At 44.1% G+C, this 67,987-nt stretch overlaps 2 protein-coding genes across 5 annotated transcripts; one reads left to right on the top strand and one right to left on the bottom strand.

Annotated features, from left to right (window-relative positions):
* The first annotated feature begins 7,283 nt into the window (after positions 1–7,283).
* ZFYVE27 (zinc finger FYVE-type containing 27) lies at positions 7,284–26,341 on the top strand. 4 transcript variants are annotated; one of them, XR_003568938.1, is made up of 13 exons: positions 7,284–7,456; positions 8,101–8,179; positions 8,582–8,779; positions 10,693–10,763; positions 15,668–15,854; positions 16,129–16,224; positions 16,903–17,015; positions 18,349–18,485; positions 18,801–18,872; positions 19,628–19,772; positions 23,134–23,180; positions 24,179–24,255; positions 24,700–24,717. XR_003568938.1 is itself a non-coding variant. In XM_027860279.1 (13 exons), the coding sequence occupies exons 3-13, from the start codon at positions 8,583–8,585 to the stop codon at positions 24,762–24,764; spliced, it is 1,212 nt and encodes a 403-aa protein (XP_027716080.1). In that variant the 5' UTR covers positions 7,284–7,451; positions 8,101–8,179; position 8,582; the 3' UTR covers positions 24,765–26,341. The 4 variants fall into 4 exon arrangements, 3 of the variants coding, with proteins under 3 accessions (XP_027716080.1, XP_027716088.1, XP_027716070.1); XM_027860279.1 differs by having other exon boundaries at positions 7,284–7,451; positions 24,174–24,255; positions 24,700–26,341; XM_027860287.1 differs by having other exon boundaries at positions 18,352–18,485; positions 24,174–24,255; positions 24,700–26,341.
* An 11,686-nt stretch (positions 26,342–38,027) lies between these two features.
* On the bottom strand, positions 38,028–44,517 carry SFRP5 (secreted frizzled related protein 5). Its single transcript, XM_027858079.1, has 3 exons — positions 43,692–44,517; positions 41,381–41,458; positions 38,028–39,294 (listed from the first exon to the last, which is right to left on the bottom strand). Exons 1-3 carry the CDS (start codon positions 44,515–44,517, stop codon positions 38,948–38,950), a joined length of 1,251 nt encoding a protein of 416 aa, XP_027713880.1. The 3' UTR covers positions 38,028–38,947.
* Positions 44,518–67,987: the final 23,470 nt, after the last annotated feature.

Below are 67,987 nucleotides of genomic sequence, written 5' to 3'. Positions count from 1 at the left end.
GTGGCAACAATAAAGCCTCATGTTTTTGGACTTAATGGTTTATAAAGCTCTTTTCTTTTTGTGAGGCAATTGGGGTTAAGTGACTTGCCCAGAGTTACAAGCTAGCGAGTGTCATGTGTCTGAGGTCACATTTGAGCTCAGGTCTTCCTGACTCCAGGGCCGGTGGTCTATCCACTGCGCCACCTAGCTGTCCCCAAAGCTCTTTTCTTTCAGCAACCCTGTAAGGTAGGGAATGTAAGTATTATGACCTCCATTTTACAGAAGAGGAAATTGAGGCTTTGAGAAATGAAGTGACTTCCCCATGATTATACGCTTAGGTCATCTGATTCAAAGTGGAGCACAATATTATATCCACTACACTGACTTGCTTCTTATTGGGCGCCAAATGATGTGTTCATTGCCCAGAAGATCTGTAGTTCCATCTACATATCCACAGACAGCTAGGTGGTACAGTGGATAGTCAGGAAGAACTGAGTCCAAATCCAGCCTCAGTTGTGTGACCCTGGGCAAGTCACTTAACCCTGTTTACCCTGGTTTCCTAATCTGTAAAATGAGCTGGAGAAGGAAATGGCAAAACCACTCCAGTATCTCTGCCAAGAAAACCCCAAATCTGGTCACAAAGCGTTGGACATGACTGAACAACAACAACAATATATCACACTTAAAAAAACACACACACACACACAAAAACCTACCTTATGTCTTAGTTCTCTGAAAGGCTTGACATTTCAGAGCGAGTATAAGAGAGCTAGATGAGGTTGCCATCTGCTGGAGAGATGAAATTCAGCAAATGTTCAATATGACAGGTATTTATGAGACATTTATGTTTGAGGCACTCGCTGGGCTGCTGCTCACATTGGGAGCAAAACAAAGATAGATAGGACAGTCTGCACAGAGCTCACAGCCCCGCAGGGGAGCTGACACCCAGGAACATACCATAAAACAAAATAGATGATGATAAGTGTAACAAGAGAGCACAAAACAAAGACAGTGAGTGGGCTGGCATTGAGTTGGCTTAAGAGAGCGGGTACTGGACTAGGAATCAGGAAGGCCTGGATTCAACTCATCCTCAGACACTTTTTATTTTTTTTAGGCAATTGGGGTTAAGTGACTTGCCCAGGGTCACACAGCTAGTAAGTGTCAAGTGTTTGGTCTGAGGCTGGATTTGAACTCAGGCCCTCCTGACTTCAGGCCCGGCGCTCTATCCCCCCCCCCCCCCCCCCCCCACCTGCCCTGTCCTTAGACACTTTTAAGCTGGGCAAGTCATTTAACATCTCTCAGCCTCAGTTTCTTCACCTGTAAAAAATAGGGATAATAATAGAATCTACTTTTAAGGGGATGTTGAGAGGATCAAATGAGATAATATATGTAAAGTGTTTTGCAAACATTTAAATTCTATATTAGGCTAGCTATAATTATCTTAAGAAGAAAGAACACTTCCATCTGGGAGGAGGGAGGAATCAGAGAAAGCTGCACAGATAAAGTAACCATAGATTGGACCTTGAAGGAGGAATAGGAGATGAAGGCATCCTTAAAGTATTTCCTGCTCTCTTTCCCTGGGTTTTCCAATAGAATTTTCCTGAGGGTCACACTCAGGTCCATGTAATACTTAGTACAACCACAAATGTGTTTACCTAGTGATATCTACATAAAATATAATATTCTCTGATGATTTTCCAGTTAAATACATACTTGGTTTTAAATTTTGTTTCTCCTCTGTTCTATCTCATTCACTCACTTACCATCTTGGAAACAGTCTTGGTACCAATAATAGTGTATGATGTAGAGCAAAGACACCAAATACAAAGGAAATATGAGATGGGGTAAGAAGAGTCTTTTTCTTAAGAAACATGTGTTCCAAGTCATAGAGACCGAATGAGACACTGTGAGAGCTGGGTTGGACCTTAGGGGTCACTCAGTCCAGCCTTCTCATTCTATAGCTGTGGAAGCCCATTGGATTGTAAATGTTAAGATAGGGCATATAGAAGGTCTATCTTTGTATCCATACCACTTAGCATTGTGGGTGTACATGGTAGCTATTTAACCCATATCTATTGAACTGACTCGAAACTGATGCTGATGAAGCCAAGTAACTTATTAAAAATCACCCAGAGACAGACCTGGGCTTTCTGACTCATGGTCCACTGCTCTTTCCATAGTATTGAAGATAAGCTGACCTATTCATAATGACTGGTGTGGAGTCCTTTTCTCTTTTCTTTCTTTCTTTTTTTTTTGCTTAGGCGATTGGGGTTAAGTGACTCTCCCAAGGTCACACAGCTAGTTAGTATCAAGTGTCTGAGGTCACATTTGAATTCAGGTCCTCCTGACTCCAAGGCCAGAGTTTGATCCATTGCGCCACCTAGCTGCCCCTGCTTTTTTTCTTTCAAAAAAGGAAAAGGAGGAGCAGTTGGGTGGTAGGGTAGATAGAGTGGTCCTGGAGTCAGAAGGGCCTGCATTCAAATCTGATCTCAGACACTTAACACTTACTAGCTGTGTGAACCCCTAGACAAGTCACTTAACCCCAATTGTTTCACTAAAAAGGAAAAGGAGGATACTACCTTTACCCTCCTTTTTAATCTTGAGGAACTTCAGGTCTTAAAGAGTTCAATCAGTCAACAAGTGTTTATTAAAATGCTGTGTTCAGTCCTGGGGGAGCCCCATCTCTAAAGAGAGGGATCAGATAATCAGTCAACAAGCATTTATTAAGCACTTACTATGTACCAGGCACCGTCCTAGATACCAAGGATCCAAAGAAAAGCCAAAACAGACCCTGTTCTCAAGCAATGATAACTTAGAGATAATCTCAGAAGAAAGGCACTAGCTCTGGAAAGGTAGGAAGGCTGTAAAGAGCTTTAAAAGCTAAACAGAAGTAGGGAGCCACTGGACTTTATTGAGGAGGGGAGGGACTTAGCTAGACCTGCGCTTTAGAAAAATCACTGATTACTGAGTGAAGGAGGGACTGGAGTGGGGAAAAACTTCAGAGAGAACAACTAGAAAGCTATTCCACCCCAGCTGTCAGCTGATGAGGGCTGGCACCAGAGCGGATGTTGGGGTCTGAGAAGAGAAGGGAACATATTTGAGGGTTGTTTTGCTCAAACTTCTTTTTATATTCTCTGGCTCGTTATACCCCCAACTTGGAGTCCTGGGGAAAATCTCTTAAAACAGAATTTAGATATGTTTAATAGGAATGTATATGTACAGCCTATATCAGATTGTGCGCCGTCTTGGGGAAGGTGGTGGGGAGGGATGAGGAGAAAAATTTTAAACTCAAAAGCATATGGAAGTGATTGTTGATAAATCAAAATAAATTAATTAAAAAAAAGAAAAAGAAAAAAATAAAGTTCACATCCGATTCCCTGCAAAACAAAACAAACAAACAAAAAAACAGAATTTAGTTCATATTTAGGATCTTCTCCCCAAAGGCATTCATAAGTGAATGTCAAACACAGCATCTGGTATTTGATTCCGGAAGCAATAGGGAGTCACTGGAGTTTATTGAGTAGGGGGTGACATGATCAGACCTGAGCTTCCGGAAAATCACTTTAGTGGCCGAATGGAGGATGGATTGTAGTGGGGAGAGACTTGAGGCAGGTGGACCCTCAGCAGCCTATTACAGTATAGTCCAGATGTGAGGTAATGAGGGCCTGCACTAGAGTGGTGGCAAAGTCAGAGGAGAGAAGGGGGCATATTCAAGAGATGTTGCAAAGGTGAAACTGAGAGGCCTTGGGAACAGCTGGGATATGTGGAGATGAGAGACAGTGAGGAATCCAGGATGACTCCTGTGTTGTGAGCCCGAGGGAAGATGGCGTTGCCCTGTGCAGCAATAAGGAAGGGGGTGGGAGGGTTATCTTCAAAGTTACTAATGATCGTTAATAATGATAATGAATTAAGTTAATAATGAATCACTAAATGCAATGGCTTTTTCTCATTCTTTTTGACATCTCTGTAGCCTTTGACATTGTTGATCACCCTCTTTTCCTTGATACTCTCTTGGTTTTCTTTCTTTTTTTTAGGCAATCGAATTTAAGTGACTTGCCCAGGGTCACACAGCTAGTAAGTGTCTAAGGTGATTTGAACTCAAGTCTTCCTGCCTTCAGGGCCTGTGCTCCACCCATTCGGCCACCTAGCTGCCCACTTTCTCCTGCTTTTCTTCCTATCGATCTGACCACTCCTTCTGGATCTTCTTCCAGATCATGCCATATGTGTCCTGGGGTTCTGGCCTGGAGTCTCTTCTCTTCTCCTCTTTACTTTTTCACTTGGTGACCTCATCAGCTCCCTGGGATTTAATGACCATCTCTAGGCTGATGTTTCTCAAATCTACCCATTCTGCCCTAACCTCTCTGCTAACCTCCAGTTGCTGATCTCCAACTGCCTTTCAGACGTCTTGAACTAGATGTGCAGTAGACATACTAAATTCAACATGTCCAGAACAGAACAGGTGATTTCTAAAGTCCTTGCCAGCCTTGACAATCTGTGCATTTTCGATTACCCTTTCCAGAGTCATTTGCATTTGCAATTTATCTTGAAGATAAATATTCCTAAAGATTAAAAAACATGCCTAGGATCAACTACCCAGCGAAAATGAGCATGATCTTTCAGGGGAGGAGATGGATATTCAAGGAAAATGGGGACTTCCATACCTTCCTGATAAAAAGACGAGAGCTCAACAGAAAATTTGATCTTCAAATACAAGACTCAAGAGAGACATGAAAAGGTAAACGGGACAGAGAGAAACAACATGTTATTAATAAGGGCAAACTGTTTACATCCCTATAAGGGAAGATGATACTTGTAACTCTTGAGAACTGTATTGTTAGTACACCATGTTAAAGGGTTATACATAAAGGGGGTGGGTATAAATTGACTTTGATGTAATGATGAAAAAAGTCTAATCAAGTGGGTTAAATGGATCCAAGTCAGTGGATTAATCTGATCTAACTAAGAAAATGTACCAAGAGAAAAGGAAAGGAGGAGGCAGACAAGGGTAGATTACATTATAGGAAAAGACACAAAAACCTATTACAGCAGAGGGAAAGAAGGGAGGGAGATTAGCATTGTTTGAACCTTACTCTCATCAGATTTGGCTCAAGAAGGGAATAACATAACCAGTTAGGTATAGAAATGCCCTATAGGCAGTAGGAGGGAAAAGGGGAAAGAAAAGGGAAGGGGGGATAGTAGGGAGGGAAGGAGTAGTAAAGGTAAAGGGGAAGAAAAGGGAGGGGGTTAATAAAAAGGAGGTGAGACTGAGGGAGGCAGCGGTCAAAAGCAAAACATTAGGGAGGAGGGAAAAGGAGAAAGGAGAAAGAAAAGCATAAACGGAGGGTGGGGGGAAGGATGGAGAAAAAGACACAGATAGTAATCATAGCTGTGAATGCAATATATGAATATGATGGAATACTATTGTGCTATAAGAAATGATGAACAGGCAGACTTCAGAAAAACCTGGAAAGACTTATATGATCTGATGCTGAGTGAAGCGAGCAGAACCGGGAGAATGTTGTACACAGTAACAGCCACGTTGTTCGATGACTAATATTGATAGACTTAACCCTTCTCCTCAATACAAGGATCTAAGACATCTCCAAAAGCCTCGTGATGGAAAATGCTATCCACATCCAAAGAACTATGGAGTTTGAATACAGATCAAAGCATACTATTTGCTATTTTTTCTCTTTTGTTGTGCTTTGTTTCCTCTTTCTGGTGGTTCATCCTACTGGTTCTAATTCTTACTTACAACATCACTAATGTGAAAATATGTTTAGTAGGAATGTATATGTATAGCATATATCAGATTGCACACCTGGAGGAAAGGGGAGAAAAATGTAAACTCAAAAGCTTAAAAATAAATAAATACTGAAAAAAAATTAAAAAATATGGAAAATGGTGGAATTTCAAGTGTGTTGCCTGGTTAGTAGGCAACAATTTTTTGGGGCCCTAGATAGGAAAGAATCCTTTAAAATCCACCAAGTAGCTGTGTGGTAATAGAAAAAACACTGGCTCAGGGAGTCAGGAGACTAGATAAGCTCAGCTACTAAACTCTGGATCTAAAAAAAAAAAAAAAAAAAGTGGGCTTTGCCCTGAGTTAGTCAGACGTGAGTATGAATCCTGCTTTAGACACGGTTTTTTTTTAGCTGCATGACCCTAGGCTAGTCACTTAACCTCTGTCTTCTTCAGTTTGCTTCTCTGTAAAACGGGGATAATAATAGCACTTCCTTCCCAGAGTTGGCATACGGATCAAATGAGATAATACTTGTAAAACATTTAGCCCAGTGCCTAGTACATAGTAAGTGCTACATAAATGTTAGTTATTTGTGTTTATTATTATTATAAGGCACCTGCCTTACAAGGTTGTAGTGAGGATCAATTGGGATAACACATGAAAATCTCTTTGCAACTCTTAAAGGCTATAAATCGCAAAAAGAAGGCGTGACCAGAATCGTTTTAGGGAGTTTCCTCTTCCTGGTAATCTCTATGTCAGAAAAGTCGGTTCTAGCCCTTTTCCCTCCATTGCAGAGGTGAAGATTATTGTAGATGTTCCGGGCTGGTTAGAGAAACCGCTCCTCCCTCTCCGCCCCCGCCCCTTCCGAAACCCTATCCTCAAACTTTTAATCTTTGCTACGGGAAGGGGGAGGTGTGAAGCGATCCATTTTAAAGTGAATGTGATGTTGGGGGTAGCTAAGTGTGGAAGTGGATAGAGCACCCGCCCTGGATTCAGGAGGACCTGAGTTCAAATCTGGCCTTAGACACATAACACTTACTAGCTGTGTGACCCTGGGCAAGTCACTTAACCCCATTGCCTAGCCAAAAAAAAAAAAAAGTGAATGTAGTGTGAAAAGACTTCAGTAAACAAGTAAAAAGCAATGATCTTGGACTAGATGATCTCTGATACGCCTTTCAGTACTGACTTTGCCCCTCCGTCATTGTTTCTCCAGGAGAGTTAATTTGATGGGAGCTGGAGGGCAAAGGTCCATCCAATCTCAAGGAGCCCAGAAAGAAGGAGGCAGGTCGATTTCCTGGTGACGTCACTCTAAACCAGAGGAAAGTTGCTTAGAAACACAGGGGCTCCAAGAAGGACATGCGCAGGCGCATTGCTACCGCAGGCGACCCTATGAAGGGAGTATGCAAAGAAGTCTTGGGCGGAGGCGGGGGTGGAGCGGGTTCCTCTGTGGACACGCCTCCTCCCTGTCCTGGGGGAGTCCGGACTACGATTGGGAGACTGGGAGGAGGCGGAGCCAACGCGTTGACGTCACGGGACACGCTGCGTAAAACGTCAATGTCGGCGAGGTTTCCGGAAGCTGTGACAGGAGCTGCTCTGGAGGGGAAGATACTGAGTCCCGGGGGCGGGGGGCTGCGCACCTGACCGGGCCTCCCCCACCGGACCCGGGTGTAGTCCGGGTCCCGGTTCCGATCCCGAGAGGCGCAGACAGGCCGTCCTGGCCGGCCGCCCGCAGGTCGAGTACGTGGGGCTCCTGCGGCGGGCCCTGACTCTGTGCTTGCCCTCCTGGGGACCCCTCCCTCCCCCCCCATCCCCGCTTGTCTCCCTGTGCTTGGCTCGGCGGGGGGGCTGCACGGGGCCAGTGGGGGAGGGCCCCCGCCGTCGTTAGGGCTCAGGGCTGGAGTGACCTTAGCAGTGCTCTGGTCTGTCTGCCTTTCAGTAAAAACGGATGGAGATCCTGAAGCCCAGAGGGCAGAAGGGATTTCTCCCCAAATGATGTTTTGGAAAGACTCTAAATTGGGCGTCACAGGACCTGGGGGTTTGAATGCTGGCCCTCAGATTTGTTGGGAAAGTAGCTTAACCTCCATGTTAGTTTCTTTATCTCTAAAATGAGGGGGTTGGACCAGATCAGTTCTTAATCTTTTTAGGTGTCATGGACCCCTCTGGAAATCTGGTGAAGCCTCGGAAGAATGTTTTTAAATGCATGAAATAAAATACATAATATTACAAAAGAAGCCAATTCTATTGAAATAGTTATCAAAATATTAAACAAGTTCAAGGACCCCTGAACTAGGTGATTTCTGAGCTGACACCTTCCAGCTCTTACTCTTAAGATTGTCTGGACCAAGGGTTCATAAGCTTCTTGTCCAATTCTTTTTCCACAGTGATCTGCTGGAGGAAGAGGGAGCTGCTCTATGTTTTTCCCCTGCCCAGAACTGGTAGTGACTGGTGGGAGTTTTAAAGTTAAGTGTTTTTTTTTAATTCTATTTTTAAACCTTTTCCATTTTAGCTCTTAGATATTCAAGGAAGATGTGTGTGGATCGTGGGAGGTATTCAGGATTTTGGAGTTGGGAACAAAAGCTGTACTAGATGGGTTACTGTCCTTTCTAGAGAAAGGATTTGAGGGAGTTGGTAAAGTCGATTTGAACCTTATAAAAGAATATTGTTTGAAGTAATGATAGAGAGGTTCCACGAAGTTATCAGGTTATCCTTTTGGGGAGTAGGAATGTAAGAATATCAGTATCTGTAGGTAAATAATAGAATATCTAGAGGAACCAGGAGATTTTTTTCCCTATCTTTTCCCCTTACCTACTCCTTTCCTCATTAATGTGTTATGTTTAATATTTCCTCTTTAACTTAATGTAGGATGCAGTCACTAGAACAGGAGGGGTGTGGGCCAGAGGGGACACCCAGTGCTATGTCTGAGGCCCAACCTGATCCTCCACCTGCCCCACCTAAGCCTCCAGTGCTTGACCTCTTCAACTTGGTCCTGTTTTACAAGAGGCTCGTTCTCTACTTGGAGCCCCTCAAGGATGCAGGCGATGGGATCCTTTATTTGCTCAGGTATGGTCTTCATGGAGTAGGGATATCTGGTATCCTGGACATTCGGCTTTCCCACTTTGCTGTAATAGCTGTTCAGAAACCTGGGCTGAATGTCACAGCAGCTTAGATTTGACTCCTTGTTCTGGGCAGCCAAGCCAGGGAGGCTGTTTTAGTCTGAGGCACTCAGGCAACAAGCATTTATTTAGCACTTACACTATGTGCCAGGCACAGTGCTTAGCACTGAGGATTCAAAGAGATGTAGAAGACAGTCCCTGATCTCAAGGAGATCACAGTCTAGCAGGGGAGACAATATGCAGTATAGCACATTGATGTGTTTTAGTGTATTCTTTTTTTTTTCCTCCTAGAGAAATAAAACTGAGGATGTGGAGAGATTGTTTAAAGGAGGATCTTGGGTTAAAACCCCTCCATCCAAATCTTTGGAGTCTGTTATTTCTATACCTTTAGGAGCCTGAGGGTATGAGATAAACCTGTTCTTTGGCTATCTCTTCCTTTCCTAGTAAAGAGCAGTTGGTGTTGAAAGGGTTTTAATCTTGGTCTGTAGTGATGACATCAGATCTGTGTAATCAGCCATGGTTTCCTAAAAGGTACCTCTTCTGTGAGCAGCCCTTCCTGTGGGTAGTAGCCCTGAAGCCACAAAAGTCATCTTGAAGGGGGAAGTTAGCATGGAAGAAGCTTTAATGATAGAGCAACTTCAGTGGGGATGTGGTGTTTTTCACACGGTGAAGAGGTTGGGGTTTCAGGGTTAGTTCTAAAGAGCTTTCTTGTGTCCTACCTACTATACCCTCATTAATTGCTACCACATAATGAGTGGGTCTTGATTAAGATAACATAAGCTGTAGTTGGACGCTAGATAAGCTTTCAGAGAAATACTATTTCAGAGAGTCTCAAGTGTTTTTTTTTTTCCCCAAAGAAAAGTATATTTACATTAAAGCAGAGAAATTAACTTTATTTGGAAAATTAGATCCAATTAGATAGAATAAATAGTACACATTGTAAGACTAATCAATCTTGAATGTCTTTTTTTATTTATATTGCTTTTGGCTTCCATCTCTTTGCTTCTATCTACTTTTTTTTTTTTTTGGGTAGGCAATGGGGATAAATGATTTTCATCCACTTTTAATCTCTGCTGGGCACTGAGTACCCTATGCTCACAATCAAGAGATCACATGACAGATATCCTACTCTTCTGAGACTTTCTTTACAGGAACTGAACTTCCTTTTAAAGGGAATGCATGTAACTGCGCTGTCTTCCCCAGGTACTCCTGATGTACTCACTCAGGGTCCCTTACTTCAGGAAAATGATAAAACCTGCCTTTATAGAATCATCAAACTCTGAATTACAACGAACCTCAGAGGTCATCCGGTCCAGTCCACTCTTGAATAGAACATACCCTTATCCGCTGATTTAGTTTAGGGGGTCCTAACCCTTTTTTGTGTCATAGACCCCTTTGGCAGGCTAGAGAGCCTGTGGACCCCTTTCTTAGAAGAATGCTTTTAAATAGTGAAAGAGATGTCAAATTTCAGATGGAGGTTACTGAAAAGAAAGGTGTAATTTTTTTTCCATCCAAGTTCATGGACCCTCTGAAATCTACCCACAGATCCCCAGTTGAAGCACCCCTGCTCCGGTCCTCTGAGATGGTTGTTCTTCTCATCACAAGGATTAGATGTGACTTGTTCCCCACAGGTCTCCCCTCCTACCCCTGACATACTTACTAGGCCTCCCTCCTGTCCTTGCCCGTCACTTGACTCAAGGAAAAGTCTGTTCATTATTTGCCATTTCTCTTCAGTCTCATGTGTCCTGTCTTTGCTGCTTGCTGGCTCTGTGGTACCATGCAGGGTTTGCCTCCCTTTCTGATATTCTGTAGGAGGGAATGGAACACCATCTTTACTGATCGAGGTTTTCTGTGTTCTAGGTGGCAGACACCAGTGTGTTCCTTGCTGACCTGCCTGGGCCTCAATTTCCTCTTCCTCACTCTGAACGAGGGTAAGTACTGGTTTGAGGGCTGAGGTAGGGCCCACGTATTAATGAGAGGTAGAAAACCTGCACGTTGGGGGTGAATAAGAGGTAACTTCTCCTTTCACTTTGATAACATTGCCACATGGAAGTATTTAACGTGCTTAGAGTATGCCGAGGAACAAGGACAGCCAGCCCCTGGTGCCATGCCAGTTATAGTGTCCTGTCCTTGCTCTCTTTTACACCAAACAGCTCTTCTGGATGGACCCAGGGCCTTCTTCCATCTTCGCTTCCAAAAAGCTGATTCATTGAGGCTGATAGCATTCAGAATAGCAGATAAAGGATTTTTGCTTTGTAGAGACAGAGTAGGATCTGGAGACAGGAAGACCTGAGTTCAAATTCTGCTTCAGACACATGCTAGCTGTGTGACTCTGGGCAAGTCACTTAACCTCTATTTACTTCTGTTTCCTCATCTGTAAAATGGGTGTAATAATAGCACTCACTTCCCTAGGGTTGCTGTGAGGCTCAAATGAGATCATGTTTGTAAGTACTTCGCAGACCTTAAAGCGCTCTCTAAATGCTGACTGTTCGCTATTGTCAAAGTGCCATTGATCTGTGCATTAGCAAGAACATGAACAAGGTCAGGGAATGATCGTTGGTGAATGGAGAATTGATCAGCCTATCAGTTGTGGAAGCTTGAATTAGGCAAGATGCTGATCACATGTACTCAGAGGAAGTTGAGGCTTGAAGTTTTTGGAGCAAATAGATGATCAGATGAACAAGTGTACATCAGAAAAGGATAGTGGAAGCTAGGTTGTAGCTGTGTTCTGGATGGCGGCCTTATGAGAGAGTTTTCTGGCTGGTATTATTATATGTGAACCTTTTTACACATGCTGGCAGTGCTTCTGGCTTCATCCAGGTAACTGCGGAAAAGGGAGGACCAAGCCACAGATTGGTCTGAGTCAAAAGGGACATACAGGAATTCAGATAAAATGTACCGAAAAGAATAAATTTAGAACTTGGGAAATCTCTCTTCCTTTGTACCGATCCTTGTTGAGAGATCTGCTTGGCTGATTAGAACTTGTCTGTTGATGAGTTCAACAAATACCAAACACCCACCCCTATGTTAGTGTAAATGATGTACTGAGTATACAAAAGTGACAAGTGACATGGTCATATGATCACATGTTCTCAGGGTGGTAAGGGACCCCAACATCACCGAGTTCAACCCATACTTGAACAAGAATCCTCTCTCTAACATCATCAACAAATGGTCATCCATCCTTGACTTGAAGACTTCTGTTGAGTTCTTCAGTCCACTATCTCCTGATGCTCTGATTGTTAGGAAGGTTTTTTTTGAGGTCTAGTCAAAATTTGCCTCTTTGAAACTTCCATTTGGTGCTGTGCCAAGCAGCCAATATCTGCCTGATCCCTTTTCTCTGTGCCAATTCAAGGACTCGAAGACAGCTACGTTTCGCTGTCCCTTCTCAAAGCTAAACATTCCCAGTTTTTTCAAATGATTCTCATATTCTCTTCATCATTATAAGTCACCCTCCTTCAACTGTTTGCCACCTTCTTGTTGTCCTTCCTTAAATAGGTTAATCAGAATTGAGCAGAATACCCCAAATGTTGTCTGAGTGGGGCAGAGTGTGGTAGGACTATCACCCACCTAGTCTGGGACACTGTGCCCTCCTAATGCACTCTGGTATTACATTAGCATTTTTTTAATCTGTTAGGTGTCTCTGTTGACTCATATTGATTTTGCAGTCCACTAAAACTGCCAGATATTTTCAGATGAACTGTTATCCAGCCATGTCACTTTACTTCCCCCAAGTCTTTGTGGAGTTGAAATTTTGAACCCATATGTAAGAATTTACATTTATACCTGTTACATTTCTTTTTATTTAATTTAGTCCACTGTTCTATTTGAGATCCTGACTCTGTCCTCTATTGTGTTAGCTATTCCTCCTAGCTTTGCAGAGTTGGTAGTCATACCATGCTTGTGATTTTATACAGATTGTTACTAGCCATGACACAAGGGCCAAGCACAGACTCCTGAGGTGCTCTACTAGAGACCGTCCAAAGTGACGTCTTTGAATCTAGTCCTGCATCATTTTCTGACCCACTTTACTGTCATCTCTCCATCTTGTCCACAAAAATAGCATGAGCAACCTTGTCCAATGCTTTGCTATAATCCAGGTAAACTATCACTGTAGCAGTTCCCTCACTTTCTTGTCTAGTAACTGTCAGTAAAGAAAACAAGATTAATTTGTTATGATTTTGTCATTAAAATTTTTTTATTATTAACTTGATCAACAAATATAAGACATTTCAGCGTACAAAGAATAACAAAGACTTTATATGAAACTGAACTTAAAGTGTATGTTGAATTTCACAGAAGCGACAAAATTGCCCTCTGTGTCCCCTTTAGAGTTTATTAAAAAAAAATGTTTTATTGACATTAGCTAGCACTTAATGGAGTAATTTAAGGTTTACAAAGTGCTTTCCAAATATTATCTCATTTGATCTTTACAACAACCCTGGGAGGTAAGTGCTATCTTCATTTTAGAGATGAGGAAACTGAGGCAGAGGGAGGTTAAGTGACTTACGCCAGGGTCATACAGCTAGCAACTTTCTGAGATTAGATTTGAACCCAGGTCTTCCTGACCCCAGTATCAATGTTTTTATCCACTTTGCCCCTAACTGGTGTTCTTTTCTTTTTATCTTTCTTTCTTTCTTTTTCTTTCTCTCTCCTTTTTTTTTCCTCTTTCTTTTGCATCTTTATCACTATACACTCACTCTCATATAAAAGCCCTTTCTTGTAATTCATAAATATGATCATTCAGAACAAAAGTCAATATATTGACCATGTCAGAAAATGTCTCCTTCTGTACCCTAATCCATCAGCTGTCCAACAAGATGTGTACGGCTTGCTTCCTCATCAGTCTGTTGAATTTGTGATTTGTAACTGTTGACTCGAGTTCTGTCTTTCAAAGTTGTTTTCTGTTGATTATTTTCACCATCATTTGAGTTGTTTTTCTGGTTCTGTTCAAGATACTCCGTATCAGTTTATGCAGGTCTTCCCAGATCCTTCTGGATTGGTCACATTTGCCATTTCTTGGAGTGCAGTAGTAATAATTCATTTCATTCATAAACCACAGTTTGTCCAGCTGTTCCCTGATTGGTGGACGCCTACTTTGTTTCCAGTTCTTGGCCACAACCAAAAGTGCTGCTATAAATATTGTTGGCTGTAATGTGTCCTTTCCCTTTGTCTTTGATCTCTTTGGGGCATACCTTTGGTAACCATATCACTGGATCAGAGAGTGTGCACAGGTTAGCGATTTCTTGGCATGGTTCCAAATGGCTTTCTAGAATGGTTGGACCACCTATTAGTGCATTAGTGCCTGTCCTCCCACATCTCTTCCCAGCACTTGCCATTTTTGTCTTTTGTTATTGTCAGTCTGATGGGTATGAAGTGGAACTGCAGTTGTTGGAGCATTTTTTCCCTTGTGGTTTTTGGTAGCTTCAGTTTCTTCATTTGAAAACTGCCTGTTTGTATTCTTTGATCATCTCTGTCTTTTTTTTTTTTAATTTAGTATTTTATTTTTCCCTACTTACATGTAAAAACAATCACCTCTGTCTTGATGCTGGCTTTTTGTTATGACTGCTTCCTTTGCTATATGCTCCATAACCATACCTTAAATAATAGATTAAGGAATGTTAACAGGTTTACCAGCCTTTAGTTTGGAGGCTCCATTTGTTTCCTTCCCTGTTTTTGGATATCAGGACAACTATTTTTTCCTTTTCTAGTCCTGCAGCCATTCTCTTATTCTTCATGTTTTAAAGATCATTGACAGTGACTCAGTTAACACATCCGCTGTCTTTTCAGCTCGCCAGGATATTGTTCAGTTGGGCTTAGTCACTCAGTCTCATCAAGGCCTCTAGGGTTTTGCTTACTATTTTCCTACTTATCTTGGCTGTCACCTCCCTATTAGCCATATTTGTTTTGCCCTTTACAGTCAAAAGAACATTTTTCTTGGCAGAGAAAAAAGAAGCAAAATAGGAATGGAGCAGCTCTTCCTTTTGTCCATTGTTGTTATCTTTGCTGCACATGCCCTGGATGGTGGGCTTGTCCTGTCTTGGGCTTACTTTGCTTTCCTTTTTTTTTGGTTGTCTTTGGCTTTCCTTGCCAGCCTCAGCTTGTTCTGAGCTTTAGCGCTCCTGACGCTGCTCCTACAAAGCTCTGCCATGCTTTTGCATTTAACCTTCCTTGCTTTCATCTTTTATATATGTTTTTAAAAAAAATCTAATTTAATGAGTTCCATATGCATCCACATCCGTTCCCATAACTCTCCTTGTTTCTCCTTATCAGAATTTATTTCCCCTCCCTCAAGGAGCTAACAATTTAGCCAGATGAGGAGACGTATTCACATAAATAATCATATTTTGACTTGTAATGTAATTAAGTGCAGAGGAGAAGTGTTGTTGTTGTTGTTGTTTTTTTTTTTTTGGGTGAGGCAGTCGGGGTTAAGTGACTTGCCCAGGGTCACACAGCTAGTGAGTGTTATGTGTCTGAGTCACATTTGAACTCAGGTCCTGTTGACTCCAAGGCCAGAGCTCTATCCACTGCACTACCTAGCTGGCCCTAAGTGTTGGCTTTTTTGAATAATCTAGTTAAGGAAGCTTTGAATTACAAGTCAAGTGGATTATCATAGTTCATAGCTGGCCAATCTTTGTCCCCTTTCATCTGAAGATGAAAATAGTGCCTTGAGAGTTCTGATAGACATTCAGGAGCTTCTCGGAGCCAGGAACTGATGCTGAAACCATAGGGAGAACACCTGACCGTGACTGGTATCCTGGGCAGCTGCCCAGTCCTGGGATGCCCTGTACCCTTGAGAGTTAACTTGTCTGACCTGCTGCTCTCTTGCCTTTAGGTGCCTGGTACTCAGTGGGTGCCCTGCTGATTTCTGTGCCTGCCCTGCTGGGCTACCTGCAGGAGGTGTGCCGGGTCGGCCTCCCTGAGCCTGAGCTGATGCGGAGGAAGTACCACAGCGTGAGGCAGGATGATCTGCGGAAGGTCCGGCTGTCACGGCCTGAGGCTGTGGCAGAGGTGAAGAGCTTGTGAGTGTGAAACGTGAGATGGGAGATGACTGACAGGGTGGTTGGGACGAGTAATATCTAGCCAGAGTGTGGTTGGACCGGCTCTTGGGTTTCAGAGTGGGAGTCCAAGAGCTTGTCACGGCCCTCCTTTTCCATTGTTCCTGGTTTCCTCATTCTTCAGCTGTGTTTGAAGAAGGCCATTGACCTCTACTATTGGGCTTACTAATGAAATGGAGACGCAGGTTCCCTGGCACCCTTGGGTGCTCTTCATGGCTGCTTCTGTGTGTCTTTACAGCTTGATCCAGTTGGAGAGCTTCTTGAATCAATTGTGCTGTAGGTGTGAATCGGTCTATCGAGTGCTGTACTGGGAGAACCCAGCAGTGTCCTCGCAGTGAGTCCCGTCTTTCTTTCCCTCCCTGCAGACGTCTCTAGTTCTTCCAACCCCATCGGTGCTCCGAAACTGGGCTTCTACTTCTGGCTGTGGCCACAACTTTTGTGCAACCTTACGGGCATTATTTCTTCTCACTCAGTTTTTTCACCTAAAAAATGAGATGTTTGGGCTAGGTGATCTAAGGTCCCTTTCAATTCTTTTGTTCTGTGACTAATAGAATCAGCATCAATGAGTTTCCAGCTTCATCCCCGGGAAAAGGTGGTTGGTTACCTCATGGGGAAGGGCAAATTAATTTCTTCAATAAGGGGAGAAGGGGAGCTCTCATATCTGCACACACTGTGTGTATAGCCATACGATGTATCCTTGGGCAGAGGTGCTGAGAGCTGAGCTTCTGGCTTTGACCTCCTGGCTGGGGTGAACTTAGAACTGGGGGCCAGTGGATACAGTGGAGAGCTTGCTGGCCTTGCAGTCAGAAGCCTTGCCTTTGGTTGCTCACTCTGATACTGTCTGTGTGACCCTGGGCAGATCACTGAGCTTCTCAACCCCTGCTTCCTCCTTTATCAGATGGGGCTGAAGTGGCCCCTGTCCGGCCTTGCTCACAGCATGATTGTGATGTAGGCGCTCTGCAGGTGGTCAGGTGCTGTTACCTGACCTTGCTCTTTGACTTCCTTTCTGCAGATTCTATGGGGCTCTGTTGGGCTCTGTCTTCGTGCTGTATGTGTTACCCCTGTGCTGGGTCCTTGCCCTTCTCAACAGCACTCTCTTTCTGGGAAATGTGGAGTTCTACCGAGGTGAGCGCTTCAGGGGGCTACGTACTGCAGTGGCAGGGGGGTGCCTCTTGGATGCTACAGAAAGCAGCAACTCTTGGAAGTTGTGCCTCTGTCCTGTGACTGGCTAGTTTGGTCTCAAGGCCTGTCTGCTCCACCAGGGGGCAGCACCCTATTGAAGAAGTCCCTCCACTCATAGCTCCAGGATGGATGCTGCATCTCCGGGATACGGCCTGTGCCTGTTGGGGTTCTTTCCCCGTGGCACATGGCTCATCGTCTCTGTGCTGAGGTTGACAATAATAGAATGATTTACTTCTTGTAACAGTCACTCCACCTAGATTAGAAAACCTTTTGATGTAGCTATCCCCCTAGTTTGTCCGCTGCCTTGTGCCCTAAAGAGACATCTGGAGACCTCTGAGTCATGGTATGCTGGTGCAAAGATGTATGTGGGTTTTGTATTTTTGTGTTTCATGAGGTGTTTGAGCCAAAAAATATCATCACGTGGTGGCAAAAATGTGCTGGACAACTCTGTACTTATCTAGACTGGTTCTTTTAAAAAAAAAATTACGATACATTTTATTTTGACAAGGCATTTCATCAGCAAACATTCAGAGAAAACCACTTTCGAAGTACTGAAGTAACTGAAAACAGTTATGCAAAGCCATCCAAGAGAATGTTACTAATAGCACATAATGTTTTCTCCTCTCAGAGTTTCCTGATTGTTTTAAAAAAAATTTATTGATCTCTTTTGCTTTTATATCACCTGCATGTAGCCTGATGGTATATGCAATGGACCCATAGTCCCCCTCCTCTACAAAGAAGAGAGAGAAATTAGACTAGTTCTTGAACCATACTTGAAACCTTTCAGTTTTGTAGTACTTGCCAGAGTTTGAGTTCAGTTGGCATAACTTCCAAGGACCCGGGATCACTTCCATCATCTACATGAGGCCTGAGAGTAGGAATTTTGTGGATGGGAGAGGATTGTGATTTCCTATGGAGGAGCAGCCTTGCTGATGAGAGATCATAAAATCTAAATGTATATTGATGCCTCTGGATTTATCTTTCTCCATCGGGTATTCTTCCCCAGACATTTTGAGGTGAGAGGAGAAGGGTGAGAACATTTTTTGTAAATAGGGGGTGGTTTGCTGAATTAAGAGTCATGTAGGCTGCTGATCAATCAGGAAGCATTAATTGAGTGCTCACTGTGTGCAATTCACTGTGCTAAGTCCTGGGGACACAAAGAAAGGCAAAAATAGGCCATGCCTTCAAGGCACTAACATTCTAGTCCCGATGGAGAAATCTCTAAAGAGACTTTTTATTCTGTTTCTGTACCTTTGCCTCGCTTGCCCCTGGATAGTAGTGGCAGAATACCGGGCTACCCTGCAGCAGAGGATGAACCCTAAGCTTCCAGTGAGCACTGAGGAATGCCTGGAATCAGACGGTGGGGGAAGAGGAGCATTGCTGGACTGCAGTTCAACCCCTACTCCCACCGAGGTGAGTATGTGGCACTGAGATCCTTGGAACCTGCCCCCTAGTGAACTTCCCTTAGTGATATGCCAACTGCTCTGTGTGGCTTCTTCTTTTGGAATTCTTCATCTCACTTGGCTCCATCCTCTGTGAATTTCTTCAGGCTGAATTGTGGTTTGGTTCCTATTTCTCCCATGAAGGTGCCTTTCTCAGTCTTCTATCTCAAAACTTGCTTCCTTAGCGTATCTCCCCTGGCAGGAGCAGGCGTCCTTGGCCATGCTGATCTGGCCAGGGGAAGGCTTCTCTGCCTTCATAGATGATGTCCTAGGCCTTTCTTCACAGGACCTCACACCAGGCAGTGTGGAGGAGGCAGAGGAGGCTGAGCCAGATGAAGAATTTAAAGATGCTATTGAGGTGGGTATCCTTTTGATAGAGCCCTGTATCCAAGAGTCCCTAAGGGGTTAATAGCCCGGGCGCTTCTGGTGTCTAGTTTCTTTTTATTTTCCCAAAATGAGGGGCTCAAATCCAGGGTTGTTCCTTCTATAAATTTTCTTGGCTCTGGGGTTCTTGGTTCTTGGCTTCTGTGAGGTCTTGCATGTAGTCTTCTTGTCCAGTTTTATATCACTGGGCAGCCTTCACGGATAGCTTGCCAGATCTTTGGGCAAATACATTTCTTGTCAGTAGCTTGGTGGTTATTTTGTGAGAGTTGGATGGCTTAATGTCTTCATTTTTTTCGTTTTCAAAAATAGACCAACCCATTGGGAATTCTCTTGAAGAGGATGGGGAGGGTCTTAGGGCTTCTGATGGTAAGGAAAGTAAAGTAAGGACTTCCCAGAGACTGAAAGTAGGTTTTAGACAGTGGAGAAGTGTGGGATAACCTGAAGCTCTAGAGCTTCAGGATCGTTGCCTTGTAGCAGTCTCTCCTCTTCCCTTGCTATCTGTCTCCTCTTCTTTTCTCTCCTTCTTCCCCCTGCACCCTGGGAGGCAGGAGACCCACCTGGTGGTGCTGGTGAGTATGACTGTGTTGATGGGGAAGGGACAGGGTGGATGGTTGGGCTAGGTGAACCTATTTCCTGGCTTTGTGCAGTGTGCTCCATCTTTGGATTTTAGCCACATGTCTCAGGGCCCAGTCAGCTGCTGGATAGAGCTGAAAGGTACTGTTCCCACAGGAGGATGATGAGGGATCTCCCTGCAATGTGGAATATGATCTGGCCCTACACGACAATGGTTTTATGAGCAAGAATGAAGTAATTCGAAGCAAGGTGTCTCGACTCACTGAGAAGCTCCGAAAACGTTATCCCACCAACAATTTCGGTATTTGATTGGAAGAGAGGAAGGGAAAGTTTGGGGCAGAGGAGGGAAGTCGGGGCTGAGAAGGTGGGTGGTGTTTAGCTCCAGATATTAGGATTTGAATATTAGGTCTGGGACCCTAGAATTGGGACAGAGGCAAATCTAGTTTGGGGTGGGGACGCTGAACTTGAGCGTCTCCGTACTTGTCTTTAGAGACTGAACATGAGTTTTCAGGGAGGTAAGGAAATTAATACCAGACCAGGCAGTCCCAGGAATTGTAGAATAGTTTGACTCTGAGGTGAACTGTATTTTAGGAAGGCCTGAATTCTTCTAGAAATACCTAGGACCCTAATTCACCTGTTCAGTCCTAAACGGAAACAAGGTGAAGCACGTAGCTTTTTCCTCCTAGGACTTAGTTCATTGTGTGCTTGTGGAATGTCTGTCAACTTCAGATTCATGTATTTTGGTCAGCCCTTCATCTGTTGGGGAAGGGGTATGTATGGAGTCGCAGGGTGCGCCTGGCTGTGCTGCTTAGATCCTGGCTTAGGACGCTGATGCTTGACGGCTAGAGCGGCTCGGTTTCTGGGCACGTGAAGGATCTTCACACCTTGGTTCCTCCCTGTTGATAAGCCTTGGCTGAGAGGTCAGAAAGGCAGCCTTATTTCTCCAGTCCCCACAGCAGCCATGGCACCCAGGACGGGGCAGATTTGGAGGAACTTGATTGAGGAGGTGTGGCACCCGTAGCCTACACAAGCTATACGAGCTGGTGGTCGGCTGACTTAGGAGATGAGTTAGTGACTAGAAGAGTCCAATTTCCTTTCCTTTCAGTAGCTTGATGCATAAGGACCTCTTTCCCAGATGCCTTGTGTCACACTTCCCTGTTAGTGTGTGTGACCTTGAGTTTAGACATTTCTTCCCTGGGAGAGGAGAGGCCTTTCTGGGGCCCCTTTCTGGCTTACAAGGGGAGCCAGAGCCTCTCTGAGGCCATCCTATTCTATAGGCCTTTTTGTGTCATCTCCACACCACACCCCTCTCTCACCACCCCAGTCCTACCCCAGCTTTTGAGCTGCATGGGCACTTGAGCAGTAGCCCTGGGCCTGCTTGGTTTATTTTGGTTCTGAGCCAAGGAGCTCCTTCTCTCTGATCTTATCGGCTTCTGGGTCGGCCATCCACTGGAGGGTGCTAGAGCTGTTTGGGAAGAATGAGCAGGAGCTAACCTTGTTCTCTAGCCTGGATTTAGGGTGAGAGAGGGGAAGTCCTAATTGGGTGAATTCCTAATCTCTCTGACTTCATATTTACCTTAAAAAAAAATCAGTCATTGTTTTAGTGCCAGGAGGTCTTGCTTGGGCCCTCATATTTTTCCCTATTCCTGGTGCCTGCTGCTGTGTATCATCACACTGATTAATAGAGATAGGAAATATTTATTTGGTTGGAGTCAGGGTCTTTTCCAAATAGGGGCAAAACCTCTTTTTAGGCTTTGGAAGGAAGCCAAGGACCTTTTATTCCTCTCTGATCCCTCCTGTGCTACTGCCAGAACTTCTTGTCCTTGTGAATATGTAGTGGTTTCACCAACTTCTCTGACTCTACATTAAACTGCTTGTCCTTGAGGCCTTGGTAAGCCAGAGAACAGACCCCCGTGGGGAGAATATTCCTAGAAAAATATGCCAGAGCTCTGAATCTGACGGGCTGTTCTTAGGGCAGTTCCCTCATCTCTCCTTTCATCAGTGATGGCGGAGAGGGACTGTCTTTGCTAAGTGGCTGGTGGTAGTGTCATGGCCTAGACTAGAAGCTTGGGTGGTTTCCTAATTTGGCATCACATGTTAGCATCAGTCTCCTCCCTGGTTTGCTACTGGAGCTAACTGTTTACTGACGGTAGTGAGCCAGCCAATCAACAAGCATTTATTATTATTATTATTATTATTATTATTGTTCTTACTGTCTGCCTTGCACTGTGCTGAGCACTAGTAGTGCAGACACAAGTGGAAAGGAAGATAGTCCCTGCCCTCAAAGAGCTTACATTCTAATGGGGAATTTAACCGATAAAAGGGAGCTGAAAAGCAGGGGGAGACAGGACCTTGTAGAAGGGGCCTGGTGGGATGGGTTAGTGTTGTGGAGAGTCCAGTGGAGTTGAGTCATTGGGGCAGCCTGGGAAGGAATGAGGACCTGATTGGCCCAGGACTCCTTAAATTGGCAGTTCTGGGAGGAAGCAGCCCATCAGAAGTGGAGGTCTGTGGGGCAGATGGTATTTCCAAGTGTAGAGCGAGCTTGTCCTTCTACCTGGGTCTTCCTTGAGTGCTGATTGGCACCCTTTTACAGGCTTTGCTTCCAGCTCTAGTCTGCTTCTGCCGTCATTCATAGGCCTTGCCAAGGGACAAGGGGCAGATGGGCACTGAGGATGCTTGTGTCAGGTCTGCCCTTCTTAGTCCACAGTTGTAGCCTGGGCGGAAGGGTTCTTCTTGATTCTGCACAGAATGGCCAGCCTTCCTTCCCCTCCGCTGGCCACTGTGATTTCTTACTCCCAGTCTTAACTTCTCTTCTTTATCACTGATAGACTTATCTATTGTACCTTGGAGCCTTGTGCTCTTGTCTTGATTCTGACGTCTTAGAGTAGCTCTCTCACCTCTGGCTTTCCTTCTTCCCTCACCCTCATTGCTTCCAGTGTATGAATATCTTTCCCTACAGTGCATACCACAAAGAATTTGAATTATTTCTGGGAATTTTCAGGGTGAGAGGGAGAAATGGGACCTTCAGATTGGGAGGGAGGATTGTCACCTTAAATATAAATATAGCAGTCTGCAAGGAGCGGCCCTGGGAAGTGGTCAGGTTTGGCAGACAAGGTTGCTGATACTTTTCCTTCAGTGTGAGAAGCCTACACATTCTCTTCACTTTGTACGTCTGAAATGCCTCCTGCTCCCAAACAGAAACACCATTTTGTCAGGGCCTCTTTTTTGCTCACCACTTTCCAAGGGTAGATACCTTAAGTCAGGAACCTGGTGGGCAGGAGACTTCTTGAGGCTATGATGACAAAGAGGCTTTCGTGGCAGGCGGGAGGGTTCACTGGATGAGCAAGGCCTAGGGCAGGTGCTTTGGTGGCAGTGACAGGGGCAGGGGAAATGGCTTGGGTGGCATACGGTATCTTCAAGTCCCACTCATTCCTTCTCAGCCTAAACTGCTCCTTTGGCCCTTTGGGGCTTTCAGGAGGATATGCTCAGCTGTGGAGCTAAAAGTGCGTCTTTTAGCCAGCTCTTGCCAGCCAATATGACTAGCTTGAGAAATTGTTCTGAAGGTCACCCTTTCAGGGAAAATAGGGGATACAGAGGAGCAAGTTGAGAGTCAAGAGGACTGGGTCAGGCAAGAGGATGACCTTCTGCCTCTTGTTTCTTAGGAAATTGTACGAGCTGTTCTGCTACCTTCTCAGTGCTGAAGAAGAGGGTGAGTCTTCCTTTCCCGTAGTGTTGTGGGCCACAGGAGGGGGCGGCCTCTTCTCAGGCCATCCCAGGCTTGGTTCCTCAGTTGGTCCAGGCTTCTGTATGGAGTGGGTTACTTTCCTGACATAGCTTCACATTTCTGTAGCATTTGTCTCTGCCATATCTACCTTAGGATTGCAGATATAGTCTAGTGCTCAGATGCTTGGGTACCCTCACAAAGCATCATAGTACTCCACTCCTGGGCAGTTGAAGTCTCCCCCTTTGCCATTGGAAAGATACTTAAACGTAGGAGCAAGGGAAACAGAGCGCTCACAGGGCGATTGCTAGCCTCACCTGGGTAAAGACCTAATGTGTTTCCCTTGAATTTTGAAAACAGTCAACTAGAATTTATTAAGCACCTACTGTGTGCCAAGTACTGTACTAATTAAGCACTGATGTTTAGCTTAATTAGAAATTGAGTTGGGTTGGAGATGATGAGAAAATTTTATAGTTTCCTTAACCCTGGATACCCTTGTCCTTCCTATCTCCTTCCTGCCACCTCCTTGGTCTTTTTGTAAGACCTAATGTCAAGATATCCGTCAGTCAGGTAAGGGAAGCAGAGGTCACTTTTGGGTCCTGTTACTGTCGTTCTTATGTGTAAGCATATTTCCAAAGACTAAGAGGACACTCAAATTGGCCAGCATCAGAGGGTTAGGAGGTCACCTGAGAGCCACTGAGATCTCTGGACACTGAGCTCCCCGGTCTGTTTCGTTTGGGACTTGAAGTCCCTAATGGTTTCCTTCCTTCCTTATTGTGTTGTGAGACTGAAAATCCTTAGTTCCTTCAGTGAGCTCTCTGTTGGGGAGAACCTGAAACATGGGGACCAGAAGGCAGACTTGGAGAAGATCCAGCTATTGGGAGCTTGCAGGGGAAATTTAATGGCAGAGGAGCTAGGGAGCAGGGCCCTGACCGTGAGGAGAGACTCATCTCGTGATTGACTTAGCTCGTCTCTTCACAGCGCAGCTGTAGTAACTGTGGAAACAGCTTTTGCTCCCGGTGCTGCTCTTTCAAGGTCCTCAAGTCCTCCATGGGAGCCACAGGTGAGTGAGTGTCCGGAGGTGAGGTAATGGAAAGGGTCAGGGTGAAGATGAAGACAGTGGAAGGCACACGCTGAGAGAGATTTGGATCCCAATTACAGGGCCCTTGTTTACATTGTGGTTTTTTTTTTTAAATTCTAACAGTGGATAGGGTGAGTGCTTAAAGTTGCCTCTGGTTCCTTGGGAGAGAGCGTTGTTGTCACGGTGGCCATGAAATCCCCAGGATTTCTCAAGAACTGCCATTTTCATGGAAAAGAAATTCTAAAGGTCAAGTTAGTAAGGGAAGTGAGGAGCAGTGGGGCAGCCTGTAGTTAGTGAGAGGGAGGGGCTGATCCTCCTAGCCATCTGCAGGAGCAAGTAAGAGATGAGTGTGTCTCCTTTTTCTGTGGTCAAGGGACTAAGATGGGAGTGTGGGATGCCTCTCACTGAATTCTTTCTTCTTTTCAGCCCCTGAAGCACAGAGAGAGACTGTATTTGTGTGTGGCTCATGTAACCAGACCCTGAGCAAGTGAGAAGAGAGTCCTGTGGGGGGGGCATTTGTGAGCCCACCCTGCCCACCCTCCTCTCCTGAGCCTGCTCCAGAGGCTAGCAGTTAGAGTCTCCCCAGATCCCTCATTCCAGGTGTCTGGAGATAGCTGGGCAGAGCTGGGTGTGAACTTTGGAGAGGTGCCTCCCCTTCCTTTCTCCACCTTTGACATACCTGCCCTGGGGTCACTGATGACAGTTCCAGCTTCTCTTTGTATTCCTCTGGATGACTGGAATGGTAACTCCCCTCAAATTCTGTGCAGGGTAACCCCTGGATTGCTAAAAATGTCCTCTGGGACAGCGGATTATAGGGGAAGCAAGATTGAATGGGGAATTAGAGTGAAGCCAAATCTTGGCCTGATTACTTGTAAGTAGGGCTTGACCTTTACCCTGTGGCCTTCATGATACTGGTAGTTGTGGAAGGAACTGGAACCCTAAAGCTAGAAAGGAACCTTCATTGCACATTAGCAGGGACAGAAACACCTGAGTACTTGATCCCAGGTGGCCTTCCAGGAGAACTTGGCTAGAGATGGTTGGGTGGTAAGCCCTAGCTCTCTGTCCATGGCGTTTCAATGCCCCTACAAGGGCTGCAGTTGTAGGCTATCACCATGTGACCTCTGGGGCTGTAATTGTCAAGGGCGCAGAATGATGACTGTGAAAGACCAGTTAGAAGTCAGTCAGCTGGACATAAAGGCACTGATGAAGCCTTTATCACTGCAGTCCCCACCCCATCCCACCCCACCCCACCCCATGCTCACAGTCGCTCCCTTGGAAAATAAGATGGTGAAGGGAACTTCTGAATTCCATTTTGTCATTGATCCTCAGCTGTGGAGGGGCAGCTTGGGAAGCTGGCTAGCTTCTTACCATTTGGTTTTATGCCTCAGTAGACTTCCCTTTTACGCAGTCCCATAGTTGTTCCCTTTCCCTTTAAGTGGACTGTGGATCCCTTCTCCAAGTTGCCAAGGCTCCTCTGCTGTATTATAGATGGGCTCAGAGATGTAGTGGTGAAGCTAGGATATTCCTTTGACCCTCTGTGGCCTGCTCATTAAGGGATTGTTTGATGCTGACCACACCTTTTTATTAGTTTGAGGCAGTTGTCTGGTTTCTTGAGGACCAAACGGGCACTTCCCAGGCTGTGAGCCTGGTCAGGTTTTCTTTCTACACTGGCACTTGCTTTCCTATCTTGGAAATATTTATTTATTTATTATATGGTTCTTGGGAACAGGGGGTGTTGGGAGTAGATTAGAGAGGAGCCTGGGGCTGCCCTTACCCTGAGACTATTCCTGGAACGGTGAGGTTCCTTCAGACATAGGACCTGGGAGGATAAGGTATTTCAGGACTTTGCACTTTCCCCACCCCATTTCCCTGCCCCTTACCCCTTCAGTTGGAGGCTCCCCTAGGATACCTAGGGGTCAACCAGATCTTTGTGCCTCCCTTTCTACCACCTCTTCCATTCTTTCCCCTTAGAAGTGAGAGCTTTACACTGGAGGTGTGCTAAAGAAATCTCTGTGTACACGGAGACTACAATAAAACTACGCCAAGCCGTTTGTGTTACTCCTCTCAATTCTTGCGAAACCTTTACTCCTGAGGCTGGGTAACTCTAACCCGAAATGCTTCCAAATCCGATTCTTCTGATCCTGTCCTCTTTTCTGTGCTGGGACCATCTTGGACAACAGGGGCATTTTGTCTTTTGCTTAAGCTGAGACTTTCGCTGACTTGTTACTCTTGCCATCTCCTTGTTTAAAGAGCTGCTGCCACCATGATGTGACTGTAGGCAGAGTTGCCATCTGGAACTTGGGCTGGAGCCTAGGGAAGGTAATGTCTAATGCTGCAGGGGAGGAAGTTTGAAGTTGTCTCTCTGAGTAACTGGAAGAAGCAGGCCTAGACACTCAGTCTTGGGCCAGGCTTGTGGCCTTCTAAGAGTAAGAGGTGGGGCTGGGGTCAGAACAGGAGAGCTAAGTAATGCAGGCTTTGAAGTGGTGAAAACAAGAGCTAATCCTTGTCAAGACAGGCCAAGCAGAATTGACTGGGGGCTGAGGGGACACTGGTCAGCAGCAGATGCTGGAAAGCAGGGTTGGGTGTCAGGTTGGGTTTGTGGGCAGTTACGGGTAAAGATCAGGGAGAGGTGGCCTTTTGTATGTCTTAACACTGAATTCTAGTTGGGTTTTTTTTTTTTTGGCTAGGCAATGGGATTAAGTGACTTGGTAGGGTCACACAGCTAGTAAGTATTATGCATCTGAGTCTGGATTTGAACTCAGGTCCTCCTGAATCCAGGGCTGGTGCTCTATCCACTGTGCTGCTTAGCTGCCCCTGAATTCTAGTTCTTGTAGCATGGAAAGGAAGACAAGAATAATGGGAAAGTGTGACCTCCTTGGTAGCTTCCTGAAACTCTCCTGACCTGTCTCTGTATCACAAGAGCTTGGGCCAAAGGGGAAGGTGTGGTGAGAGTAGATTGAGTAAGGGGGTATCTTAGCTGATTATGGAGGTCTCTGGCTGGATGGTTTCTGGATTGGGATGAGGAAACCTGGAGCATGTGAAATTTCAGACTGGATGATACCGAGCCCCGAAGTCTGTCCTGCAAATGTTATCTGCCCTGTTTCTCCTAGCAAGGCTCAAAAGTTGATTCCCACCTCTTTGGAAAGTCCTCCATTGACCTCCTTATTCAAGAAGCTTTGGCCTTGAGGCTGGGCATAATTATAAAGGAGCAACTAGAGTGATTTGCTCATAATCATTGCAAGTGACCTTTAACAAGACCAGGAGTAGAAGCTACCTCTGGAACATTGTGGACAATGCCAAATGAGTAAATGCTCAATTCCTTTCCTATTATGATGGTGGACTGTGGAGGAAATTGGATTGAGTGGGGAATTCAAGTGGGCAGCAGTAAAGAAGGCCTCTTCTTGGTTTAATCTTACACTTGGGACTTTTCTAACACTGGGAGAGCAAAAGGCAGTGGATGTCAGAAGAGAAGACGGGGCATCATTGGTGGGTGGTGGAGGTAGTGATGCAGAAAGAAGAGGCTGTAGACCCTAAGGACAAACCTGAAATTTTGTCTAAAACTGGCCCTGTTTATCTTCAAGCTTTTTGGAGGTGCAGAAACTGGGAATGGAGAATTTTTTTTCATCACACATACTGAGCTTATCAGGAATGTCATTGAGCCTTATGACAAAAGCCAGTTCTGCTATTTTTTTTTTTTTTTTGAGATAAAGGTCATTCATTAATTGAGGCCTACATGCCTAGGGTAGCTAATTTGGAACAGGCCCCTGCTGTTACAGTTTGTGAATCTTATGGGCTACCTGCTTACTATGATTTGAAGTGATTTTTCTTTTTAGTTCAGTTTTATTTTCAGTTTCAAATTGTCTCCCTTGCCCCTCTCCTACCCATTGAGAAGACAAGAAAAACAAAGCCCATTACAAATATGTATAGTTGTGTGAAAAAAAAAAAGGAAAAGAAAAAATGCTTTAATCTTCTCTTTGAGTTCATCCGTTCTCAATCTGGAGGTAGAAAGCATATTTCATCATGAGTCCTTTGGAACTGTGGTTGGTCATTGGGTTGATCAGAGTTCTTGAGTTTTTCAAAATTGATTGTCCTTATGATATTGTTCATGTATAAATTATTTTTCTGATTCTGCTCACTTCACTTTGCATTGGTTCATACAAGTTTTCCCAGGTGTTTCTGAAACCATGCTATTCATCATTTCTTACAGCATAATAGTATTTCATCATATTGGAATTCCATAACTTGTCCAGCCATTCCCCAGTTGGTGAGCATCTTCTGTTTCCAATTCTTTGCTACACAAAAAGAGCTGTTATAAATATTTTTGTATATATGGGTCTTTTTCCTCTTTCTTTGATCTCTTTGGAGTAAAGACCAAATGATATCACTAAATCAAAGGATACACAGTTTAATAGCTTTATGGGCGTATTTCCATATTGTTTTCCAGAATGGTTGGACCAGTTCACGGCTCCACCAACGGTGCATTAGTGTATTTGTTTTCCCACAGCCCCTCCAGCATTTGTCATTTTCCCCTTTTGTCATCTTAGCCAATCTGATGGATATGAGTTGGTATCTCAGAGTTGTTTTAATCTGCATTTCTCTAATGAGTGATTCAGAGAATTTTTATAGGCTATTGCTAGCTTAGATTTCTTCCTCTGAAAACTGCCTGTTCATATCCTTTGACCATTTATCATTTGGGGAATGGCTCTTATTATAAATTTGACTCAGTTCCTTATATATCTTAGAAATGAGACCTTTGTCAGAGAAACTTGATGCAAAGATTTTTTCCCCCTAATTTCCTAAAAAATTATTTTCAAGGGGACCACGCTTTTTAGCTGCCCCACACACTTTTCCTACAGCAGGCACAAATGTTGAATTGAATTGGACTTTGGGTCACCCTATGGCCTAGTGCTTGTTTGTCTGGTGTCACTGTGGGTCATTCAATGGAAAGACCACTGGATTGGAACCAGAAGGTCTAGCTCCAAGTGCTCCCCCTAAAACTTTGTGTCTGGGTGATTATGGACAAACAAGTCACTTAACCTCTCTGTACAATGTGATTTTTTTTTAACCCTCCCTGCCTCACAGAGTTGTGAGCATGCTGTCTATGTGACCTCTGAGCACTTAGGTTGGTATTCACTCCCTTACTGGTGAATTCAGTCCCTGTGATGAGTATGTAAAAGGGTGGGGGAGTTGGTTTTCTTGCCTGACGGAATTTACTACTTTTAGCCACATGCCCAAGTTATACTGCCAAGGACTAGGACCCTTAGTTTTTGCTTTTTGTTTTTTTTGGTGAGGCAATTGGGGTTAAGTGACTTGCTTAGGGTCACACAGCTAGTAAGTTAAGTACCTGAGGTCAAATTTGAACTCAGGTCTTCCTGACTCCATGGCCGGTGCTCTATCCACTGCACCACCTAGCTGCCCCAGGACCCTAAGTTTGGAGAAAGTGACATCAGCGGCCCTGACTAGAGGGAGTGGTATGAAGAGAACACTGGACTTGGATTGGAAGCCGCAACCCAGGCATGAATGGTGTTGACAAGTCACTTAACCGCTTAGAGCCTGTAAAATGAATATGAAAGGTTTGTGTTCCATCCTTCATAGGGTTGTTGTAAAGCAAGTACTTTACAAACCCTCAAGCATTTCCATGTGAGTTATTTGTATTAACAGTAGCTAGCATTTGTAGAGTGCTTTCAGGTTTGTAGAGAACTTTATATACATTGTCTCATTTGATCCTCACAATAACCCCTGAGATAGGTGCTATAACTATCTTCATTTTACAGATGAGGGAGCAGGTCACATTTCTAATCAGTGTCAGACAGGATTTGAACTCGGGTCTTCCTGACTCCAAGTTCAGGACACAATCTCCTGTGTCACCTGGCTGCCTCTGATGATGAGAAGGATCCTGTCTTCTGCCTCAAAACTAAGTGCTCTTATAGCAAGAGATTTCCTTATGCTAGAGAAGGGTTCTGATCAGCTGCTAAGGTCATTCTTTTGCTCACGTCACCAGAAGCATCTCCTCTGTTCCTATGTTCCCAAGGTGCTATCCAGGGCTTTGTTAGTTGGACCTTGATATGAGAGGATTGTGACCACTTTTGGTCGTCACCATCAAGTGGATATGGAGAAGTCCAACTGCCCAGAACAGTCCTATGGACATTGTATTTGAATTGAAACTGGAGAAGTTTCTGAGAAGAGCAGCAAAGATAGCAAAGAACATATGTACCATAGGAGAAGGAATTTGTTTTGCTAGGAGAAGGGAGAGGTGAAGGGTTTACTTGATTACTGTCTAGGTATGTGATGATTTTTGTGAAGGTCATAGAGGACAGATCTTTTTTATGTTTGGAAGAATGAACAGAAGGAATTGAGTGTAATTAATAATAAAAACTAAGTAATAGCTCACATTTACACAGGGTATTAAGGCTGCAGAATTCTTTTCTCAATAACTCTGGGGTAGGTAGTATGAATATTAGTGTGTCTATTTTAAAAATGAGGAAACAAGAGAGGAAGTGATGCCCAGGACTGTATAGTTAATAAGCGTTTGAACTAGTATGCATACTAACCTAGGTGTCCTGACCCCAAGTCCCAATTCTGATCCGCTGGCTGTGTGACCCTATGCGTGTCACTTAACCTCCCTGTACTTCAGTTTGTAAGATGGGACTAATAATTTAATTACTTTCCTCAGGGTGTTTGTGAAGAAAGTGCTTTATAAACACTGTGGGGCTATATAGGTTATTTTTATAACTTGTCAGGACATTGGCTAAAAGGAGCTGATGCCCATGACTCTGCCTGGCACTCCACTGAAATCTCACCCCCATTCTCCTATTCTGGAGCCTTCATTTTGTCTCCGGTGAAGCCTCCCTGACTCACCAGACAGGTTCTTCATAGTGAGGTAGGTATAAAGTAACACTGATGACAACCCACACTTAGGGGGCCTCCACGGTTTACAAGGCACCTTCTTCACTTTGGTCCTGTGAGCCAGGAAGTGCAAGGGTAACAGATGAGGACACTGAGGCTCAGAGGCATTAAGAGACTTACCTACCACTCGTACCAAGCTTCCATCTTATGGCTGATGGAAATCAGATAAGGCATGTCTCAGAGGTGGTCTCAGAGGTGTTGAACAGTAATCCTAACTTCTTCCCCCAAACTTCACAAATGCTGAACAAGATAGAAGTGGGCTTAGATCCCCTCTGACTGGACTTAGCTTCTTGGGGATCAGTGCCAGTCTTCTGGGATGAATCTACTTTAAGTTCCTGGTGGCCCCTGGTAACCTCCCCTCTGTTTGCCCCTTCCAGTCTTATTCCCTCAGCTAAGGGATTGTGATGGGTTAGATAGCTGGGCCTCAAGCCCAGCACTGAGCACAGCACATTCCATTCACGCCCAGCCTGTCTGGGGGCTGTGGGATTCCAGACTCCTTCAGGCCCCTTCCCCCACTTTTCAAGCCTCAGCTTTTCCCTCCATCCAACTGTATTCTGCTGCCCTGACTGGGGAGCTAGAACCCAGCCACACATTCCAGCCACAACAGCTCCCATGTGGATTTTCCCAAGGAATGAACTTTCATCAGGATTACAGTCGGCAAAGTGGTTCAGGAATGCGACCCCCTTTGCTGGGAACAGAGGCAGGATACAGACAGGGTCAGGGATGAAGGAGGGTTCAGGCCCCTACATCTCCAGCCCAGAGAACCCCAGCAGGGAGGTTTGTGTTGGCCTGAGCCATAGGGTCTGCACAAATATGGGATGCTCTCCCATCCAAGTGTTTTGGGTGTGGTGGAAAGAGTGTTGTGCTGGCAGGCAGGAGACCTGGTTCTAGTCCTGAGTTTGCCAAGACTTGCAGTATGAGTTTGGGCAAATAACTTCCTCACTGTACCTCAGTTTCCCCTTCTGTAAAAGGAGCGAGTTGGACGACATCATCTTTGAGTTCCCTTCTGGTGTTAGCATTTGATGCCTCTTGATTTCTGAATGTTGTGGGAGAACTAGGTCCAACCAGGCCCGTTATCAGAGAGCTCAAGAACATTGTTGCATTGACCACTTAAACACTCCGTAGCTCAGTCCTAGGAACTGATCACAGATGCTGAAAGGAGCCAAGCAAGGAGTCCCACCTTGACAGATGTGAGGGTGGTAATAATAAAAACTGACCTTTATATAGTGCTTTGAGGTTTGCAAAAACACTTTACATATATTATGCTATGTAATTCTCAATACTCTGGGGCAAGCATCCAGTTTTGAAGATCAGGAAACAGATTCAGAGAAGATAGTGACTTGTCCAGTGGCCTAACACTGTTAGTAAATGACAGAGGTATATGTGAAGCTGAGGTCCCTGCTGACTCTAAATCCAGCTCTTTCCATTCTCCCATGCTGCTTCTGAAGGTAGCATGAGGATTAAAAAAGAGGTAGGGCACTGGGGAAGGGAAGAGTAAGACACAATGCTCGAAGAAACTCCCTAGCCTATGGGCTGAATTTATTGTCCCAGAAAATGGTGGTAAGCCTAGCGTAGTGCAAGGAGCATTGGACTTGGAGTTAGAAGATCTGACGTTGAGCCCCAGCTCGGATGTGACCTTGGACAAACCATTTAAACTTTGTACGTGCCTCAATTTCCCCAACTGTACTTGTCCTATAGCAGAGGCAGTGTGTCATAGTGGAAGGAGCACTAGATCTTAGACTAGAAGATTTGGGTCTTGGTTGCACTGTGGTAGGGTGAATAGAGTGTACCTTTGGAGTCAGGAAAACCTGGATTCAGATTTCATCTCTGATATGTGACTGAGGGCAAGTCATTTGGCCTTACTGAGCCTCAATAAAAAGATACTACCCGTAGTTCCTACCTCTCATGACTGTTTGAAGTTCTGAGATTATGTAGGTAAAGTGCTTTGTAGATTTTAAAATGTCAGTTATTACCATGTGCCTGAGGATGAGTCACCCAACTTCTGAGCTTCAGTTTCATCACCTGCTTTTAGAACTTGTAGAATCTACTTCACAAGCTTATTTTGAGGGCAATGCCTTGTAATAATAATAACTGCTAACAGCCAGCATTTGTATAACACTTTAAGATTTGCAAAGCAGTTTGCATATGTTATTTGGTCCTCACAACAACCTTGCAAAGTAGGTGCTATTATTATCCCTGTTTTATAGATGATGAAACTGAGGCTGAGAAAGGTTTAGAGATTTGGCCAAGTTCATAATACATAAGTGGCTTAGGCAGAATTTGAATTCAGATCTTCACCTCTGTCTAGTGCTCTATCCACCAGTCATCTAGCTGCCTGTAAAGTGCTAAATAAATATGAGCTGCTGTCATTAACCACCTCCCAGGCTAGTTGTAAGGACCACGTGGGAGAGAAGATGTGAAGCCCTTTGTAGACTGAAGTGTTACACGCAAATAAGGAGCTGGTGATGTTGACCACAAGGCTTAGTTAGGGCTCCTTGAGAAGCAAGTGTCAGATGGGGTGAGGGAGCAAGCTGGGTGGGCCCTTCTTTGAGCCGCCAGCGCCTAACAGAGGTAGGTACTATGCCGGGACCAAGAGGAGAGGTAGGCTGATTTGTCTGGTCAGTGGAAAAATATCTCTGGCCCCAACTTGCCAGAAAGCATCCACAAATATTTGACCAGAGTAAGAGCAAGAGACAAGGAGCAGATTCACATCAGATGGGCCGTGAGCAGCGCTTCAGGGAGGGCGGCAGTGTCTTCTCCTTCCATGGTAGAAACAAAGGGGAAGCTGTCCCTGCCTAGTGTTTACTTTGTGGCTGGCCTACCTGCTTGCTTGAGAAGGGTGATTTATACCCTAATGCTGCCAACCCGAAAGCATTTTATGTCCCACCTGTTGGTGTGGACTCAGAGAACTCTGTCTTTCCTCAGAGAGAGAATTCCTGGGATTATGCCCTTTTTCCTTCCCCCTCCCTCTTTTAATGTTTTTCCTATAGTAGTTGCTTTTCCCCTTTTTGGGGTGTGTGTGGGATGGAGTAGAAAAGGCTCTTGGACAGAGAGAAAATGGAGGCCGGGCCCTCTTCTTCGGAAGAATGGTCATTGGTGTTTCTCCTTTCTTCCCTCCAGCTGAGACATCTTCATTGCAGTTCCTTGATTAGTGCCCAGGAATAAGAGTTTTTTGTCATAGAACTGTTTGGCTGTTTCACTGTGGTGAAGCCAGCCTATGGGACCCCTCCTCTGAATAATGTTTTTCAATAGTTGAAGGAAATTCTAAATTTATAAGAGGCTAGTATTTTTCACACACAAGTTCATGAACTCCCCAAAATCTGGCCATGCACCCCTTGGTTAAGAACCCTTCTTCTAGAAGGAGCCCCAATCAGACCTATCATCTGTTCCCTGTGCTCATTCCTGGAGGCTGAGAGCTCAAGGAGAGTGGGGCAAATTCAAAGGCATGGGAACATGCTGCAAAGCTTCCTTTAGGGATTGGGAACAGGGAGAGAAGGTGGAAGATGGCTGTAATAGCTCAGATGAATACTAGCTCAAGGTAAGAATGCCCCAGCCAGACTTTCTGCCTTGGACAGCCTTAGAAAGCCCTGCTCTGTTTACTAATCCCAGTGGGAAAGGGTCCACCTTGGAGCACCTGTTCAAAGTTTGTTGAGTCTGTGATCCTCCAGTCCACCTACACTTATATGCAAACTACATAGGGGATAGAGTAACCTGGAGTGAGGAAGACCTGAGTTCAAATTCTGCTTCAGACACTTCCCAGTTGTGTGACCCTGGGCAACTTCCTTCTGCCTCAGTTTCCTCATCTGTATAAAAATGGGGATAATAATTGTAATAGATAATAATAACTTTCCAGGGTTGTTGTAAAGCTCAAATGAGATGATTTATGTAAAGCATTTTGTAAACCACAAAGTGCTGTGTAAATGTTAGCCATTTTAATAATGTATTTCCTCAAGCCAAATCCCCGGAATTCCCAAATGCACACCTTATACCCCTCACAGGAGCAACAGTGCCCGCTTTCAAAGTAAGCTGTCAGGCCTAATCTGTCTCCTAGTAGTCATCAACTTTACCTCCACTGCAAATCTGAGCAGCTTCCCTCTCAGCCGGGGAGTTATCTGCAGGACGGCCCGTCAGGTGGAGAATGATTAATTTAGAGCCTGAAAGTCACCTGGTCCAAGCCCTTCGTTTTACATATGGGGAAACTGAGGCACTGAAAAGTTAAAGTTACTTGCCCGGAGGTCGCGTTCTTGCCTCTCTTTGTCTCCTCAGTGCTTGGCACATAGCAGACAGGTTAGTAAATGCTTCTTGACTTGACTTAGTAGTAAGTGGTGGAGAACCAGGATCCAAACCCCAGGTTCAGCTCTCTAGACCTAGAGGTCTAGTTTTGAGTGATTTCTGCCCTTCCCCAAATCCCCAAACATATCCTGGCCTCTGCATTGTGCTTCTTAAACCATGAATTCCCCATTTGTAGGGATGTCAGGATCTGAAGGTCAAGAATGAGAGGGGCCGTTGTTCAAACCCTCTGGGCAAGTTTGCTTGAGTCCTGGCTTCCCTTGTTCTTCTCTGACAAATAAGCAGAATAAGAATAGCTCGTATTTATTTACCCTGTAGAGGCAGTGTGCCCTAATGGATAGAATGCTAGACTGAGAGTCAGGAAGATCTGGGTTTGGATCTTGCCACTGACTAGCTGTGTGACAGCAGGCACAGACGACTCCCTCGGGCTTGTCTCCAAAATCTTAGAAGGGTCGCCTGAACGGTAATGACTTGCCCAGCGTTGCCACACACGGAGTTCAGCATGAATCCTCCCCATATTGGGGCAAGGTTTGTTGACGCATTCTCCTTTCAGAAAAGCTGTGAGTTAGCTAGCAGACACATTATTACCCCCATTTTATGGAGGAGAACATTGGAGTCCAGAGAAGTAAGTCAATAGTTAGCTCATGAATTCCTCTTCCACTGAAAGGGTTAATTGCAACTCTCACACGGGTTGTTGTGAGGATCAAATGGAATGACAAATGTAAAGCATTTTGAAAACCTTAAAGCATTCTCTAAATGCGCTATTTTTATAGTATAGGATAGCTGAGTGGCGCCATAGTGCATAGAGCGCCGGGCCTGGAGTCAGGAAGACTCATCTCCCTGAGTTCAAATCTGGCCTCAAGACACTTACTCCCCGTGTGACTCTGGGCAAGTCACTTAACCCTGTTTGCCTCAGTTTCCTCATTTGTAAAATGAGCTGGAGAAGGAAGTGGCAAACCGCTCCAGTATCTTTACCAAGAAAACCTCAAATGGGGTCATGAAGAGTTGGACAGTGAATGAAATGACTCAACAACCACAACAACAACAGTTTTTATTATGATCACACGACTAGGAAGTGCCAGAGAGAGATTCCAACCCAGGCCTCTTGACTCCGGGTCCCCACCCTTTCCACTTATACTGCGTCGCCTCTCTGTAAGAGGGATCTTCTGATAGGGAGGATTTGATTACGTGTACCCAGTCACTGGGTAACTGGACCTCCTCATTTACTCCATTCCACGGTCACCTCTGACACCGACTTATCTTCCCAAGGAGCTGTGTGATGAAAGTGGTGACGTTTGCACCGGCCTTTGAGATCTAAGGACTTCACAGGAATACTAGGTGGCTTAAAGAGAAGAGCGCAGAGTCTGGAAATGGAGGACCTGCTTGGGGGCCTGGGGTCTACTACTCAATGAACTGGGTGATCTTGGGCCGAGCATGGTGCAGGTTCCCTCCTCATCGCCTCGATCTCAAAGTTCTCTTCCGCCCCCAATACTTTGTAATTCCCTGTCGTGTAGTTATTGTATTTGGCTGGGTGGCTAGAGCTGGCCTCAGAGCCCAGAAGACCTGACCTGACACACCCATCTTGTCTGTGTGACCCTGGGCAAGACAACTTTTCAATGCTGTAGGTGAGAGTGTTGGACACATGGGCTGCGAGAGGCACACACACCCCTGAGCACTGCCCCAAACAGATTAAAATGTAACTGGGAAAAATGTAACTAAATAAAAATACAGTAAAATGTAGATAACATTTTATTTAAAAACTCGGGCAATCTGCGGCCTGCCGGGATCCTCATGGACTACTTAGCTGCCTCTGATTCTACCCACTGCTCTAGGTACTTTTTTAGGACTATAAATTGCAGCGAAGATGCCAACCAGCCTGATATAATAAGTTGTTCACCAGGAGCTCCTACACATGTAAATGACAGGTCCGGGCCTTTTCCCTAGGTTTTATCAGTCCTTATCTGTGGCTTGGAGGGTAGCAACTGTTTCATTTCTGTCTTTGTATTCCCACTATCTGGCACAGTGGTTGGCACATAATAGATGTTTACTAGTAATAATAATGATGATCGCTAGCATTTATATGGCACTTTAAGATTTGCAAAGCACTTTACACGTATTAATTTATTTTATCCTCATGACAATTGTCAGAGTTAGGTGCTATTATTATTACATTTTACAGATGTGGAAATTGAGGCAGACAGAAAGGTGCCCAGGGTCACACAGCTAGTAAGTGTTTGATGCTGGATTTGAACTCGGATCATCCTGATTCCAGGTCCATCACTCTATCTACTTGACCATCTTGTACCTCTGAGCATCTACAAATTGGAGATCCCATAACTTCCGGTGCCTGCTTCAGAGGGCTTTCATGGGGAAAGTATTTTGCGAACCTTAAAGGCCCATGTAGATGCTAATTAGATTATTGTTCTTAATCTGGTAAGGGTGAAGAATATGTATTTCTGAATTAGTAAACTGAAGTAAGGCTTCTTTCCTTCTAATTGTCCCTCCCACCTCAATCTCTCTGAGAATGTCAGGCAAAGAAGCTATCTGGTCCAGTTGCACTGGTTGGTTTCTTTGGTTTAATTACAAACTTACAAAAAAACAAGACATAAATTCTCCAGCCCCTATGACCTCAGCACCAGCAATAATTTATAGGAAATGTTAAGGATGGCGAATGAACCCCCAAGAGAAATTCTGTAGGAGGCAGTAATTGCATAGAGCTGGGGACTGGTCTTCCATTCTAAGTCACGGCCAATGGTAGGTAGGCATAGGTGGAAGAGTAGGGAAATGTGGGAAAGACTAGGTCAATGGTAAAAGGGGAAGGAGGGGAGGTTGGAGCTTGGATGATAACTCCACAATGCATTTACCTGGTGTTTCTAACTTTTTTTCCTTTCTGGAGAAATTGAGGAGAGGAACAGAGAGAAATGTGATGCTACTCAGGACAGCTTGTCCTTTTTCAAAATGAGACCTCCCAGTCCTGGCTTCCATCATTGAGAGTGAGAGAGGCTACCCCACCCTACCTCCCTCTGGAAATAACTTTTTCAGTTTGCTCACCAACCAGTCCTCTCCTCATTCCCCGACACCACCTGCTTGCTGAGACCCAGAGGTCTCTCAACATGAGAAGACAATATTAGTGGGATAGAAACCAACTCCTTTGGTACCAACCAGGGGCACCAGAGTATATCTTGACCAATGAAGGTGACCCCCTGCCTTCATACCTTCCCCTTAAGGCCAGGATATCACCTATTGGCCCATGGCAATAATATCTTGCCAGATGGGCCTCAATTTGCTTGTCATTTCCTCCCACTTGGAAACTGTTCTCCTTCCCACTGAATTACTCCATCAGGCATAGCAGAGTCAGAGCAGGAGGGAAGGTGGTGGGGGGGGGTGGTGGAAGAGGCAGCTAGTCCACAGGGCTGGGAGAAGAAGGCACCAGCTGAGACTGGGTGGGGCTGGGTGGGGGAGAAGGAACGGTTGCCCTTCAGTGTTGCTCTGCAGCCCCATAGAAGAAGGGATAGTAGAGAGAGCAAGGGTAGGAGAACATGAACTTGACTGCAAACTTCATTTCCTTGTTCTTTTTTTCCCAGCGGTAGACAGCTGTAAGCAGAAGCTGTCCCTCCACCTTTCGCCCCATGATAAGGAAGTTGCCAGTCAGGCTGTCCAGCTGGGGGCAGGGACAACTGGCTCCATTCTTCATATACAGCACCAACTTCTTGGTGTCCTTGCGTTTTAAGGGTCCGGTCTTGAGTAGCTTCTTCTTCTTCTGGGCCCCAATAAGCTTCCGGTCACCATTTTCACTTTTGATTTCTTTGATCCGCATTTTGACCACTATGGGAGGGATGGAAGGGAAGAGGTCAGGAGGACTCATGGGAGGGAGGAAAACTACATCCTGGAAGGGTCTGAAGTCCCTTTCAACTCTGAGATGCTGTTCTGTGCATTATGCATCGGAAAGAGCACTGGACTGATGGTCAGAAGACCTGGGTCCTAGCTTTGTCAGCTATAAGCTGTGTGGCCTTGGACAAATCACCCCATTTCTCTGAACTTGTTTCCCCATCCATAAAATGAGAATATCATATTGGCTTGTCCCTCCCCTCTCTTGCAGGGTACTCATGAGGATCAAATGAGATAACAGATGTGAAAGTGATTGGTAGCTTTGTAAAATACTATACAAGTGTCAGGGGTCATTGTTAAAAAAAGGGGACTTTTGGAAAATCATGGATAGGAAATACACAGGATGAGAGATGTGCATGGGCTGCTATCTGCACTGATGGAGGGAGTAAATTGCATTGATGAAATAATGAATCCGTTCAAGCATTGATAATATATAATAATTTATATAGTATTTTAAAGTTTGCAAAGTGCTTTACAAATATTAACTCATACAACCCTGGGAGGTAGGCATTGTTATTATTGCTATTTTACAGATGAGAAAACTGAGGCAGAGAGAGGGTAAAGCCACTTGCCCAGGTTTACACAAGTAGTAAGAGTCTGAGGGAGAATTTGAACTTGGATCTTCCTTACTCCAAGTCCAATGCTCTGTCCACTGTGCCACCTAGCGGCCATCCTATTGAAGTATGGTATTTATTTTGAAGATGCCCATCACTGCCCTGGCTTTGACTCCCATCCAACTCTGACGGTGACTGCTTCTGGGGAAGGTGTGGTGAGTTATTGGAGGCAAGCCTCTGTAAACTGAGGGTCTCCAGAGGACTTCGTACTGAACAGCCAGAGTCCTGGATGTTTTAGGGGAAGTGTAGATTGCAGAAAAGTCTTGGGCTTTCAGGAAACCTGGTACAAGGAAACTCTAAAGAGACAAAAAGCTGTTGTGGGCAGAGAAGAGGGGTGCATAGGCAGAGAGCACAAAGATGCCAGCAGTTAGACCTGCTGGGTTCAGGTAACTGAATTGTTTTATTGTAGGACCGTAGCCAAGTCACTTTCCTGATCCAAGCCTCAGTTTCCCCATATGAGCCCTTTCATCTGTAGGTAGCTAGTGGGAAGCCTCTGGGTTGGGTCAAGTTATTAGAAGTAGCATGGTATATAGATGGATGCTGGACTTGCAGTCAGGAATACCAAGGTTAAAGGCCTCCCTCAGAAACTAACAGTATCACCTGGATACCTCAGTGGGCAAAGCACAGCTTGGGTACCCCCTCTGACAAGAGGGACTTCCTGATCTCAGTTCTTAACATTCTCTTCTTCTCCCAAAACTTTACTTGTAATTACCCATTATGTATTTTGTGTATACACACACACTTGTGTGTATATATTTATGTATGTGTGTATGTATGTATGTATCTGAGTGGATAGAGAGCAACTCATTGAGTTGGCCAGTGGGCCAGGACCCCAGCTGCTCCCTCAGTCCTCTAACATCTTTGAGCCTCAGTTTCTCTATTTGTAAAATGGGCACAATAATAATACCTAACTCATAGGGTTAATTGTTAATAACAAATGAGACAATGAATGAAAAGCACTTTTCAGACACTAAACTAATATAAATGCCACCAATGATTACTTTTGAGAGGCTAGGTAGTGCCTCTCAGAAAAGTGATGTGAGAAGAGACCTGGATTTGAATCCTGTGTTTCACATTTAGGAGCTATATCAAGTCAACTCTGTAAGTAGCACTCAGCTTCCTCATCTGTAAAATGAAATAGTATGCCCACATTTTCTACTTCCTGGTATTTGTGGGGACCAAATGATATCCTGGGTATACAAAGTACTTTGAAACCTTAAAATGTGAAATAAATGTCAGATCTATTTAAAAGTAGGCTTTATGCCCACTGTTGTATGTAGGTGATACATGTCTCCCAGACAGATGCATATGTGATATCTTCTATATGAATCTCTGATATAGACTTGGAGCTTGCTGGGAGCCAGGTGGGGGCTGAATTTGAAGGGAGGCTCCCAGGCAGCTATACTCACCAAAGTCACTGGAGCACATCTGTTCCATGAGGCCATCTGCACTGTGCTCCATTTCACATTGGGCACAGATCTTGGACACTGCAGAGAGAAGGAAGAATTGATGTTGTGAGACTCTCCCATTCCTTGGCTTTGACCACCCTCACCACCTCCCTTTCTCCTGGCTGTCCACTCTGATCGCTGGACCTATGGGGCACTGACAACTGCATACAGTAGAAGGAGACCCAGTCCCCCTTAATGCTAGTCCCCTTTCCCTGAGCAGATCTCCAATTTATCCTGTCTATGCCTTGTTTGAACATAATCTTCTTGCTTATTGTCTCTCCCCTGGTAGACTGTGAGATCCTTGAGAGCGAGGGCTATTTTTGTCTTTCTTTGTATTCCTTACACTCAGTACAGTGTCTGGCACATAGTAGGCACTTAATAAATGCCTAACTTAATGACTTAACTTGACTTTGGATCCCTTTAGCCAAGGGAGAAAGTGAGGAAGAAACAGTGAGCAAAGGCACTGCCACCTCCACTATCCCCCTGTAGGCTCTAACTGTGGGCACAATCGGGGCCCTTTCTCCCATCTCCCTCCATTTTAGAGTTTTTAGTTATTACTCCTACTGCTTCCCTGCACTGTTATTGACCCTCGCTGGGCTCACCCCATGGGCTGGTCTGTAGGTCATAGAATCATAGATTAAATCTGGAAGGGACTTTACAGGCCATTTCATCCAACCTTCTCATTTTACATTTGAGGGAGTGGAGGCCCAGGGGGAAAGGTTATGTAACTTCCCTAAAGTCACACAGGTAGTAAGCATCGGAGACAGGATTTAAATCCAGCTTCATGGAGTCTGGTTCCAGGTGAGACAGTGCAGAGTCTTGGACTGCCAATGCTAGCTGATCCCACTTCTCCCAGGCTAGAGTTCTCTGGTCTCATAGTTTCTGGATCTGCAACCTGATTCGCCCAACACTGTGGGACAGCAGAAACAGAATTGCCTTGGTCCTTCCTAGCTCTGCTCAGTAAAAATGTTACACTTGGTTAGAAGGAGTTAGGAAGTAGTTAAGGGGACATTGTTGGAAAGCATAAGGTCAGGCATCAGAGTAAGCTTCCAGGGAGGAGGGTTAAGGAAGAGTTGGAAGTCCTTTCAATAGTTTTTCACCCAACCCTTTTGGGAAAATAAAAGTCCAACCAGCAGAATGCCCATTCTAGAGTGTTCCTGCCCATCTTGGAATTGTCTACCTGACTTTGGCTTGGGAGCATACCTAGGGACTCCGTCCAGATTTAGCCAAGAGAGGGGCAAGGATAGGACTTCACTGATAAGTAGAGAAAGGGTAGGGGAGTGAACTTCTCTGGGTCAAAGTTAGATTCCAGCTAGGTTCCCCCTCCCCCCACCCCACAGGGCCAATGAGGGTGAGTGAGGGGGACTCAGAGAAGGGGAGCCTAAGCCCGAGGGACGTGTTTGCACTTTGGGCTCCAAGGAAAGAAGAGGAGGGGAGCTTGGATATTAGGCTGGGAAAATGCCTTACTGATTTTGCTTCTGGCTGCTTCTTCTTGGCTCTTTGTCTCCACTGATCCCAGAGCCCTCTTCCTTCACTCTCTTTGTCTCAACCCAGAGGGCTGCGGCCTCAGGGTAGGTTGAGGCTAGACCTCTAGGCCCTCAGGAGCTCAACCTCAAGGGCTTATTTCTCTCTAGGCTCTTGCGAAGGAATGATGGAGGGGTGGGGGTAGCCCGGGACACGGGTGGATTTTGTGGATTAGCATGCCATCAGGGTCAGTCGTGGATAGGATTTAGAGGCTGCCTGGGGTGGGTGGCAGAGTACTGTACTGCGGCCACTCGGAACCCACTAGTCCCAAGAAAAAGGTTGTGGGGAGGGTTGAGGAGCATTGCCCAGAGTGAGAACTAAGACAGTGGAGTCCCAACCCAAGCCAAGGCACTAGCTCCTTTACTGTCCATGTGGCTTCATTTTTCACTGGCTCAGTTTCCTCCCTGATTTCTGTGCCTCGCTGACGCCGGGCCTGGGCTTGGGGACTGGACTGCGAGATGACAGGGCCAAAAAGCCACGAGTTCAGGCGCATTCTATTGTTACTCCAAAGAACAAGAAGAGAAGGTGGAGAGAAGGTGGAACTTGTGTTGGGAAAAGCTGGCGTGAAAGTGGCTCAGCGCAGGAGAAAAAGAGGCTTTGGGGAGGTCGGAGGCTCCCAACACGGGGAATGGGAACTGAACTGGGGAGGCAAGAGAGGGCACGCATTGAGGAAGCCTCGGCGCCCCTGCGTTCCACCGACAACCCAGTGAGCGGGTGGGGGTGGGGTGCCGCGGGCGGCGCTCGCTACCTGGCGGCGCGGTGGCCTGCACGTGGCCGAACTGCACGGTGATGCACAGGTCGTTGTCCAGAGGAAACTTGTGGCAGTGCAGCATCTCGGGCCAGGGGAAGCCGTAGGAGCCCATGAGCGGGGAGCAGCCGTCGCGCACCGCCTCGCAGAGCGAGCGGCATGGGTAGATGGGCCGGTCCAGGCAGACCGGGGCGAAGAGTGAGCACAAGAAGACCTGCGTGTCCGAGTGGCAGCGCTTGGCCAGCAGCGGCACCCAGCTGCTCGCCTGCTGCTTCACCTCGGCCAGGCTCTCGTGCTCCAGCAGGTTGGGCAGCCGCATGCGCTTGTAGCCCACCGTGTGGCAGAGAGCCAGGTCGGCCGGGATGTCCAGGCACTGCGGGGGCTTGGAGTAGAAGCGCCCACCGCCCCCGCCGGGCAAGGGCTCCGCCTGCCAACCGTAGTAGTCGTACTCCTCGGCTCGGGCGGCAGGAGCGCCCGGCACCACCAGCAGCCCCAGCCCCAGTCCCAGCCCCAGCAGCAGCAGCCGCAGCGTCGCCCGTGCGCCCCGCATCTCTCTCTCTCTCCGAGGCCTCTCGGGCCAGGGCTCGGGCCGCTCCCCCAGCCCCCCGGCGTCCCAGCCGTCGCCCTGGCGGGTCCCGGTCCCCTGGTGGTCCGCGCTGCTTCGGGCGCGGTGACTTCGCGGCGCACGGAGCGCGGCGCAGGAGCGAAGTGTGTGTCTGCTGCAGGTTCGGCTCCCGGGCGGGCCGATTGAGTAACCCTGGCGCCACCCACCACGGAGCGCTGGCTGTACCCGCCGATTAGCCGCAGCCAATCTCCTGCGGCCCATGGCCCCGGGGCAGCAGGGAGGCAGGTCTGACCCCCCTCTCCCACTCCATCCTCCTCACCCCCCTCCCCACCACACACCCGGGCGCGCCCTGTCCCGAGCCCCTACTCTCTCCCTGCTTCCCCCCTTCTGGGCCTCTGGCCCCTCGCCTTTCTGCCTCTTGCTCCTTCTCTTTCTCCTGCCCTCGGTCCAGTGCGTCTCCCTGAGAGCCTTTCCCCCCACCCCAACATCAATTCCTCCTTATCTTGCTCCCCTCCTGTTCCTTCTCTCGGCTCACTTAGCTCTCTTATCTCTATCCCCTCGGGCCCTCTCCTCCCGCTCTGGTTTCTCTTCCCTCACACCTCTGCCCCCCTCCCTTTTCTCCCCATCCTTGCATTGGCTGACTCTGACCCTCCTCGTCCAAGTTAGACTGGTCTTCATTAGGATCCTTGCTTCTGAGTTCTCCTTGCCTTTGTTGGGTCGTGGTAGGCAGCGTTAGAAGATACATTTCCTTGAGTTAGCCTGGGATCCTTATATTAGCCATTCATGGGCCCCTGAAGTGGGGTTGAGTTGGGCCTCGGTCCTGTGGTGGCACAGAAATATTGGGGCTCTCTCTGACAGAGTGTAAGCCAGTCTCTGGATAGATGTCTCAGGGTCCCTTTCTTGACTCATATCCTATGCTTGGGCTTCAGTTTTGGAAATCTCCATTTATATCCCTGATCCTTCAAGTTCTTGTGAGTTGTGAGGTAGAAATTGAAAGTATTATGACCCCCTTAAAGCCATAACCAGCATGGGAAATAAGGACTTTGCCTTCAGATGCCAACATAATAAGTTGAGAGAAATTCCTTCCTGAGGTTGCTGCAGTTTGTCTTGATGGGGTGAGAGTTGTGGGAGGGTGAGTGGCTCCCTTCCCATTATCTCCTTGCCTTCTAGTTGGACTGGCTATCCTCTGTGCCATTCTCCATCCCCATTCTCCATCTTCTTATGACTCACTCCATCTTATATATGAGGAACCTGAATGACTTTTCCAAGTTAACTAGGAAGAGTCTCTGGTCATGGGCCTCCTCTCCTCTGCTGAGATATTGCTTCTTCTGCCTGTAGGAAGGAAGGACAGTACAGAGCTAGTGACTGGTGAGCACACGGTGATGGTAGTATTCCCCAAACCTGACTTGTTACGGTATAATGGGAAGAGAAGTAGACCTGGCAGTCATGGGAGCTGGGGTTGAGTTCCAGCTCTGTCACTGGCTGGTTGTGTAGTCATAGGGAAGTCTCACAACCTCTCTGAATCTCATTTTACTTTTTTGGTAAAATGAAGATAATAATACTTGCACTGAATTACAGGGATGTTTTGAGGAAGGAGCTTTGGGAAACATGAAGTGGTCTAGAAATGACAGTTGTTATTACTAAGTCTGGTCCTGCCAACTTTGATCAGGAATTTTGGCCAAGGTTCTATTGAAGGGCCCCTGAGGTGCCCATGCTTGCCCCCTAGGGCTGGGCACTAGCTGGGGCCTGCACCCTCAAGAGGACTTGGCCTTGGACAGCTGGGGGAGTAGGAGCCACTCAGGCACTTGTGTAAGGTGCTGGCTGCCCTTCAGTGTCCCATAATTCTGCTGTTCTTGGCTGCTTAGCCTGCTGGCCTCACAGAGAGATGCATTGTTGCTTTGGGCAGTTTCGTAAGACCTGCTTACAACACCCCCCCCCCCCACCCCCAGCCCCCAGAGCTGGGGTGGATACCTGGCAGTGCTTTTGGGGCAGTAAGCTCTTTGGGGTAGGAGGAGCCAACCAATCTCCCTCCCACCCCCCCGACTCTCCCCTCCTGCAAATACAGATGGGAGTACAGGCAAATGCTCTATGGGGAGGTGGCTCTGGGCAGCTCTGAGGGAGTCTAGGTAACAGGTCCAAGGCTGACTTCTGGGGTACTCTACCCTGGAGGGGAGGATTCAGGCCTGACTTCAGGGCAGCAGAGACTCCTTATGGCAGCAAGTGCCCTTACAACAATTTTGAACATCCAGGTTTCAAACCATGATTGGTAAAGTTGACTAGATCTTGTGTGTGTGTGTGTGTGGGGGGGGCATTTAGTCTTACTTCTTCATTTTGCAGAGGAGGAAACTGAGGCTCAGAGAAGGGAAATTAATTGCCCAAAGTCTTGTTACTTAGTGGGACTAAAACAAAGCTCTCCCGATCCCTAGACTTAATGGAAATCCTTGGCATTCTACTACCCTACCACTCAAGGGTCTTGTGGGGATAGAACAGAGTGAATTGAGTGGATGCCATTACTGCCTTGTGGAGGTCTTATGAGTGACAGATGGACCCCTGGAGTCCCAGCCAATAACTCTGGCAAGGGAGAAGGAGCTGGTAGGGAGGAGGGCGCTGCAATTAACATTGAACCTAGTGTGAGAGAATGAGGAGAGACTTTTCATAAAAAGGTGGAATGTTTGAGTTGGAAGGGACCATAGATGTAATCTAAGGGGCCAGTAGGTGCCACAGTGACCTGGAGTCCTGAGTTCAAATCCTGCTTCAAAGAGTATTAGCTGTGTGACCCTGGGCAAGTCACTGGATCTAGGTCTGCCTCAGTTTTCTTATCATATAATGGGGATAATAATAGCATCTACCTCCCAGGGCTGTTGTGAAGATAAAATGAGATAAAATTTGTAAAGTGCTTCGCAAATTCAAAAGTGCTATATACAGGGTAGTTAATATTAATTAATATTATTGTTAGTTATCATTATTATTGTTATTATTTATCCCAGCCCTCCTGTTAACCATTCTGCAGAGCAAAGATTCAAACTATCTAAGAGAAGGGAGATACTGAGCTGTCCTGGTTCTCTAAGACCAGTGTAGATTGCCCCAGGTGGCTGCTGATGAGGTTAGATGCACTGGAGAGTCCCGGGGAGGGCAAGAGCTCAAAAGATTTCAATGGACCTTGGGATGCAGTGTGATTGACATCAATTTGAGCATATTGCCTCCACATAGACAGATGATGGAGAATTTTTCTGTTTGTTCTTCGCAACTGGAAGGGAAGGCTTTGTGAGGAGTAGGACAGGAAGGAAGGGGGGCGTCCTTTTATTGTGACTGGGGTGTGTTTGGTCAGACTTGAATGCCCTGGGGTCCAGGAGAAAGGCTCTGGGTCACACAGGACTCAGGGAGTTAGTTCTCTTCTAGATGACCAAGGGAGATATTAAGAACCTCATGGGGAAGAGAAGGCCAAAGAGTGAAGGGGAAAGGGAGGGCAGGAGAGTGAGGGGGAGGCAGGGGGGTTAAGGGAACACAGAGCCAACAATGGCTTCATTAAGGAATAGGAGAATTGGGGAGGAGGAGCTATTCACAAGGGAAAGGACCCTGATGCCCAAGTCTTGGGGGCCAATGGAGGGATTGTCCTTCTCCTTGGAACAAGGGTCATGGCCTGAAACTGTTAGACACTTGAACTTGGGACCTTGACTTCTTTCCCCGGCCCAAAGAAAGGCTCCTCTGTGCTCTGTTTCAGTTCTCACTCTAAGCCACTCATTAGCCTAGTGATGAAGCCCCTGGGGGCCTTCAGGCTGCAGGGGTAGACCTTCCCCATTCTGGTGTGTGTAGTTCTGGGACATGGAGCATTTGGGACGACTGCTACTAACCATGCTCATGGAGACCAGGGCTCAGGTGTGGCTCTCTCTTTGGATCTCTTCCTACTTTCCCTGGCATCCTTCAAGATGCAGCACAAATACCAATTTGTGCAAGTGACCTTTCCCCACTCCCCTCACTGCTAATGCTTCTACCCGAGATTACTTTCCATTTACACTGTGCATACATCTTGTGTGTAGGTAGTTATTTTGCATGTTGTCACCTCCAATAGAATTCAAGCTTTTTGAAGGCAGGGACTGCGTTTTTGCCTTTCTTTGTATTTATTCCCAATGCCTAGCACATTGAAAGTGTTTAATAAATGTTTGTTGACTGAATGATTGCCTGGATTAGCTATTGATGTTTCCAAAGTTAGGAATGAAATGCTGTGACCTTGTCTTCCTTTTATAGCTTTCTCTGGGAGGGGGGGAGAGGGAAGGAGGTGTCAGTATACAGTTTTCAGTTAATCGATCAGTCAAGTAAACATTTATTAAGTGCTTACTTTGTGCCAGGCAGTATACTGGGATACAAAAAGAGGCCAAAGACAGTCCCTGCCCTCAAGGAGCTTACAATCTAATGATTTTTTTCATTCCATCCTAGCAGAGAGGAACTGCCTACAGTTACTCACAGGGAACTCTTTCAAACTAGGACTTAGAGGAAAAAAAAGGGCAGATGTTAAGCAAATCCAAGAACTTAGCTAGGAGGCAGGTTGTCATAAGGGTAAGAGACTGAGAGTCAGGAGAACCAAAGTCAGTTCAATTAAATTCAATAAGTTGTTATCAATCAATCTATCAATTAACAGGCATTTAGTGTTCACCTACAATGTGCCAGACACCATGCTAGGCTCTAGAGATACATAGAAAATAGTGAAACAGTTCCTACCCTCAAGGAGCTTACATTCTGTTGATGGAGACAATATGTACATATATAGGAATACTGTTGTTGCTGTTTAGGTGTTTCAGTCATGTCTGACTATGTGACCCCGTCTGGGGTTTTCTTGATAAAGATACTGGAGTGGTTTGCTGTTTTCTACTCCAGCTCATTTGACAGATGAGGAAACTGAGTCAATCACAGAGTTATGACGTGCCCAGTGTCACACAGCTGGTAAGTGACAAATGATGTGTTTGAACTCTGGTCTTCCTGATTTCAGACCCAGCACTCTATCCATTGTGCCACCTGACTGCCCAGGAATATACTAAATGCATATAAAATAAATACAAGGGAATTTTGAGAAGGAGGGGGAAATAATTATTTACTAAGCACCTCCTTTATGCCAGGCATTGTGCTAAATGCTTTACAAATATTACCTCATTTGATTCTCATAACCCCCTGCAAAGTAGATGCTGTTATTATTCCCTATTTTGTAGTTGAGGAAACTGAGGCAGGCAGAAGTTAAGTGACTTGCTTAGAGACCCCCAGCTAGTATCTGAGGCTGTATTTGAGCTCAGGTCTTTCTGGCTCCAAGCCCAGCACTCTGTCCTCTCTACACCTCCTAGCTGACTCAGCACAGCTTGAGACAGATGTAGGAATGTTGAGTATGAGGCACATAGTAGGAAGGTCAATTTAGTTGGACCGTAGCATCCCTATGGACCTGGAGCTAGATGCAGGGGATATGAAGAAACAAAGTAGCCCCTGCCCTCAATGAGCTTACGTTCTACCGGGGAAGTCTAGCATATACACAAATAGGTATATCACAAAGTAATTCAAATGGGAGCAGGGGGCCAACAACTGGGGCTAGGCAGAAAAGGCTTGTGGTAAGGAGACCCCAACCAAACAGATTGAAAATCAGCGAAGAAACATTTGTTAAGTGCCTATTAGGGCTAGATATTATGCTAATAATAATAGCTAACATTTACGTAGTGCCTACTATGAGCCAGGCACTGTGCTAAACACTTTACAAATATTATCTTACTTTATTCCCCACAACAACTTTTAAAGATAGGTGCTATTATTATCCCCATTTTACAGATGAAGAAATTGAGGCAAACAAAGATTAAGTGACTTGCCGGAGGTCACACAGGTAGGTGCTATTATTGTCCCCATTTTATGGATGAGGAAACTGAAGCAAACAGAAGTTGAGTGACTTGCTCAGGATCACATAGCTAGTAAGTGTCAGGCTGGTTTTGCACTCAGGTCTTCCTGACTTCAGGCCCAGTGCTCTGTGCACTCTTGCCCCACCTAGCTGCCCCTAAATGCAGAATCAAATACAAAAGTCAATTGTAGAAAGTGAGGGAGCTGGTATAATATTTAAGGTCTGTGTATTATTTTTCAAATGAAAGATGAAGTGGGATTTGAGGTCTCAGCTCAGTGCCCTAGTCCCAGCTGTCCCACTGAATTGAGTGAATCACTTTTCAGCTGTATAATGAGAGGGTAGGTGACCGGGTGATCTCTAAGGTTCCCTCCAGTATTCTGAGTCTATGATTCTTCCTACTAGACAAACACACAATTAGGTGCCAAATGGGGTGGTCCTGCCTGTAGGTGTACTTGGAATTTGTGGAAGGGAGAGGTCAGTGTGAGTTTCAGTGACTGGAAAAAACTCTTAGAGAAGGTGGGCAATGTAAGATGAGCTGGGTTTGAGTAGGAAGAAAACATGTGTTTATTGAGTGACTATTATGTGCCAGGCACTGTGCTAAGTGCTTTATGAATATTTATTTATTCCTCACAACCACTCTGGGAGGCAAGTGCTATTGTTATCCCCATTTTATGGTTGAGGAAACTGAGGCAAACAGAGGTTAAGGGACCTGAGGCTCAGAGAGGGACAGTGATTAGCACAAGGTGGCGGAGCCAGATTTCAAACTCCGTGCTCTTTCTAATAATACACATCATGGGTGGTGGATGGTGAAGATATGGATCTTACTGGTGGGGTGCCGATGATTCTGCAGGACTTTGGAGCAGCAGTGACAAAGTGGTATTGGGAGGTGAAGGGTAAGCAAGGACTTAAGAATCGGGGTCTGAGTAAGAAACCCCTGCTGACTTCGTTCTCACTGGTAGACGTTCAGGGGTTTCCGCTCCTTCATGAGGGCAGTCCTGTGCATGAGACCAAGAGGACAAATTAGACTGGGAACAGCCAGAGAGAAGATTTCCAAGATCTCTGCCTAACACTCAGTTGAGGGTGAGAAAACTGAGGCAAATAGTTCTAAAGTTCCTGAGTTAACCTTGCTGTGACAAGTTCCTTAGAAAGAAACACAAGTAACTGAGAAATCGTCCTCTTTTCCCTGAGGTGAGAGATTCATGAGTTTGTGTGGAGGCAGTGGAAGGCTAGTTCTCTCTTCTCTCATGGAAATGGCAAGAGGTTTGGGGGAGAGATTGGGCTTCTGATTTCTTGTCTTTTAAAAATATATTTAAAATTAAAAATTTTTTTCAATGAACAAAAATCCACCTTCTCTCCCTGCCATCTTCCCCTTCTCCACAGAAAAAGAAAGAAAAACAAAACTCTTATAACCAACATGCATAGTTAAGCAAAACAAATTCCTGTGTTGGCCAGGTCCCAAAAATATATGTCTCAATCTGTGCCCTAAGGCCTTCACCTCTCTGTCAGGAGGTGGGTATAGCGCGCTTCATCCTTATGATCCAAGAGGGGTTAGGAGGAAATAAGGGGACTTGTTTGGGCTGTCAGTGGGGGGAGTTTGAATGCTGATAGTACCATAGTACTTGATATTTTAAGTAAATTGAGAGGTACAATAGCACCGTGGAAGGAAATTTGGAATCTGAGGACCTTAGTTTTAATTCTGGCTCTATTATGTGTCTTTCTGTGTGACCATCGTCGATTCTCTTAACTGCCCTGGGCCTGAGTTCCTCAGCTATAAAAAGAGAAGGTAGTACTAGGGGACCTCTAAGGTCGCTTCAAGTTCTGAACCTGTGATGCTATGATTGGGTTCTTTACTACTGACCTATTAACAATGGTGAGATCAAAAAAGAGGGGAAACTGTTAATAGGTGGGGGTAATGAGGCATGGAGAGTGTTTAGCACCTGAGTAGAAATAAGGCAATCAGATTGCTAGTAGGGATTGTACACCTTTTTCACGTGGGAAGGATATCTCATCAGAGGCAACATGGGATAGTGGAAGAAGGGCTAGGTGAGAAATCAATGGGACTTTGGTTCAAATCCTGCCCCTGACGTTTTATTAGTGGAACCATTGGCAGGTCATTTGACATTTTGGAACCTTTGCTTCCTTATCTGTAAAATGGAGATACTGATAGCACCTGCTTCATAATTGTGAGGTTCAAATGAGATCATGTACGCAAAGTGCTTTGCAAACTTTAAAATGCTGTGTAAATGTTAGCTGTTACCAGAGTATATAATCTGAGGCAAATGGGAATTTGTTCACCAAATCCTGAAATCTTTGAAATGGACACCACTTTGAGGAGATATGGAGAGAGAGAGAGAGAGAGAGAGAGAGAGAGAGACAGAGACAGAGACAGAGACAGAGAGACAGAGAGACAGAGACAGAGATAGAGACAGACAGAGATAAAGACAGAGAGAAGAACGAGAGAAAGAGAGGAGAGAGAAAGAGACAAAGAGAGGAGAGAAAGAGAAGAGAGGGAAGAGAGAGAATAAAAAGCCTAACTTCTTAAATTGAATTGATCTGTTTGACACAGTGGGTAGTAAGCTCAGGGAACTCATTTTCCCAAAAGGCAAATACACACTGATCACAGAAATTGGCTCACAGAGGACTTAGATAAACACAGGGATGGCAGATCCTCTTTCACACACTGGGGAAGGAATTTATAGAACTTGTGACCCTGGGCAGTAGTGCTTTGCTATGTTGATGGCTCTGTGATTTCAGATGTGCAGCCCCTCCACTGACATAGATCATGGACCCTCCATTGTTCCTCTTCCTCTTTCTCTTCCTCTTTCTCTCCTCTTCCTCTTCCTCCCCTCCCCTCCCCTCCTCTCCTCTCCTCTCCTCTCCTCTCCTTTTTCTTCCTTCCTTCCTTCTTTTCTGTGCCACTAATGCAGATGCCCTAATGGCTTTAGTCCAGCTGCTCCTCAGAACTCTTGATCTCCATCAAGTCACCAGCCTCAGCTTCCCTGGTAGCAGGGAGGGACTACAGACATGAACTATCATGCCCTGCTTATCCTGTACTTGCTGATAACTTTGTGTAAATCTTCCATCAAGGAGCCACCTAACATGCTTGAAGTTTGCCTTTACTTCTTTAGCACCAACCAGTCACTTTGGCTATCCATATGTTATCTCTAACTCCCACTGTTCCACAGGCCCATCTCCTTTTCTTCCTGATAATGCCCTGAAGATCCTTAATGATGCCTTTTATGTCACTCTTCAAGGGTCAGTAATCATTGTTGATAATATGCTGCAGCCACGCCCATGCAATTTTCTATTGCCCTGTGGGTCAGCTGCCGTTTTGATGCTTCTAAGATCATGGCTTTCCTGGTTTCACAGCCATTGAGCATCACCAGGAAAACACTGGTGCTAAAAACCAGGGATTTTCTGACAAGGAGCAATGTAGGATCACTTCAGTCCCCCAAGTGTGATCCAGCCCAGTCAATCTCCTCCTACTCAGTGCTACCAAGAGGTGGCACAAACTGAAAATATGGGCTTAAAAAAGATTTAAATAAATGCATAGATGTTAAATAAATGCATGGATGACTGATCCATGGTGTGTTACTAAGGGAAACGAGGCAGTTTGGGGTGGGGGGTAATAATAGCTGACATTTAAATATATAGCTCTAGCACATGCTGTTTTCAATGATTGCTGTTTGATTATGAGCATGTTGCCTACCCTTTCTGAGCCTCATGGAATCATAGATTTCCAGCTGGAAGGGGTAGTAGAGGCCATAAAGTCCAATCCCCCTCTCCCCATTTTACGGAGGCTAAGAGGAATTGTGTCTTGTCAAGGGTCATACTTGGCAGTATTGGAACTCAGGTCTTTCTGACTCAAGACTAGAGTTCTCCCCATTGTATTATCTAGCTACTCATAGTTTTCTTATCTCCAGAATAAGAATAGCAAACCTTGTAATAACAACAAACTTGAAAATTTTCAGAGCACCATATATATATATTTATTTGAATCTCACTACCAGTCTGTGAGGTAAAGACAGAAGTTATTATTATCTTTATTTTACAGATGGGGAAACTGAGGCTTAGATAGGTTTGGTGACTTGCCCATGGTCACACAACTAGTTGGTGTCAGAGGAAGGATTGGTGCCCAGGTCTCCCTCACTCCAAGTCCAGAGTGCTAGCCAATACACCAGGCTGCCTCTCTATGGACATTATGAGTCTGATGGAAAGAAAGAGCCTTGTAGATGCCATGAAGTAGAGTAATAATCTGGTTTCATGGAAAAAACACTAAAGAATAGATCTGATCATTACTGAGTAAGAGCAATTTTTAGAGCAGTAAAGAGAGGGCCAAATTTGAAGTCAGAATGTCCTGCTTCTGATCACACACAGACACACAGACACACAGACACACAGACACACAGACACACAGACACACACACACACACACACACACACACACACACACACACACTGGCTGGGTGACCAACTCACAAGTGGGTCTTTGGTTTGCCTTTCAAATTCCTTTACAACCTGGTCCCAACCTAACTTTCCAGCCTCATTATCTGTGTATTTGTATCTCCAGCACCTTGGAGAAGGAAATGGCAAACCACTCCAGTATCTTTACCATGAAAACCCCAAATGGGGTCAAAAAGAGTCAGACACGACTGAAAAAATTCAACAACAATGAAATCTCCAGCACCTAAGATAGTGTTTGGCACATAGCAGGCACCTAATAAATACTTTTTGATTGGTTGATACCTAACCTTCACTCCTTGGCTAGCACCATTCCCTTTCATCCTCCTCTAATCTTATGGAGCTTTGCTTCCCTTTAGGGTGTCGGTGGGTGAAATCGAACTCAGGTTTTTGAGGAGACCTTGGTTCAAGGCTTTCCCACTTACATACGCAGTATAACCTTGGACAAGTTCCTTGATTTATTCCTCTGTGTCCTCATATGTTAGAAGAGGATAATAATTCCCACATGACTTGGCTCATAAGGATGTTGTAGAATCAATGAGCTAATGCATATAAAGTCTATCTAAATGTCAATTTCCCACCCCACTCTCCCCAACCCCACCATTTTCTGGCCTGGAGGAACAACATAATTATGTTTGCTCCCCTTCCTTAGCCCAACTCTGGAAAGAGGAAATAGTGAGGTAGCAGGAGCAGGAGCCATGAGGCAGCAACAGAAGGACCAGTGAAAGGAACAAAGTTTTGCAGAAAGTGCAGAAAGAGCCTCACTCGAGGAGGGGCCAAATCCTGAGGTTTTGTACTAATAATTCTTTGATCCTGATGGATGCCCAGAAAATTTGTTCATTCAGTTGCTCATTCATTCATTCCATAGACATTGATTAAGCTCCTACTATGTTCAAGGTATTGTTTTAGGCTCTGTGGATCCAAAGATGAATAAGATACGGTCTTTGCTCCCAAGGAGCTTACGCTCTAGTAGAGGGAAATCAATTTAACATTTCAACAAATATTTAAAAGCCTACCATATATAAGACACTGCACCAATTGCCAGAGGAGATATCAAGATAAAACAACATAGTCTCTGCCCTCAAGAAGTTTATAGTTGAGTAGTCAGGATGTGACATACACAAGTCAATGAGATACAAGGTAAAATGTGATGAGGGCAAAAAGAGATCCCAACAGAGCACTGTAAGGAAGTTTTATATATATTTATACACACACATACTTACACACACACACACACACAAACACACACACATATTCTTTTTTTCTTTACATCGTTCCCACCTGATAGATTGAAATCCTCCTTGAGATGAATGAAAACAATTAAGAAAAAACATCCAGTAGAGAAATCGTGTCTGACTTACACAATATTTTATTCTAGTAGTCCCCCACTTCTCTTGACACGAAGGAGGAAGAACATGTCATTATCACCTCTCTAAGACCTTCGTTGTTTTTCCCCCCCATTATTCAGTGGTCAACTTCCTTTCAGTGATCTTCTTCTTTTCCATTGTTGTATTCATTGTCTATCCTGTTTCCTTGGTTCTGTACCTTTTTCTAGGGATCAGTTCATACAAATCTCCCATTTCTCTGAATTCTTCATATTCATAATTTCTTACTGTATAATAATATTCCATTACAGTCACATGCTGTGATTTTTTTTAGACATTCCCCAATCAATGGGCACTTAATTTTGTTTTTAGTTCTTTCAACCACAAAAAATGCTATTATGAATATTTGTGGTATAAATTAGATTTTTGTTTCTGTCTTTGACTTCCTTGGGGGATAGACCCAGTAATTTCATTACTGGGTCAAAGGTTATGGATAGTTTAGCCATTTTCTTGCATAATTCCAAATTTATATCCTGAGTGACCAGACTACCTCATAACTTTACAAGCAGTACATCAATGTCACTGTCTTCTCATTAGCCTTTCCAATATTGACTATTACTATCTTGTAAAAATTTTTTTTTGCCAGTTTGCTGGGTATGAAATGAAACCTCAGAGTTGTTTCAATTTGCATTTATTTTACAATTAGTGATTTAAATCATGTTTTTATTTTTTTTTTTTGGCAAGGCAATCGGGGTTAAGTGACTTGTCCAGGGTCACACAGCTAGTAAGTGTCAAATGTCTGCTCTGAGATCGGATTTGAACTTAGGTCCTCCTGACTCCAGGGCCAGTGTTCTATCTACTGCACCACCTAGCTGCCTCATTTTCATTTTTTAAAATGTAGTTTGCAATTCTTCTTTTGGAAACCATTCATTTCCTTTGGCTACTTATCTACTGGGGAAAGCACTCTTGGTGTTATATATTTATGTCAGTTCATTGTATATTTTAGATATCAGATTTTATTAATATTTGATGTAAATCTTTTTAGCGCTATCATTTTTTTCCCATTCTATCTTCAATTTTATTCATGTAAAAGCTTTATAATTTTATGTAGTCAAAATTGCCTATTTTATCTTTTATGATAATTTATCTTCCTTCATTAAGAATTTTCCCCACAGAACTGATTCTGATTTATAAGAATAGGAGTCATTTCTCAATTGATAAATGGTCAAAGGATACAAATAGGTAGTTTTCAGAGGAAAAAATCCAAGCAAGTATTAGCCATATGAAAAAAAAAATACTCTAAATCACTAATAATTTGACAAATGTAAATTAAAACAACCCTGAGGTTTGTCCTCAGATTGGAAAGTTGACAGAAAAGGAACATGACAAATACTGGAAGGGCTGTGGGAAAATAAGTACACTAATATATTGTTAGTGGAGCTGTTAGTCTACTGTTAGTCCAGCCTTCTATTTTGGAAAGCAATTTGAAACAATACTCTTTTTCTTTTTCTTTTATTTCTTTTTTTTTTTTAGTTTTTTTTTAGGCAACTGGAGTTAAGTGACTTGCCCAGGGTCACACAGCTAGTAAGTAGCAAGTGTTTGATCTGAGGCTAGATTTGAACTCAGGTCTTCCTGACTTCACGGCCAGTGCTCTATCCACTTTGCCACCTAGCTGCCCCTGAAAAATACTCAAAAAGCCAAAATTATGCATACCCTTTCACCTGGAAAGTCCACCCTGGTCCCAAAGAATTACATTTCCCACTGGCTTATGTGAGATTGGATGTGGGTCCAAAAAAGGGGCCAAAGGGAGGTGGTGATATTTATGGCAGGGAAGGAGAACTTGAGGGGGTGTCCAACAATTGGTGAATGGCTGAAAAAGTTATGGAATTTGAATGTGATGGAATACTATTGTACTGTAAGAAATAATGAAGAGCATAGTTTCAGAGAAACCTGGGAAGACTTGTATGAACTGATGCAAAATTAAGTGAGTAGAACAAGGAGAACAATTTGTACAAAAACAACAGTATTATGAAGACAAACAACTTTGAAAGACTTAGCAATTTGTATCAACACAAGGACTAACTACAACTCCAGAGGACTCATGATGAAACAGGCTACCCACCTCCAGATAAAGAGGTTATGGACTCAGAATGTAGATTAAAGCACATGTATTCTCTCTGTCTTACTGTCTATCTCTGTCTCTCTCTCTCCGTCTCTCTCTCTCTCTCTCTCTCTCTCTCCACACACACACACACACACACACACACACACACATTTTTGTAACAAGCTTTTGTTTTTTCTTGCTTTTTCACTGAAGAAGGGGAAATGGGAGGGAATTTGAAGGTGAAAATAAAATAAAATTGAAATTAAAAAAAAAGAATTCTTTCTTTAATCATAGTTGTGAAAGTTATCGCACCTTTTTCTCTTTTAACTTTTTTTTTTGGTGTAACCTTTAACATTCACAGTTAAGTATCCATTTTGAGCTTATTGTGATATATGGGGTAAGATATTAGTCTAAACTTTGTTTAGTTTTCCTAGGAATTCTTATAAAAAAGAGACACCTTTCTCCAATAATATAAGCTCTTGCATCTATCAAGCACTGGAATCAACATCCTATAGATTTGACTGGATGGGACATTCCAGGCATAGCGAACATCTTTAACAAGGGCATGGAGGTGAATAGTGGGGGCACATAAAAATGTAAGATGCTTCTGTTTGTGTGTGTGTGTATTTCTAGTTGGGACATAGGCAACTGCAAATATGATAATGACCCAGTAACCCCATAGAGGTGATAATAACAGTAGTGCTATTCTCCTTTGGATTTTGTTCTTCTGGGATGTCTACCTTGGTCCCAAAGAACCAGATTTCCCATTGGCTTGTGTGAGACTGGATGTGGCACCAAAGAGGGGGCCAAAGGGAGGAGAAGTAAGAGGAGATGAGATAATTCCCTTCCCTTCCTTAGAATACCTTAGGCCAGGTGATTTATGTGGCCAGGGAGGAGAACCTTTCATTGCTGAATCATGGCCTCTGAGGACTCCAGCCTTAGGGAGGAACTTGGCTGAAGCCTTTCCATCAGCCTCTATGCTAAGCTTTGGCACTCTGATGGGAAATGAGGTTCTGGGAAATTCTGGCTCAGGTATAGATCTGAAGAAGCTTGAGACAAATGGGCAAACTTAAAGAATCACCTTAAACTAAACTACTACATCTCCAAGTCTTTTCTTTCTTTCTTTCTTTTTTTCTTTCAGTCAAAGACAAGGTTTATTAAAGATCTGCCATATTGGCCAGACTCCTAAGGAATCTGAACACCTGGGAGCTACTGGCTAGATTGTAAAAATCTGAGCAGTGGCTAGATTATGAGAATCTGAGCCCCTTAATGGAGACAAGATGGACTTTATATACAGAAAGACTGTGGGAGGGATCTAGGAGTGGCCAAGTAGTTGGGGTGAACAGAATGCCTAGGACCTGGACCTCACAGCCAAGGGAGAATGGAGCCTAACTAGGATTAAGGGTCAGAAATGGGGGCCATAGGGAGGTAAGGAAATCTTTTCTTTTTTTTAACAAGTATAGACATGGTAATCCAAAGAGATTCCACCAATCTGCATATCATAGAATGCCAAGGAAAAGCCTTCCTTGGATTTTCCTACTCAGGGTAGGTTGTCAAGTCTGAGACCATCCCTGCAAAAATAAGGTATCTTGGGGCAGCTAGGTGGTGCAGTGGATAGAGCACTGACCCTGAAGTCAGTAGGACCTGAGTTCAAATCCGGCCTCAGATGTAAAACACTCACTAGCTGTGTGACCCTGGACAAGTCACTTAACCCCATTGCCTAGACAAAAAAAAAAAAAAAAGGCATCTGATTCCCTTTTCTATTTCACATCTTTAACATGGACCTGATATCCTCTCTTTAGTCTTATCCCGTCTGTCCAGATTGAACATGCATGTTCTGTGATCACTGGGTAGAGGGGGAAGACCACTGATCCTTTTCTGTGACTCAATGAGTCTAACCTAGTGTACAGTCCTGGGGGTTTGCTACCTTAGCCACAAAAGTCCCTGAGAAGAGATACAGAAAGAGGTCCTAGAATCAGTTCTTGAGGGATCAGAATTGGTAGAAAGAATTTGTTCTTTAATTTGAGGCCCAAATAACCCAGAAGACAGGCAACAGTGCAGCCAGCATTTTCTCTGCTACCCCCGCCTCTTGTAACTTTATTCTTTCTTTTTAAATGAAGATCCTTTCTCTCTCAGCTTCCATTAAGAAAGCAAGAAAAATAAAACCCCAGTTACATAGGTATTTAATCACTGTTCCAAAGCCCATTGGTATGGTACTCTCTCCTCATTGGTGGAGATGAGTGCTCTGCTCTAGAGCTCTGGCCTTCTTGAATTCTCTTTGGTACTCCTCAAGCTTCAGATCTTTGTTCTTTGAGTAGCTCTGGGTGCTTCTGGCTTCCATCTTTGAGAGGGAAAATGGAAGAGACAATCTCACTTTAGGTTGCTGGAGGAAGACGATGAGATGACATGAGAAGGGCTGGCAGTCTCCATCATGTCCCTGTCCCTGGCTTGCTACACTAGAGACTGCAAGGAGTTTTCCCTTGGGGGAGACTAGAATTCTCTTTTTTGGTTGAGCTGAGTTCCCTTGCTCCCAAAGGGAGAGCTCCTCCTTTGCTTGATATTGTCTGGTATACATTCTCCTATGTATACCTTCTCTGATTTCTGTTCTGCTATGATTTGGACAAATGAGTTTCTTTGCTATTTGCTATGTGTTCATTGTGGAACTGGTTTTGTTGGGAAAAGGGTTGTGCCTTGGATATAGAGCTTGGAATCTCCCTTCCCCCAATAATGAGAAAGAGTGATCAGAAGCTATATTGAAGCCAATCATATCTCCTAAACTAATAATATTTAAAGGTGAAAGTCATTATAATTCTAGCCTGATACCTCTTCTCTCTGAGGAGAGGACAGTGGTAGCCTCTGGTTCCAACTTCCTGTTTTCCCTCTTGGCAGGAATTAAAGTCTCTTTGGAGAAGAGTGGGAGGAGAAGAGGCCAGAGATGCCTTTGAGCCACCCAAGGACACCCCTGTGCCAGATATGGGGGGATGGGGTCTTGCCACATGAGGACCTCTCTATTCTTGGGGGTCTTTCTTATACATGTATAGTCCAAGTAAAACAAATTCCTGCAATAGTTATTCTAAAAAAAAGTATGTCTCAATCTGTACTTTGGGTCCATTATTTCTCACCCTGTTTTGTCATGAGTCCTCTGGAGTTGTGGTTGGTTATTGTATTGATCAGAATTCCTAAGTCTTTCAGAGTTGTTTGTCTTTACAATATTGTTATTTATTGTATAAATTGTTCTCCTGGTTCTGCTCACTTCACTCTATATGTCTTCCCAGGTTTCTCTGAAACTATGCTCTTCATCATTTCTTACAGTACAATAGTATTCCATCACGTTCATATGCCATACTTTGTTCTGCCATTTCCAAATTGATGGGCATCACCTCAATTTCCAATTCTTTGCTACCACAAAAGGAGCTGTGTAAATATTTTTGTACATATCAGTCTTTTTTCTTTGATCTCTTTGGAGCATAGACTTGGCAGTATTGTTGGGTCAAAGGGTATTCACAATTTAATAGCTTTTTGGGCATAGTTCCAAATTGCTTTCCAGGATGCAAAGCTAAACTAGTTTACAGCTCCACTAACAGTATACTAATGTACCTGTTTCCCCACAGCCCCTCCAGCATTTGTCATTTTCCTTTTTTTTGTCAACTTGGCCAATCTGATGGGTATGAGGAGAAACCTCAGGGTTATTTTAATTAGCATTTCTCTGATCATTAGTGATATAAAGCATTTTTGAAATGGTATTTTATTTTTTCAGAGCATTTTTTTTCCACATCACTCTTGCTAGCCTGGATTTCTTTCTCTGAAAACAGCCTGTTCATATCCTTTCACTATTTATGCAGCCTGCATTTTCTGCTGACCCTTTGGGGATCTCTTCCTTTCACCTTCCAGTTCTGTCCCTGGGGCTTTCACAGACTTGGAGTGGTAACACTATCCCCTTTCTTGGGACATGGAGTAAAAAAATAGGAGGAAAGTGGGATTCTATAATCTTTAGTGGGAGCCCGCTGTGGCTTTTAAAGTTCTAAGAAATCAGAGGAAGAAAAAAGTCCTGTGATTCAGTAACTTCTCATATATCAAAGCCCCAGAGGCAGTTTCTGTGGCTGCTGTTTTTTCCCTATTGAGGAAGGGATCAGATTCTGAAGGGCTGTTTCAGAAGCCTCTAGTGTACTGGATGATGCTGGCCCCATGTGATTCCTAAGCAAGGGATGCAGTTTAAGTATGGTATACGGCAATGAACAATGGATTTGGAATAACAGGTGGTAGCTTCAGATCCTGCTGTTAATTACTCTCCAATCTATCTTTGGGCAAGTAACTTCACCTTTCTGGGCCTCAGTTTCTTCATCTATAAAATGAAGAGATGCATGATTTCTACAATTCTCCAATTGCTAAATCTATGACCCAATTCATTCTTATTACAGCTAAATAGCACAGTGGACAGAGGAGAGGCACTTGGAGTCAGTACCTGAGTTCCAATCTTGCCTCAGATACTTACTAATTGCATTATGACTCTAAGTTCCTTAACTTCTTTGTGTCTCAGTTTCCTCATCTATAAAATGGAGATAAGGATAGCACCTCCTTCACAAAGTTGTTTTGAGGATGACATGAAATATAACATACGTAAAACCATTTGTTTTAAATGCTGTATAAATACTAGTTATTATGCTAGGTAGTATTGTAATATCTATAAGATGGGGTAAGTTTCAAGGAAGGTGATGGACCTTCCATGATCTCTTAATTTTTTAAAGCTATTACATATTTATTTATTAAAGACTCACACTCTGCTTTTGTCTAAAAAAGATTTATCCTGGCCAGCATTGCTTTAGGAAACAGTTAAACACAATAGAAAGCCAGGCAATTAGCAGGAAAACCAGAAATAGAATAGTTAAAAGAAGCAGAGAAATGCTCCTTGCGAGCTTGTTAGAGACGAGTGTTTGGCCAGAAAATGGTAGATTCCTTCGCTGTGATTCACATATTTACCCAGAAGCCTCTGGCTTCCTGGAATTTGTGCTAAAATTCCAAATCTCTTGGCAATCAGTCTCTAACACCACAATTTTCATTAGCAGGCCCCCATTGGCTCTGAGCATCCCCCTGACCATTGTTTTTTCATGCCCTGCTCCCAACAGTGGGAAAAAAATCCTCCATTTTAGGAAACCCTCTCTCTGAGGCAGTTTGCCATGCAAAACAGAGAGTGATGGGAAATCAGGGACAAATCAGACTTGAGCAGGAGACTGATCAAGACTCAAAGTGGTTTGATTTTATTCCCCACTGGGCCAGGGCTCCTGACTGTGGATGGATGCACAGAGTTTGCTTGGAGCATCTTAGATGTGTACATGATGTTCCCTCTGGTAAGCTGCTTGAGGGCAGGAAGTGTTTCCTTATTGTCTTTGTGCCTCTAGGGCTTAGCACTGGGCTGGCACATAATAGGTGCCTTGTGGATTGATTAAATGAATTTAGGAGCATCCATTCACCATGCTTATTCTCTTTCCTTCCTTCAAAGCCTTCCTTCATGACCACCATTTCTTCCAATAAAACCACTATTCACCCATGTTCTATTGTGTTTGGAAAGTTGGACTCACCCCTAACTCTTCTCTCTTCCTTATTGCTAGTATTTGACCAGTTACCAAGTCTTGTTCATTCTGTTCCTACCACATTTCTTCTACCATTTACTGCTTCTCTATTCTTATAACCGTCAGACTAATGCAGGCCCCCATTACCTCCCACAATTTTCTTTTTTGAGTGTTAGCTATAATTTGTTGTTTTTTTAATGACATGAATCTAATTTTAACTATCAACAGAACAGAAGAATATACTTTTAACATTTAAATGTAGGTGGCTAGGTGGCTAAATGGATAGAGTTTGGGCCTGGAGTCAGTAAGACCTGAGTTCAAATCTGACCACAGACATGCGTAACCCTGGGCAAATCACTTAATCTCTATTTGCCTTAATCCACCGGAGAAGGAAATGGCAAGCCACTCCAGTATTTTTGCCAAAGAAACCCCAGGGACAATATTGGCAGGCTATGGTCCATGGGGTCACGAAGAATCAGACACGACTGAACAACATTAAAATACATGAATGTCAACATAGTGTCCATAACAGCTTATTAGATCTAGCTTCCTCTGCATCCCCTTGACTTTTTTTTGTCCATTCATCCTTATACTTTTAAGAGATTTTTCCTTTTCCATAATAGTATTAAAAAGTGTGTGTTTTTATATAACCTATATCAAATTGCTTATCATCTTGGGGGAGAATTTTGGTACTCAAAATTTTATAAAAGATGAATGTTAAAAATTGTCTTTACATGTAATTGGAAAAATAAAATACTATTAAAAAGCATGTGTTTTGTTCTTCTGGTTCTGTTCTCTACTTCACATAATTTCATTTAGGTTGTTACAGACCTCTCCGTGTTCTTCATGATTATCAGTCTTAATTGTATGAGAGTGTTCCATTATATTGAGCTTAAAAAAAAAAACAACTGATCCCATGATTTCATTGGTGCAAGGAACTCTTGATAAGGAAACTTCATCTACTTATATAAGGCATCACTTACTCTCTGGTCTTAGAGAGTTGCCTTGTAAGAGGTTAGATGCCTTGCTCATAGCCATGGGACTCTATCCCCTCTACCAGTGGTGCCCAAAGAGTTTTTGTTTATGTTATGTGAGTTATTATCTATTGATATTTACCGTATTAGAAACTAAAACTGATACATTTAGAAATTATTAGTTCATTTTAAATAACAGTAATAAACCCATTACATGTTAACATAAGTAACATTTTTTATGAAAAATAACTATGTTTTTCAAAATGAAAAAAAATCTACTGAGAACAGTGACAATGTTTTTTACATATTTTTGCAAATCTTTTTAATGCCTGGCTCAATAGAAGACAGCTGGATTTTTCTATCTGACTCTGCATTCAATCTATTGCCATACATTGTTTTGGTTGAGATATGTGAAGAAAATACAGCCTCACATAGATATGTAGTTGGAAAGGCGAGCAGCATTTTAATAGGTAAATAACATCTTGTATTATTATAAAAATAATTTCAACCTCATGCACCCTCTGAAAGGGTCTCAGGGACCCCTAGCAGTCCTTGGATCATACTTTGAGAACTGGTGCCTTACACCAAAGTGCATCTTTATGACATAATGTGATATCTCACATATTATAATTTATTGAGCTATTCTAAAATTGCTGTTTCCATTTTTTTGTAATAATAAATAAAGCTACTACATAATACCTTTCAAAACATAGGGTTTCCCATCTCTTTTTCAATACTTGTCTCAGGGTGTTTTCTCAATAAAGGGATTATTCTGTCAAAGGATATAATTAATTTTGTAATTTTTGACAGGTACTGCCAGACTACTTTCCAAGAGCATCCTACCAGTTTGTAGTCCCATTAGCAATATATGGGTGATCTTATTTCTCTATAGCTCCACTAACATGGAGTTTTGTGGCTTTAAACTATGCTTGTTATTTTGATGGGTGGGAGCAAGTTGTATTCAAATGTCGAAATGAGGTCATATATTTCATCGTATGGACAACGCATACTATTGGGCCATTAGTACAGATACCTCAAATAGACAATGAACTGGGCCGTAGTTGAACAGCGGGAGAAGATTTGAATACATTTGAATGTATTTGATGACATCTGAGGTTCTTTCAAACACTGAGATTCTGTGATTATTTGCAAGATTGAATATTTTTTCAAGTGATTAATTTATAATTTATGTTTATTCTTTTGTGAATTGTCTTTCATATCCCTTTGCCATTTATTCCCTGGGGATTGGGTTTTGCCCTTGAATATTTTTATCAGTTTCTTGCACATTTTAGATGCTAAGTTTTTAAATTTGTCACAAACATTTATCACAGTCTGTATTTTTTAACCTTGATTATATTGACCTTTGCTGTATAAGAATTAAAAATTTTCATATGATCAAGTACATACATCTACCTTACCTCCAAAACTTTTATTTGTTTAGTAGATAAAAATTTATCTACCTCTTACATCTGAGATAATCATATTATTCCATTTCCTTCTATCTTTTTTATAGTTCAGTTTTCAATTTTTTTTATTTTGAGGTTTGTTCTTCAAAATTTATTGTTTACTTATTTTGACATTCCTTTCTTTTTAAATTTTGAGTTCTAAATTTTCTCTCCCTCCCAGCCCTCCCCCATTTACTGAGAAGGCAAGAAATATGATATCATGTGAAATCATGCAAAACATATTTCCAAATAAGCCATATAGCAAAAGAAAAAGCAAGAAAATTATTCTTCAATTTGCATTCAGAGTTCATTAGTTCTCTCTCTGGAGGCAGATAGCATTTTTCATCATGGGTCCTTTGAAATGGTTTTGGATCATTATACTGATTAGAGTAGCCAAGGTTTTTGGAGTCGATCATCATTACAATATTGCTGTTACTATGCACAATAATCTCCCAGTTCTTCTCATTTCACTTTGCAACAGTTCATATAGGTCTTGCCATGTTTTTCTGAAACCATTCCTCTCATAGTTTCTTATATCACAATAGTACTCCATCACAACTATATGCCACAACTTACTCAGCCATTCCTCAATTGATGAGCATCCCCTTAATTTCCAATTTTTGCCACCACAAAAATAAGTCCTTTTCCTTTTCCTTTGATATCTTTGGAATACAGACCTAGTATCGGTATTGATGGATGAAAGGTATGCAATTTTATAGCCCTTTAAGAATAGTTTCAAATTGTTCTCCAGAATGATTGGACCAGTACTGTACCAACAGTTCATCAGAGTCCTTATTTTTCCCTCATTCTCCCTGCCCCCAAGTACTTGTTATTTCTGGTAGGTGTGAGGTGGTATCTCAGAGTTGTTTTAATTTGCATTTCTCTAATCAATAGTGATTTAGAACATTTTTATGTGACTAATGATAACTTTGATTTCTTCTTCTGAAAATTGCCTGTTTATATATCCTTTGACTATTTATAAATTGGGGAATGGCTCCCATTTTTATAAATTTGACTCAGTTATATATCAGTATATATTGAAAAATGAGAACATTATCAGAGAAACTTGCTGAAAATTTTTTTGATATTACTTCATTGTCTGTGGTTGTTGTTTTTGTTCAGTTGTATCTCACTCTCCATGACTCCATTTTGGGGTTTTCTTGGCAGAGATACTAGAGTGGTCTACCATTTCCTTCTTCAGCTTATTTGACAGATGAGGAAACTAAGGCAAACAGGGTTAAGTGACTTGCCTACGGTCACACAGCTAGTAAGTGTCTGAGGAAGGATTTGAACTCAGGTCTTCCTGACTTCTGACTCCAGGCCCAGTGCTCTAACCACTGCGCCACCTAGTTGCTCATCTAGGGTACCTATCTATGGTACTTTTAGCATAATGTAGTATCTCTGATTATCTCTTTTAATTAGGTCTGATTTTGCTTTTGTTTTGTCTAAGATTATGATTGCTACCCCTACTTTTTTACTTTAGCTGAAGCATATTAGATTCTGTTCCAGTTCTTTATTTTAACTCTATATGTGTCTTTCTGTTTGAAGTATGTCTCTTGTAAACAATATATTGTTGAATTCTGGTTTCTAATTCATTCTGCTTTCCATTTTATGGATGAGCATGTTCCATTCACATTCATAGTTATGATTACCAACTGTGTATTTCCCTCTGTCCTTTTATCTTCTGTTTCTTCCTTTCTTTTTTTATCCTGTCCCTCATCAAAAGTCTGTTTTGCTTCTAACTACTGCTTCCCTTCCCCTCCCTTTTATCACCCCCCTTCTCTTCTCTCTTTTATCTTCTATTTCCCTACTGAGTAAGTTAGATTTCTATATACACCTGAATATGTATATATAGTCTTCCCTCTTTGAACCAATTGCAATGAGAGTGAGGTTCAAACATTGCCTGCCACCACCCTCCCCCATTTTCCCCAGTATTGCAAAAGCTTTTCCTTATGTGCCTCTTTTATGTGAGAATATTTTCCTTATTCT

Source organism: Vombatus ursinus, unplaced genomic scaffold, assembly GCF_900497805.2.
Source record: "Vombatus ursinus unplaced genomic scaffold, bare-nosed wombat genome assembly UNPS02000749.1, whole genome shotgun sequence".
Taxonomy (NCBI): Eukaryota; Metazoa; Chordata; class Mammalia; order Diprotodontia; family Vombatidae; genus Vombatus; species Vombatus ursinus.
This window is presented reverse-complemented; position numbering and strand designations above follow the sequence as displayed.

Excerpts from the sequence above, each read along its gene's own strand:
- ZFYVE27 (XM_027860279.1), top strand. The coding sequence starts at position 8,583 with ATGCAGTCACTAGAACAGGAGGGGTGTGGGCCAGAGGGGACACCCAGT. Across the intron at positions 17,016-18,348 it reads AAATGTGGAGTTCTACCGAG|TAGTGGCAGAATACCGGGCT; the intron begins GTGAGCGCTTCA and ends GCCCCTGGATAG. Across the intron at positions 18,873-19,627 it reads AATTTAAAGATGCTATTGAG|GAGGATGATGAGGGATCTCC; the intron begins GTGGGTATCCTT and ends CTGTTCCCACAG.
- SFRP5 (XM_027858079.1), bottom strand. The coding sequence starts at position 44,517 with ATGGGCCGCAGGAGATTGGCTGCGGCTAATCGGCGGGTACAGCCAGCG. Across the intron at positions 41,459-43,691 it reads GCAGGCCACCGCGCCGCCAG|TGTCCAAGATCTGTGCCCAA; the intron begins GTAGCGAGCGCC and ends TTCTCTCTGCAG. Across the intron at positions 39,295-41,380 it reads GATGTGCTCCAGTGACTTTG|TGGTCAAAATGCGGATCAAA; the intron begins GTGAGTATAGCT and ends TCCCTCCCATAG.